The sequence below is a fragment of the Grammomys surdaster genome, unplaced genomic scaffold (assembly GCF_004785775.1).
Source record: "Grammomys surdaster isolate TR1022 unplaced genomic scaffold, NIH_TR_1.0 231, whole genome shotgun sequence".
Lineage (NCBI taxonomy): Eukaryota > Metazoa > Chordata > Mammalia > Rodentia > Muridae > Grammomys > Grammomys surdaster.
Genome location: NW_021604676.1, coordinates 2,208,023 through 2,271,109, shown reverse-complemented (window position 1 = coordinate 2,271,109; position 63,087 = coordinate 2,208,023). Strand labels below are relative to the sequence as shown.

At 44.5% G+C, this 63,087-nt stretch overlaps 1 protein-coding gene across 3 annotated transcripts; it reads left to right on the top strand.

The window, feature by feature from the left end:
• Positions 1–13,918: 13,918 nt before the first annotated feature.
• On the top strand, positions 13,919–38,221 carry Mapk6 (mitogen-activated protein kinase 6). Of its 3 annotated transcripts, none has more exons than XM_028773607.1 (6): positions 13,919–14,072; positions 25,696–26,869; positions 29,143–29,287; positions 31,288–31,452; positions 33,942–34,143; positions 35,970–38,221. In XM_028773607.1, the coding sequence occupies exons 2-6, from the start codon at positions 26,315–26,317 to the stop codon at positions 37,063–37,065; spliced, it is 2,163 nt and encodes a 720-aa protein (XP_028629440.1). In that variant the 5' UTR covers positions 13,919–14,072; positions 25,696–26,314; the 3' UTR covers positions 37,066–38,221. The 3 variants fall into 3 exon arrangements, with proteins under 3 accessions (XP_028629440.1, XP_028629441.1, XP_028629442.1); XM_028773608.1 differs by lacking the exon at positions 13,919–14,072 and adding an exon at positions 14,517–14,739; XM_028773609.1 differs by lacking the exon at positions 13,919–14,072 and adding an exon at positions 19,832–19,846.
• Positions 38,222–63,087: the final 24,866 nt, after the last annotated feature.

Below are 63,087 nucleotides of genomic sequence, written 5' to 3'. Positions count from 1 at the left end.
GAGGAGCTCAAGATTATCCTTGGCTACATAGGAAGCTTGAAGCTAGCCTGACTTTGTCTTAAAAAAAAAAAAATGATGAGGAGGCTGAAGAGATGGCTTAGGGATAAAGAGTGATTGCTCCTCTTGAAAAGGACCCAAGTTTGATTTCTAGCACCCATGTCAGTTGGAGGACCTGACAGCTGACCTCTATGGGTACCACCATTCACATGTACATACACAGACAGCTAAAAATAGATCTTTTTTAAAGTGAATGAAGAGTATCATTTTAATTGCTTGTCTTGTATTAAAGGCCATCTGTGCTTCCTCTAACACTCATGGTATCTGTGGTCTCGCCAGTGAATGGGCCAGCTCCAAACTCTATCTGGTCTCTGGCTTGTCAGACCTCCCCTGGCTCCAACTGCATGGGTTTGGATTTTTCAGGAAGCAGACTGAGACAGATTTTAGTGCTCAGGATATTTTATTAGAGTGATCGTTGGAATCAACATCTGTGGATGGGAGGGAGGGGAAGGAAACAGGAATGAGCAGGAGGGGCTGAAATGAGGGCCGACTGATGGCCTGAGCTAACCCTACCAGAGAGTCCTTAAACAGTGAGGCCCCACATCACCACCCTGTGCAAGATGGAAGTCCCTGGCTCTATTTTTGCTGTGACTTATCAATGGATTTGGGCCACTGAGGAATAGTGTATCTGTCTGTAGAGGCAAGGTTTCTTTCTGCAGATAAGACAAACTGTAAAGGAAGTGATCGTGACAGCCATGTACAACTGCGGCTCGCAGCCTCACCAGTAAGGAGAACGCCACACTCAGGATTCTTCTGACAGCGGTTTATTGTTACAGCTCTTTTAGATGGCAGTGAGGCGAGGGACCCCAAGCCCCAAAATCCTGTGGCTTATATAGAGCCTTAGGAGACGTGCCACACACTCATTGGCTCTTATGATATCACCAAATTAGCATACTGGTTTTCGCGCCTTGCGCAGGTGCACAATCAAGCAAAGCTCCCAAGAAGAACCAGGAAACAGGAAACCGGGGCCATCTTGCAATGGCGAACGTGGCTCCTGACATACAACCACAGTCCTGACAGCTCAAAGGAAGAGTTAGCCAGTGGTCTGCGGACCCACCACAGGGTCAGCACTTTATTCTCTAATTGTTCAGGCGAAAACTCATGTTTGACTGGTAGCAAAACAGTGGAGTACTTAAGTGAAATCCATAGGGGGACAATTACTATGCTATGTGTGATTAGTTTTTCCTTGTTTCTTTTTATACTTAAGTACACAAGTGTTTTTATGCATATGTAAGTGTACTCTGTGTATGTCTGGTACAGGCAATGTCAGATTCCCTGGAACTGTTGTGGATTGCTATGATCTACCGTGTGGGTGAGCCAAACCCTGGTCCTCTGTGGAAGCAGCGAGTGCTCTTACTGACAGCCATCTCTCCAGGCTCCTTGCCCCTTTTACAGTAACAATCATTTGAACCCAGAGGTTCTTGCATACAAGACAGATACTCTACCAGTGAGCCACATCCCCAGCCTAAGTATACAACTTCCTGTAAGTCCAAACTATGAAAAAACAAAGCGTTTCCTAAAAGAATACGAATGATTGAAGAAGCACAGGAAAGAGCCACCCACTGCTAATGCTGAGATGGTGAAAATCCATTTGGGTTTGCAATCCTGGCTCTCTAGGAGACCCAGTGGGAGACAAGCCTGAAAACAGCAAGTGGAGCTTCATCTTTCCTACGGCAATAAAATGTGTGAGTCTTAAGAATGGGGTGGGAGGGATGGCTGGGTGGTTAAGAGCACTGGCTGTTTATCCAGAGGACTTGGGTTCAATTCTTAGTTAGGGTTTCTATTGCTGTGATGAAACACTGTGCCCCAAAGCAAATTGAGGAAGAAGGGTCTATTCGGCTTATGCTTCCACGTAATGCTCACCATCAAAGGAACTCAGGACAGGAACTCAAGCATGGCCAGAACTAGGCAGGAGCTGAAGCAGAGGCCATAGAGGGGCACTGCTTACTGGCTTACTCCCCATGACTGGCTCAGTCTGCTTTCTTATAGAACCTAGGACCACCACCCACAATGGGCCCAGCATCAATCACTAAGAAAATGTTCTCCAGGTCTGCCTACAGCAACTCTTATTGATGCATTTTCTCAAACGAGGCTCCTCCTCTCCAGTGACCTGCCCTGTTGATATAAAACTAGCCAGCAGAGCTTCCCCACACCATGTGGTAGCTCACAAACATCTATAACCTCACTTCCAAGGGATTCAACACCCTCTTCTAGGCACTGCATCCACATGGTGCACAGCTATACAGGCAAGACACTCATATATGTATTTAAGAAGAAGGAATGGTGGGGCAAGAGTGGGGAACTGATGTCACTACAGCTAGATGGGCCTTCAGGTGGGCCTCACCTCTTAGGCATATCAGTCTTTCAAATTTCCACAGTGTTACTGTTCTTGGGTGGAAGCAGAGCCCAGTGGAAAAAAAGTACTTGACAACCATGAGTGAGGTCTAGGTTTGTCCCCAGCACCACAAACACTGTTTCCACTGGGTCTAGAGATGTAGGCCTGTAATCTCAGTTACTGAAGAAGGGGTAATCACAAGTTCAAGGCCTGACCAGGCTATAGAGGGAGTTCAAGGGCAGCCTGGGAAACTTATTAGAGAACTTGTTTCAAAAGGAAAAGAGGGGTTAATTTACTTGTGTCATCCTAGCACTGGGGAGGTGAGGCAGGAGGATCTGAAGTTTTGGATTTATCAAGACCACATAGTGAGATCCTGTCTTAAAAATAAAAAAACAATGGAAAACCTACCACCATCCTCTCTGCCGGCAAAAATATAAAATTAGTTTCTACCTTCTTCCCTTTCCCTTCCTTCCCATCATGGAACTTGAAGATGAGTCTTCCTCAGTGTCCCTGTACTGGGCCTGGGACTGAGTCACAGAGGGAGGCAGGAAGGAGCTATTTTCTTCCTTGTCATTCTTTCCTGCCTTTTTGTCCAGCTAAGTCATTTTGCAAATGTTTCTCTTTTCCCTAAAGAATACTTAGCCTTCTGTTTTTGCTCCTGAAGTGGTATCTGTAACCCCTCAACAAAGGCTTCTAAACATAGAAAAGATTTTTCTTTGCTCAAATGGACCTCAGGCTAAACTATAGAGCGTGAAAAACTGCCTTTGTATAAATGAACACGTGATGGTGGTGCTGGATGCTGGGAACGGAGAGTGCAGTCACCCTGGTCACCCCAGTACTCTTCTTCCCGTCTTCTTGGCCCCATCCATCATGACCCTCCTTCTACCTCTCCTGGCTGAGAGCAAAAGGCACAGGTGCTTCCCAGGGAGCAGAAACACATCTTCCTTCCAGGGAGAGGTGCAGGTAGATTGCTTGGCCCTTTGTCCCTGAGCAACAAGCTTGGGCATGTGTGTGTCAGGCTGTGCTATTTCATCACGTCTTTGAGAAATAATTAAGTGCAAAACAATACACACACCACTTTAAAAATCAACTGATGCATTAAACAGTGAAAACAACCACTTCCCAACTCAGTTTCTCAGAAAGTTTGGAGAAAGTTGTTTAATTACCTGCCCTCTTCCATGGCTGAGCATCAAACTCAGGCTGCATGTATGTTATAGATGCTGGATCTCAGCTCTGAGAAAATGTTCTACCTTAGATAAAGTAGGCACTCAAAGAGTAACTGTTGAATGCCTACAGGGAGTGGAGGAAGACCTGGCCAACTTCAGGAAGCCATGGTGGAAAGAATAGACTTCTGACTGGAGACTCGAACACTCCAGATGTTTCCAGGTGCTTTCCACAGAGTAGCTCATGAATACCTCAGAATGGCTCTGCAGGAGGAAAGAGCTGTCCTAAAATGGGGTGAGGCCACTTGCCTGAAGGCCATCAGTGAGGCCACTCCACAGGTTTGGTGAATGATGCTAGTGGTGTCAGGACACCAGACGGACACCAGCAGCTCCTGGGGCTTTCAGAGTACAGCTCTCCTGAATCAAGCTATGAGAGGGCATGAGACTGAGATAGCAGATGAGCTCATGTAGCAAGTGTCTGGGCTGAAAATGTCCTGAAGCTCTCTAGCAAGGTGATAAACTCCAACCCATGTATCTAAGCTGAAGAAAAGGGAAACTGCACAGAGCTGTGCGAGTGGATGGAGGGCAGCAGATGTACGGAGTCATTCCGGCAGTTAGTGTGGAGTGTGCTCAAGACGAGCTGGAAGCATGCTTTGAGAAAAGAGAGCCTGAGTTAATTCTGTTTGCTGAATACAATAGCCTCCATACTAAGAAGGCAGAGTAAACATCTGTAGTGGCTATTCCTGGTGGTCAACTTGACAATATCTGGAATGAACTACAATCCAGAATTGGAAGGCTCACCTGTGATCCAGATCTTGAAGCTGGGAGATATAAAGTTTCTGATCTGGATCTTGGCATGGAGATCTTGGGACATAGTGGCTATGAGTCCCAGGAGACTAAGGCAAGGAGATCTCTGAGTTCAAGGTCATCTGGGACAAAGCAAGTCCCAGATCCAGGCATGGTGGTACACACCTTTAATCTGGACCACACCTTCTGCTGGAGACCTACGTAAGGACATTGGAAGAAGGAAGATTGTCTCTCTTTGCCTGCTTGCCTTGTGGGACTGAGCAACTGCTAGATCCTTGGACTTCCATTCATGGCTGCTGCTGACCATTGCTGGGTAGTTGGACTACAGACTGTAAGTCATAATAAATTCCCTTACTTTATAGAGACTACCCATAAGTTCTGGGAGAACCCTGACTAATACAACAGCTGAAAACATTATTTTGTTTAAGAGTGAAGAACTAATATTGAGACTCATACATCAAATTCTTCTTCTTCTTCTTCTTCTTCTTCTTCTTCATTTTTTTTTTTTTTTTTTGGTTTTTCGAGACAGGGTTTCTCTGTGTAGCCTTGGATGTCCTGGAACTCACTCTGTAGACCAGGCTGGCCTCGAACTCAGAAATCCACCTGCCTCTGCCTCCCAAGTGCTGGGATTAAAGGCGTGCGCCACCACCGCCCGGCGCATCAAATTCTTCTTAAAGGAACCTTAAAAGAGGGTCTAATAGGCTCACCAGGGCTTTAAATAGTTAGGCAGATCCCCATCACAGTTCAGATGGTGTCTTAGTAAGGATTTTACTGCTGTGAACAAACATCATGATCAAGGCAAGTCTTATAAAGGACAACATTGGAGCTGGCTTACAAATTCAGAGGTTCAGTCAATTATCAAGGTGGGAGCATGGCAGCATTTGGGCAGGCATGGTGCAGGCAGAGCTGAGAGTTCTACGTCTTCATTTAAAGGCTGCTAGTGGAAGATTGATTTCCAGGCAGCTAAGGCAAGGCTCTCAAGCCCTGATACACAGTGATACACCTACTCCAACAAGACCACACCTTCTATTTGTGCCACTCCCTGGGTCAAGCATATGTAAACCATCAGAGATTGAGAATGGTCCCGAGGCTCATGTGCTGTGGGCTTTTGGAAGGTGCCTAGACTATGAGGGTTCTAATGTCAACACAAGGCTACCCACAGAGGGAGCAAAATTAGATGGTGCTATCGTGTGTGGTGTACTAGAAACTTCTCAAATGAAGCCTAATTAGGATGAGTAGGCCACTGTGACAGAAGTGTCACTACAAGATCCGTCTTATTTCTTGCTTCTTCATTCTGTCTCTCAAAGCCCCATGGCAACAGTCAGATGACCATGGAACCTTAGAAACCATGAGCCAAAATAACTCACCATGATTTATGTCAGGCACTATGTTACAACCATGAAAAACTGACAAAGGGCTGGCAAATGGCTCTGTGGTAAAACCATGGCTGCCAAGTCCCTAAGTTTGGATCATAGCTGACAACTGTAATATTCATAAACAATTTTCAACACTTACTGAAAGCCTACACCAGAGTCACAACGAGTCAAACCCAGAAGTTTTATTCACACAGCCAAAGAATACCAGATGGGCTGAATCTTGGGTCCAGCTGAGCAAAGTCATCTTTAAGGGTCCTCCCCACCCCCTACTCCCAGACAGGGTTTCTCTGTGTAGCCCTGGCAGTCCTGGAACTCACTCTGTAGACCAGGCTGGCCTTGAACTCAGAGATGCACCTGCCTCTGATGAGATGTGTGTGTACCAGCACTTGGCTATCTCTGAGCTGTTAATTACCATCTGTTTATTCAACCGTAGTATGGCCAGCACTAGTCACCAGAGATCATCCACTTAGGTGGAATCAAATTCTTTAAGCTGTAACTCTAGAGGGCTGAACTCTTCCCAGGGGGCAGAATAAAGTTATCACTGTTAGTAACTTTGAGTTCAGTGTGTTTGCCCCAATCTTAACACCCATCTAGATGGTGCTGGCTTTCCTGAGCTTGGAAGACACAGTCTTTACCCGAGACTGAGATGAGTTCCTAGGAGGTTTCTAATTTGTGTCTCCCACTGCCACCATGTTATAAATACCAGCTGGGTTCCTCCTCCCCACCTAACCCTCAGAATGATGAAGCCTAACGTGTTTATTACAGGAAGTGTGGTTCAGGCGGAACAGCTGGCTCAGGCAGCCGTGCGTCCAGAGCTAGTCTTTTGGCTTGCTCAGGAAGTGAGGGACTGCCAGTCGGGTGGGGCATCTTTCTTTGACTCACCTTCTTCAGGGGCTGAGGAGATGCCAGGCTGGGGGGTAAAGAATGGTTTCCTAGCAATGCTGGTGAATTTCTGAAGCCCTTTGTTCAAATAGCATAAAGAAGAAAGCTAAGCTTGGTCAGTGTTTACAATTTAAAAAAAGCTGCTAAGGCACTAAAACATAAGGCTCTTTTCTTCTCAATTTGTTAACGTGAGTCTAGACAAAGAAGCTTTAATTATTTTTAAAGAATTATTTATTTATGTATATGAGTATACTGTTGCTGTCTTCAGACACACCAGAAGAGGGTACCAGATCCCATTACAGACGGTTGTGAGCCATTATGTGGTTGCTGGGAATTGAACTCAGATCCTCTGGAAAAGCAGTCAGTACTCTTAACCCCTGAGCCATCTCTCCAGCCCCCACTTTATTTGTATGCTGTAGGAAATGAACTCCACATGCAAACCTAAGCACTTATCCTTCCCATGTACTTATCAATATGACAGCTTCTGTCTCATAGTTCAAACTTTTACATTGTTTTGATCAGGGTAGTGGAAAAGCTGCATAAAACTTACTCACCCCTTATTGTCTTGCCTCTTGATACACACACTCTACCAAGAGTCTCCGGAGCTAAAGGGGGAGTGGGGATGGGGGACTGGTTAAAGGTATAATCCTGACAGCTACTTGGCTAACACTGGAAACAAGAGCCACCATGACAGTGCACTTCAGCCTCGTGAGTCTCAGAGCATGTTGGTTGCTTATTTGTGTTTCAAGTTCTGGTTCTACTGGAAAACGTGGCCTCTGGGACTCTCAAGCTCCCTCCTCACTCAGCAGCAGATAGCACACTTCCCTTGGACTTAACAGCCATGAGGGCCTCTGTCTTCTCTGCTCACCCTCTGCTCCTTTATCTCACCTGACTTCAAAAGAGGAATGACTAGGAAAGTCACAAGGCAGAGCATTGTGACTCAGGTGTGTGGCTTTTCTGAGCATCTGTCCTTCGCAGAATAAGGAAAGTTGGGCAGAAACAATAGATTCTCCTGCCCTTTCAGGGTCTTCTGTCTTCTCCTTATCAATCGGCCTTGCCATTGATGTCATTAACATCAGCCCTTTCAGTGTGTGCCCAGGCAGTAGGGAGCCCAGCAGCAGAAAGACTGCCAAGCATTCAGAAGCTTTGGGTTCTATGGTCTTCATCACACTGTTATCATCACCATCATCATCCATAATTAGCTGTATCACCTAATTCCTTGCCTGATGTCATTAGCATGACTAATGTCTAAAACTGTTGGCAGGGCAACCGAAGCCATCTGCCACCAACTCTCAGGCCTCTTGTCCTTGAGCCTTCCAGTGTGGTCTGCAGGCTCAGGCCTTCTTACATCTGTTCTTTCATTTGGGAATGTCTTTTGTCCTGGCACTACTTGACCAGGTTGAGCCAGGCAAAGCCCTCTCTTTCAGTTGAGCTTTCCCTGAGGTCCCGAGCTCTTAGTTAAGTGGTCCATCACAGCTCGACTTGTGCACGCAGTTCATCACATCTCAGAAAATGCTCGGATTCTGCCACCTTCAGCCATCTTCAGCTTCTCCTGCATACTTCCACAACCTTCAAACTCTCCTAGCAATAATGAGCAAAAACCAAATTCATTTCACACCTTGATCCAATGCCTTATATTTCTGAAGAAGCTGAGCGGCTACTGCCGGCCTCAGCACTTCCCCCTCGCCCCCACGCACACAGAAGCCCCCCACCCCACCCTGCGCAAAGAGCCCACAAATCCTCATTCCAATAGCAACTCCCTAAGTGTGAACCCCCTCTACCTGGAACGACAGTATCAGCCTGAGAACAGATAAACAAATGCAGCTTTCAGCCTCCATAAGCTGGCACCCTATCTGTTGGATGGCCAGGCATTCCCCAATACAAGTGGCTTATGGCCTTGGGAAAAGCAAAAACCACATATCCTTGGACAGAAATCAAGCCAATTAAGCATTCACAGGCAGCTGAGACTGGTTTGTAAAAAAAAAAACAAAACAAAACAAAAAAAAAAACTGGGTCTCGAGACCCTGCTGGCTTACCCTGTCCACTGCCCAAACAGGTGAAATTATAGCTTTCCGTATCCACCGGGTAACCCTGAAGCCCCTATGTAATCTGCTTGTATATATTCCCTAAACCCTTAGATGCAGGGCCACAACTTTGCTCCATGCAATTTGTGGTCCAAACCTGGGTTTGAATTGAAGGCTCTTATGTTTCTCTACAGCAGATATGTCAATTCTTTGAGATCTCTTAGAGACCCCAAGAACTGGGCATAACATTTCAGTGCTGTGTTATTCTTCATTTTAACAGCTCTGAAATGAAAACATAAAATAAATAAATCTTTTTAAAGAAAAGAAAATGCCCTACAGACTTGCCTACAAGCCAATCTGAGGGAGGCATTTCTCAGCTGAGGTCCCTCTTCCCAGATGACTAGTTTATGTCAAGTTGACAACAAAACAAAAAGATAAATCATTTACTGTATCAACATTCAATATTTCTAAAGGGCTGACTTGTTTAAAAGATAAACCTTTTATAAATCACCATTACTTCTAAGGCAGCAGAAGAATCACTGAGCCAAGGACTTTAGAAATGAAAACATAGCAATGAGACGTTTTTTATAAGATTTTATTTATTGCTTTTTTGAGGCAGGGTCTTACCCTATAGCACTGTCTAAAACTTAATCTGTAGACCAGACTGGTCTTAAACTCAGAGATCTTGCCTCCCACCTGGGAGTGCTGGGAATAAAGGACTGTGCCACTACCACCTGGTGAAATTTTTAAAAAATTATGTATTTTGTCTGCATGTATGTCTGTACAGTACCATGTGCCTGAGAAGGGTGCTGGATCCCTTGGAAGTAGAGCTATAGATGGCTGTGAATGTCATTTGAGTGCTAGGAATTGAATCTGCTTTTACCACTGAACCCTCTCTAGTCCCCAAGCCCTGGTTTTATCATTCTTAGTACTACATAAAATAATGGCATGGCTTGTATCTGTTGTAGATAATTATTTTTAAAAAATGGCCTCTGGCCAGGCAGTGTTGGCACATACCTTTAATCCCAGCACTTGGGAGGCAGAGGCAGGTGGATTTCTGAGTTCGAGGCCAGCCTGGTCTACAGAATGAGTTCCAGGACAGCCAGAGCTACACAGAGAAACCCTGTCTCGAAAAACCAACTAACCAAACAAACAAAAAAACAGCCTCTGGTCAAACTGACTATCTAAGCTGGGGTGGCTCTGCCTAGCCCAGCCACCATGTTTCTCAGCTGGAGGCCATGTGCCTGCCTCAGCTAGAAATGGCCAGCCAGAAACACCAGCCCTGCCACCCATGAGATGCCAGCGTGGGAGATGGCTCTGCCAATCTTCCATGCTGTCTCCGCAAGGCTGGGCATTGCCCAGACCATCCCACCATCCACGCAGGCCCAGTAGGAAAATGAAATTCTAATGCTTAAATTATCCAACGGCTTATATATTTGGTAATGATCAGTAACAAGATGCCCATACAATCAGAAGTGTAACTCAGTACCCAACCTAGATATACCAACTACCTTTGACTGCTACAGACATTTGAACATCCACTTCCATGGTGTCCTCTCTCTCTCTCTCTCTCTCTCTCTCTCTCTCTCTCTCTCTCTCCCTCTCCCTCTATCTCTCTCTCTTGTTCCTCTCCCTAGCTTCTCCTCTCCTTACTCCTCCTCTTCCTCTCCTTACTCCTCCCACCTTAGCTCCTCCTACATATCACCCTTCCTGTTAAAATAAAAAAAAACCTTTCTCTCAAAATATAGAGCATAACTATACCAATTTGTATCAGTAAGGTACAAGATAGACCTGATACCCAGTCCATCATTTTGTTGACTAAACAGAACCTCTGTCATGTCTCCTAACTAAAAGACTTAGTTCTTTTTGTTTGTTTGTTTGTTTGTTTGTTTGTTTGTTTTTCGAGACAGGGTTTCTCTGTGTAGTCCTGGCTGTTCTGGAACTCACTCTGTAGACCAGGCTGGCCTCGTACTCAGAAATCCGCCTGCCTCTGCCTCCCAAGTGCTGGGATTAAAGGCGAAGACTTAGTTCTAAACCTGGCTTATGTCCTGGCTTTAGAATGAATGTCAGCTGAAAACCATCCTCTCAAATCTGTTCTCTCAAAGTAAATAGCCTGGGATGGCTATGAGACTGTAAGTCTTCAACCCCATCAGAAATCCAGAATGACTGAATTAACTGAAATTATGGGAAGCACAAATCATAGCTTCTAAAACTTAGCTAATTTACAGAGACCGCTGAACACCTGGACAGTCCCTAAACCTCAAAAAGTTGAAGCATCCGATCTTCAGCCTTCTGGCCCAGGATCATCTGACAGACCTAGTAATGCAGAATTATTAAGGGCTGATTACTCTGTCTTGGCAGACTTAATCAGTCGGCTATTCCACAAGTGTGTCCTTTTCAGGACAGTAATTTGTCTGTAGATGAAAAGAGGCCATTCTTGCCTAGTGGCTGTCTCACCACAACTGGAGTAACTCTAAAAATGCTCAATTTATTTTTAGAATCCAAGACAGGGAAGCTGTCAGGAGCAGACAGGTCTCTAATCAAAATGAACATTAATATAGAAATGTTAGTGACATCACTTCTGTGGACTTCTGACGTTTTTGAAAATCAACTATCTATGTAAAGCAATCTGGACTGTTGTCCATTAAGTCCTCTCCGATATTTCTAATTAAAATATAGAAAACACTCTAACAATAAACTCAGAGCCATGCAATTGCTATAGGCCCTGAACTCACAGGCTAACCATCTCAAACCAGTTAAAAAAAAGTTGAAGAGGGACTGGGTCTAAGCCTTGCATTCCTAAATGTGTTACCTCTCCCTAGCTCCTCTTCTCCTTCTTACTCCTCCCACCTTAGCTCCTCCTACATGTATCTGGTGGCATTTTGATTTGCTAAAATGTAGCACAAAGCTGCAAGCTTCCCCGTTACCCTTCTTGTTTATAGGGGATGGTCTCTTATTCAGGTTCTTGTTCTTCTGGTAATGAAACTTGTTGGTCACAATCCACAAAAATGATTTGCCTATTCATTACATGATTGTCAGATGTAGTTTCAAAAACTACTTAGAGAAACTGGGTGTGGAGCACTGGGGAGACTGAAGGAGGATGGTCGCGAATTTGAGGCCAGTTGTGGGTGGCTGCAGATGCGTGTCTCAAAACAACTCCCTTCAAAATAAACCAAACCTTAGGGGAACTGGACTCCACTCATGTTTACACTCATCCAACACGATTAAAAACAGCCTAGCTGTATTGCCATGAACACAATTCAGCAGTGCATACAAACATGACCTTTTTTCTAAGAATTCCTTGACAATTTCACACATATATATAATAAAATGTGGTCATTTTCACTCCCCACTACTGTCTCTCATTCTTTTCTTGATTGCCTGCCTACTTTGGAACCTCAAGGGTCAACCTCACCTCAAGATTCTCCTGTCTCAGCCTGCAGAATGCCGTGATGACAAGCATTTACCACCACACCTGGTTTGTACACATGACTAACTTCAAGAAATTCTCATCCAGGAAGATGAATTTGCAAATACCTTATCATACTTTCAGGCAGGGACTTCCTCTAAGCCTATTTTTGCAAAGAATACATAAGTGACCAAACTCAAAAGGGTAAACAGCCACCACCTCAGCAAGATTCCTGGGTTCATCCAACATTTAACTCTCCTAGGGTTCTTTCAAAACTCTCCCCTTTCCCATCCTAAACTGTTGCACCACTCAGTCCCAGTCAAGTTTCCTCGATGAAAGACCTTCCATAAACCAGATCCCCAAAATCTTGTAACTAGCTCACCCCCGACCAATCATTTTAAGATACCACAAAGACTTAACATCATGGACTCCCTTGACTGCTATAAAACAATATGGCCGGCTTTGGAAGTCAGGAGAGATACATTATAAACTTTCTGAGGGAAAGCATACTGCTTGCTATTCATTTGTGTCCCCCCCCCCCCCCCAGGTGTCCAGACATTAGAGGAAGAGGAGGTCTGAGAGTCCATCCAGAGGAACAGGAGGGAGGACAGAGCAGGCCGGTGGAGCTGAACATCACAGTGCTGGCTGCGCTCTCTGCTGTAAATCTTGCTTTCTATTGGCATTACTGGACTTCTCCTGGTATTCAGATGGTATTGCTTTAAACATAATAGAGCTGGGCTCAGCAGCCTAAGCCTATAATCCAAGCTCTGGGGAAGCTAAGGCAGGGAGATTAGGTGTGCTAGGGCAGGCTGGGTTATATAGAGATGCTGTCTCACAAAGCATATATTTTAATGTATCTCTGTATTAGAAATCATCGAAGCTCGTCTCAAGTTCTTAACTTCAAGTGTCATCTCTGAAGGGGGTTGCTGCATACAGTGGATAATGGACTGCTGTGGTCCTATTTTCTATAGGATGGTCAATTATCACTGATAAAAAGGGCTAACCAAATTTGTTGTTTTTGTGTTGTGTTTTGTTTTGTTGGTTTTTCGAGACAGTTTCTCTGTGTAGCTTTTCTTTTTGTGAGACAGAGTATCAGTAGTCTGGGCTGGCTTTGAACTCATGCTGCAGCCAAGGATTAACTGTATCTTCTGACCTTTCTGGTCTCCAAGACCGGGATCACAAGGGGTACACCAACAACCGTGGCCGCGCGCGCACCGCCCCCCACCCCCCATTTTATTGACAGGGTCTATTATATAGCCTAGCCTATCCTGGAACTATGTAGACTAAGCTGGTCTCGAACTCTAAAGAAACTCCTTCATATGCCACTACTCCCAGGCAAACCCTGTGTTTTTTATATTTAATTTCCTAAATAAGTTTCACCTAAGCCTTGGAAGGGCAGCTATTCACCTTTCTTGCCTGGTGCCAGCGATCTCAACAAGCCAGCCACTCTGCTGCCTGAGCCTTTGCTCAGTTTTCTCAGGACTCATTCACCTCTTGGGTTACAGCGGATGCTTCTGGAAGCACCCGACCGGCCCCGGAGACCAATCCCAGGAGCCTCCCCAACGCCGCCCTGAGCTTATCCGCTCAGCAATCTGGCCTAGCATATTCGCCTTCGGCCTCTTTCTCCCGACAGCCTGGGCTCGCCCTGCCAGGTCACTTGGTACGACACCCTGGGCGGTGGTTCAGCTGAGGCCGGGGTGTACCCGCCAGCAGGCCGCGTGCAGTTCAGACAGCCCCCGCGGCGCGCGCAGTCACGGGCGTTGGAAATTCCGGCGCGTGCAGCTCCCGGCTGGCGGGGGCGGGGCCGCCGTGGAGTGAGCCTGTGACGTGAGGGGGCGTGCCTCCGCGAGGCCCCGCCTCCTCTCCGCGCCCTCTCTGGCGGGTCGGGGTTACATGGCGGCGACTGCGGCAAAGCGAGAGCCTCGGAAACGCCGCTGCCGCCAGCACAGCCGGAGACCTGAGCCGACCTTGGGGGCTGTCCGCGGGCCCTGCACTCTCTCGATGAGTCGGAGAAGTCCCGTGAGTGTGTATGTGTGTGTGGCCGTGTGCGGGCCGGAGCTGGAGGGAGCGGCGGAGGGCCCGGCGGCGGCGCCGGCTCCCGCGTCCATTGTGTGTGACCCTCCGGGCGGCCGCCGCTCAACAAAGGCGCTTTTGTTCCGTGTGCCCGCTCGGCCCGGGCGACGCGGCCGGCTGCGAGGGCCGAGTCCCTGCGTGGGGCTGGCGGCGCGACTAGCGCGCCCCTCCCACCCGGCACGCCCCTCGCCCGGCAGCCGGCAGCCGGCCGCCGGTATAGCTGGCCGGCCCCGCCGCCTGCACCGGGGTGTGTTGCGCGGGTTCGAGTCCCCGCCGTCCGCTCCCGGCTCCGCGGGTTCGAGTCCCCGCCAACGCGCAGGCGAGGGCGGTGGTCCAGGAGCGCTTGAGGCGGTGGAGGCTTGCCTTTCTGGCTCTCTGCCTCTCTCAAGCTCTCCAGTCTCCTCCCCCCCCAGCCCGCCCGGGTGACTCGGCCTCAGCTGACTCTGTGCTGGGCAAAGTCTCCTGCGCGTTGCGTAGCACTCTGCTCCTGCCCCTAAGTCCGCCCAAGTTTGTGCCTGGCGGTCCACGAGGTGCCGGGGACCGGCCTGAGACAGGGCTCCTGACACCTTTCCGGACGTTAAGGTGTGATCCGGAAAAACACCCTGATGAAAACGTACGTTACCGGTTACAGGCCTCCTCACTTGGAGCTTGTTTTAATCGGACTTGGGAGTTGTGAAGAGTGGAGAGCTTTCGGCCGCCTTTTGTTCTTGCCTGGCGTGGGCTCTCCGGCTCAGGTGCCTTGGGGGAGCTGCGTGCAGCAGACTCCTTTAGATCGCTTTCGTGTTTTACCTTTAATTTGAAAGTAGGAAAGCTCGAGCGAAGGAACCTGGTAAAAGGGGAGTTAGGGCTCCTTACTGTATTTGAACAGTTCGTGTTCGTTGCTAGGAATCTGGAGACAGAATTAACTTTTTATGGATACTGATGATTGTCAGGGGGAAAATAAAAACATTCTCAGGCCATCAAACGAAGAGTAACTATCTTCAGAATAATTTTCTAATTGTTGATTATTCTAGCGTGTCTATTTTGGTAAAATTCTGGGTTTTGACGTTCTGTCTCTTTAACGTTGGAGAACTGAGTTGGAAGGAATGATTTGAGTAGAGAAGAATGTAGGGTCTAACCAGGATCCGGTCCTCAAAAGGTTTTTGATCGTTAGTGAGACGGTCGCCGCCACGTAGTCCCAGTTGGGCTTTGAGAAACGATTCTCCTGCCTCGGCTTCCTGCTGGGTTTAACACGTGTGCACCATTACCCCAGCTTTAGCGTTTCTTAGAAATGACAGATTTTATTGTCTGGAAATAATTTTGAATTGGGTGGAAGAAACATATCTTTAGCTTCTGGTTGTTAAAACCCTGTTTGTAAGGTGCTTTAACATATATGTTGTATTAGTTAGTTTACATCATAAATGTTGCTTTACTGATGCCCCAATTAATAATTGTCATCTTGGAAGCTTGCCAGATTTGTCTTACCGCTTCCGTATTACTGTTTGGGGGGGGGGGGGAAGACCCTGGGAAAATGAAACATTGTTTAAAATCAGCTTTCTATATGAGGATATTTTGGAATTTTAGTCATTTGCAGAAGAGGATTAAAAGTAGCCTGCCCACTTTTTGCGATTAAAAAAGACTCTCGAGAGGATTGGCTTGAAGAACATCTAGTTTTGCAGTAGAAAAGGCAATGGCTTTAAAGAGAAGTGTATGCGCCGAGAGCGTGGCAGCATTTTACATAAGTTCCCGGAGGATGTGAGAACTCATAACTGACGAACTAGTAGGCTTGCTGACTCAGGGGACCCTGTGAAAGGCCTGGGGTCCGGGGGTGGGGGGGTGGGGAGGAGGCACAGAAGTATGGCTGCAACTTTGGAGCTGGGCTATGATGACTCACCCTGCCTGCCCACTGCCGCTGCTACTACGTGGCTTTTTTTTTTTTTTTTTTTTAATGATAGGCTGAAGTGTTTCTGCCCATATCAAAAATCTCTTTTCTCTGATGGATAGTTTCAAAGAAAAAAAAAAAAGTAATGGCTTCTTAAATTGCCTTTTAAAAGGATTTCCAGTACCCTGCAGGTACAATTGTGTAACACTTGTTGAGAGAAAAGATAAAGTCAGTTGCTGTTTAGTTGCTGAAGTTAAATGTTTGATACTTATAGGTCTTTGCTAGTAAGAGAGATTTGTTAGGAAGTTATATATGAAGGACAGACAGTACATTATAGTCTTGGTGGAAATAGACTAGTTTTCATCTAGAAGGTATTGGTTTAAGTGCTGTACAAATACCACCAGAGTTTATTTAGAAGGAGTTGTTAAACATACTTTGTGTTTTCTGTATTTTAAAATTATTCTTATCATTGTATCATTATGGGTTTTGCCTGCATGCATATCTACACTATTTGGTACCCCAGAAAGGCCTGAAGAAGACATTGGATCTCGTGGCACTGGGGTTTCAGAGGGTTGTAAGCTGCCATGTGGGTGCTAGGAATCAAACCTGGGTCCTCTGAAAGTGCAGCCAGTGCTTTTAACTACTGAGCCATCCCTCCAGTCCTGTAATTTTTCTATTTTAATAAAGACAAATTGAAGCAGGCATTGTTACAAGCATTGTTTTTAATCAGTTTTTAGAGAGAGAAACTGAATAGTTCCAAGTTTAGGACTTAAGCTGAAGCTTGGTGATAAAATAGATAGTGGACACATTTCATGGCCTGCACTTAACAAATTGGCTTAAACTAAGATTGAAGGAGGGCCGAGTTGGGATTGTGCTCATTTTTAAAGCCTCTGCTTAGGCAGAGCCCACCTGAGCTGTGAGTGAGGTGGTCTGATAAGGAGAGGGCCAGACCAGACCATATAGTGAGTGAGTGAGACCTGCCCAAAAGATTTCCAGGGGAAACAGGAGATTGAAGATGACTGTTTCCTAAGTGAGGAAATAAATAAACATCTCCCTACTCATTAGTTATTTTCTCTATACTGTACATTTCCTGGACAGTAAATATATTGTGGGTTTGAATTAAGTCTTTGGAGACATTTTGAAATGGTATTACATGCTTTGTACAGGTAATTTTAACAAAAATTAATTCAGACTTACATCTCTTACTAAAGAAAACACAAAGATTCACATGTAAAAGGACTGAGACTTTCAAAGCATCACATGACTTAGAAGTTGAGCTTGTGGGCTTTTTAAATGCAGGTAATCAATGGTTGTACATATTCAGAAGTTAAAAGCAGGCTTTCTCTGAGGTATGGATTCGTGAGGTGAGGTGAGGTGAGGTGGGGGGGGAGCCTTCTCCCCACTGCTCTGTTCCTTATTTGCATTGCTCCTTTGAACCTTGTGTTACTTCAGGGCTCCTGTTAGACCAGGAAGAAGATCCCTGAGAGTCACCACTCTGGCACTGCTGGCACTCCTCTGCCAGCCCTGGCAGGCTGTTTTGTGGACTCTACACTGTAAACTGCTTCCAGTACCAGGGTCTTCATCAGTTTTATTGCTCAGTACTTAAGACTTTACAAATATAAAAACGAATAAAAACGACATGACTGTACTTCATGGCTTCTTGCCAGGGAGCTGCTCATGTGCCTTGATGCTATTAAGGTGGCAGTGGCTCCGGGGAATCCAGTTGGCTCTCTTCTCTCTGTGAATTGTGTGTCTGGAAAATGTACTGTGTCCTGATGAGGCACCCCTCCCACTTTTGTTTTGTTGAAACAGCTCCCTGCATAGCCCAGCCTTGCCACAAATGGATTATCCTCTGCGGTAGCCTCTCGAAATCACAACCATGTGATTCCAAGCTTGGCTGCTAGAGTTTGATGTTGGCTCTGCTGTTTTGTATATTTAAAGATTTATTGCTGGGTATGGGGGCTTTGCACACCTTTCCTCCTAGCATTTGGATGCCAGAGGTAGGGGGATCTCTTGAGTTTAAGGCCAGCCTGATCTTGAAAACAACAACAACAAAATTCTTTTTTAAAATTTGCCTGTGCATGCTCATGCCTGCACAGAGTCCCAGAGGAGGTCGGAAGAGGGTGTCAGATCCTCTGGGCCTGAAGTTAGGTGCAGTTGTGAGCCTCTCAAGTTGGGTGCTGAGACTCAAACTCTGGTCCCATACAGTAGCAGCAAACACCCTTAATCACTGAGCCATCTCTCCAGCCTCTTCTTTCTTTACTGTTTAAAAAGAATGTGCTTGGTCTATGGCCATATCACCCTGACCACACCTGATCTCGTCTGATCTTGGAAGCTAAGCAGGGTTCACCATGGTTAGTACTTGGATGGGAGACCACTGGGTGCTGTAGGCTTTTTTTAAAAAAGTATGTCTCGGGGCAGTGGTGGCGTATGCCTTTAATCCCAGCACTTGGGAGGCAGAGGCAGGTGGATTTCTGAGTCTACAGAGTTCCAGGACAGCCAGAGATACACAGAGAAACCCTGTCTCAAAAACAAACAAACAAAAAAACAAACAAACAGTATGTCTGGAGAAGTATCTCTGGAGGGAGAGATGGAAGGATGGAGGGAAGTATCTCTGGAGGGAGGGAGAAGGAGGGAGAGAGAGGGGAGGAGAGAGAGAGAGAGAGAGAGAGAGAGAGAGAGAGAGAGAGAGAGAGAGAGAATGAGAATGAGAATATAAATGACAGGTTCTGAACGTTTACTGGGCTGGCTCTAAAGTCCTTGGCTCAGTGATTCTTCTGCTGCCTTAGAAGTAATGGTGATTTATAAAAGGTTTATCTTTTAAACAAGTCAGCCCTTTAGAAATATTGAATGTTGATACAGTAAATGATCTGTCTTTTTGTTTTGTTGTCAACTTGACATAAACTAGTCATCTGGGAAGAGAGACCTCAGCTGAGAAATGCCTCCCTCAGATTGGCTTGTAGGCAAGTCTGTAGGGCATTTTCTTTTCTTTTCTTTAAAAAGATTTATTTATTTTATGTATGTGAGTACACTGTAGCTGTCTTCAGACACACTAGAAGAGGGCATTGGATCCCATTACAGATGGTTGTGAGCCACCACATGGTTGCTGGGAATTGAACTCAGGAACTCTGGAAGAGCAGATGGTACTCTTAACCACTGAGCCGTCTCTCCAGCTCTGTAGGGCATTTTCTTGATTAGTGTGGGAGGTCCCAGGCAGATATGTGAGTTCCAAGCCAGCCTGGGCTATACAGTGAGAGCCTGTCTTCAAACAAACAAAAACACCCCTGAACAAACAAGAAAGAAAGCAGCCTCAGCAAGCCAATAAACAAGGTTTCTGTTTGAGTTCCTGCCTCTAGGATCCTGCTTTGAGTTTATGCCCTAACTTCCCTTTACGATAGATAGACTGTGAGCAGTAGGTGAAGTAAACTCCTCGGTCACTTGGTCGTTTTTTTAGACCACAGTGTTTATCACAGCAGTGGAGAGCAGTTTAGTACGTCCAGTTTTTCCTTTGATTTTTATTTCAATTCGGTGGCTTAAAAGTTGTTAGAATGCTGGTCTGGTGAGATGGCTCCTCAGCAGGTTGAGGTGCTTGCCCTGCAAGCCTGGTGACCTGAGCTGGAGCTCAGCAAGTCATGTGAAGGTGAAAGGGGAGAATTGATTCTCGAGTTGTCTCTGACCTCTGCACACATGCTGTGACAAGCATGGATCATAGACACAAAAGTAATACACTGAATTTAAAAGGCTTTGGTAAGAACCTTAACATTTACTTCAAGGAGGTATGCCTCTGCAGCCATAAAACTACACATGCGTGTTTGAAAGGGTGCCATGGATGTTTGGCTCCAGCTACATCATTTGACAGGTAAGTAAGGCCCAGTTTGATCTAAGGCCATATCACTTGGAAGCTCCTTAAAGGTTCAGATGCTTGGCTCATCTAGATCCAGGGAATTAGAAGCTACATCATTCTCAGTGATTTGAATGCATATCCAGTTAAAGGCTGTGCTCAGACTCATGAGTGGCCTTTAGCTGGTTAGCGACTGGATTGAAAAACCCAGGTCTTGTGAGGAGTTCTTTCTCCTAGCCCTCCTGAAAAAAGTGAGTGTAAAGTCGAGACTCCCAATATCCTTGCTTCCTTCAGAGGTTACAGGCGCATACTTCTCTACACTTGGTTTTGTGTGGTGCTGGAGATTGAGTCTGGGGCTTCCTGTGTATTAGGCAAACATGTATTCCTAGTCTAATTTAGATTTTTTTTTTTTTTACTAAATTTGAAGTTACCTACATCTCAATTTAGTAGTTTTTCCCTGTTTTATGTACAGATTGAAGTGATGGTAGATTTTTTTTTCGTAACTTACTTTATGCCCAGGTATTCTTTTAATTGCTGTTAGAAAGCAGTGCCAATTTCCTGATACCCTTGTTCAACAAAGCTAGTCTAAGTTGTACACACATTTCACAAATGGGTGTGTACACACATTTTCTTCTGTTTCTCTTACTTGGATCAATCCCTAGTACTATAAAATCCAGTGAATGAATGAATGAGGGAATGAATGGGTCCTTCAGTGGAGTCGGTCGTACTTCAGTTACTTAGTCTCACCTGTGGCTTATGGCTACCCTGTGGAACAGTATAATTCAGACCAACATTATAATGTCATTCACATTTTTCTCTGGTGACAGCCTTGTTTCTCTGGCTTCTTGCAGGCTTCTGTTCATTCCTAGTGATGACCAGTCCTCAGTTCTTCCTGATACACACTGTTTCTTCCTCCTGATTGGCTTTAAGAGCTGTTCTCTCCTACCTTGATGATAAGGGAATGAACCTCTGAACCTGTAAGCCAGCCCCAATTAAATGTTGTCCTTATAACAACAAAACAAAAAAGAGCTGTTCTCTATTTTTTGGTGTGTCACTGGTTTGGTGTGAATTCTTCTGGGAGTTGGTGGGTTTTTAAAGATCTATTTTGGAAGTGTTCTGAGATGTCTCTGAAGTCCCATTAGTTTCCTGAAGCTTGGGGTCTCTGCTTCCAGCCCAGCTCCTGGCTCTGCTGACTGCAGGAGCTGGGCTCTTTCCAGTGCAGCTCTGTGTTTCCTGGCTCAGCTGTAGGAGACTCTGAACTTGTTCTTCTGAAGATGTGAAATCCTGGAGAGGTGGTTATCTCAGCTTCATGTCTTAGCCCCATTCTCAGAGGGCAGCTGCTTTGGAAATGGTGGGTTTAAAGTCCCCTTTTATTTTGGCGATGCTCTCCGTATATGGGCCTGACTGGCCTCAGACTTGCAGCAACTGTCCTTTCTGTGTCTCACTAAGTGCTGAGGTTAGAGGTGAGTGGGCACTACCCCTGACTTCCCCAGTCTGTTGTACTCACTAAGGACCAATAGAAAGAAAGGGGCTAGAGAGAGGGGTGTGCTCTTTGGCCTCTGTGTTCACATGCAGCCATGAAACTGTTCCTTAGAAGTTTGATTTCTCCTTAATCCTGATGGTGGAAAATTATATTACTAGGCACAAGAGCAGCATGGTGTCCTTTCTTATGAAGGGCTTGACATTTTAATGAAAAAAAATTTAAGATTTTTTTTTTTTTTTCGGGAAGGTGGGGCTGGAGAGATGGTGCAGAGGTTAAGAGCACTGACTGCTTTTCCAGAGGTCCTGAATTCAATTCCCAGCAACCACATGGTGGCTCACAACCATCTGTAATAAGATCTGATACCTTCTTCTGGTGTGTCTGAAGACAGCTACAGTGTATTCGTATACAATAAACAAATCGTTTTAAAAAAAGATTTTTTTTTTAATGAATATGGGTGTTTTTCCTGAATGAGTGTATGTGCCCCACATTTGTGGTGTTGACTGGAGGTCAGGGGAGCATGTTGGATCCCCCTGGAACTGTCAAGGATGGGAATCAATTTTCGGGCCTGAGTGCTGGGCTCTACTGCAGAACTTCAGTCCCTTTAAAAATCTTGAGACAGGTTTTGTGGCGGACACGGGCCTTGAACTATTGATCCTCCTGCCACAGCCTCCTGAGTAGCTGGGAGCACTAGCTGGTTGAGTCAGCCCACTGATTCTGGACAGTTTTGTAAGGTCCTGTACCAGGAGCAGGCTTAGCTCCAGGACAGTGGTGGTCAGTTTCACCTGTGGTTTGGGAAGGGCCTAGGTACCCTGCTAGAATCACAGTGCCTGGAGGTCTGACAGACAATGTGCTCTTGTGCTGCCTGGGCTTGGCTTTCACAGAGGCTGTGCCTGTGGTTACCTAGAGCACAGTTCCCTGACACTGTCTGTCCCTCCACCTCCACACAGGAACGGGGTGGGGGGTATCAAAGCTCAAGTGCTTTTGCTTCTGCACTCCCAGGGTTGAAACCAGTTGCATTTTCCTGTTGTCAGGCTTTCATGTTCACAGTGGGGTGAGGCTCCTGAGGGAGTGCCTGGAAAGTGTGTCTTCACAGATAGTCTCCAGTGGCCAGCCTAGTCCTCCAATTCTAGAAAACTTGAGAATAGGGCTTATCTCCCCCAGATGGCTTATCACCTCATTGGATACGCTGTTTGTATTCATTCAGCACAGTTTATAGGGCACCTAGTAACTGCCAGATGGATGGTCAGAAAATGCTAGTAAAACTGCTTAGTCTCAAATCCTTTAATTCAACACAGACAGCCACCATAGCAGAAGAGGGATGGTGTCTTGGGAGAGAGGAAGAGTAAAGGATCTGAAGAATAACCTTGGAGAAAAGGAGAATGCTGTAAGAGAGGAGAAAGGAAGTTGGGAAGAGGGCAATGCTCAGACTCGGGTTCTCTAAGTCAGGACTGACTGAACACAGGCTGTCTGTCCCTGGTACCGTAATGCCTGAAGACAGTGCTGGCACATGGTGAGCCTTCAGGATTCTGTGTCTGACAGAATGAGATGGATGGCTAGAAGAACTGACTCTTAGACTCTTAGAACTGTTAATATCTTGACTCTCTGTGCTCTGGGTCCTGGTTGGGATAACACTTCTTCAACTCCTTTGGGTATGTCTGTGAGATAGATGTGTGACCTGCTTAGGTCTGTCATAGGTCAATATGGGGATGACAGGTGTAGATGCTTGTGTGAGACCTTTGATGCACTGAGTGTCAGAGTGGTAAAGGTGATGTCCTCACTAGCTCAGAAAACAACTCTGTTGGGCTTGTGGCATAGTGACATAGAGTAAGTTGCCAAGTTTTGGGGGTTATCTGGCCTATCCTGACTGTCACACAAATCTGATGGTAATCTGTAGACATCCAAAGGTATCTGAAGAGTTGCTCAAATGTTCATGGTCCTGTGTTTGTTCCTATATTTCTTTAATCTTAGGTCAATATGGCATTTTAGAAGCAAAGTCTCATGGTGGTGCAGAGCTTTAATCCCAGCACTCAGTGAGTTCAAAGCCAGCCTGGTCCTTGTAGTGAGTTCCAGACCAGCTGAGCTACATAATGAAGCTTTGTATTCCCTTGGTCCCCAGTGAAGTCTTGGACGGGAAGATGATACATGGTGGCTAGAAGGTAGTTGAGTGGTTACTGATACTCCATGGAACCAACCTGTGAAGGCCTTGCTGTTTAAGTGTTCAGTCTCTCTCTAGCTTCCTGAGATGATTCACCAGTACTGGTTTATACCACTGGCCTCCTTAAGGTCCAGATTCCGAACGTGCTTCAGCCACTCAACCTGGAATGCCTGTGAGCAGGCAGCTAAGCTGTGGCCTTCTATGCCCTGGGAACTCAGTAACTGGAGAGTGTAAGGCATGATCGCAGACGAGGGTGAATTTGATAATGGTACCATTGTGCCAGGCTTAGGGGACAAAGTAGATTGCAACCTGTCCCTTCCCAAGGCAGCTGGCTGAGTTGCAGTTAACCCAGGCTGCTCACCTGGCTCCGGAGAACAGCAGGGAGAGCAAGTGCCTTTTGGAGGTGGTCACTGTGTGTGTGTGTGTGTGTGTGTGTGTGTGTGTGTGTGTGTATGTACACATGTGTACCTTTAAGACTGTTGTTATAGCCTTCCTGGTACATGCCCAGGCCAGAGTTAAAACAGAAAATTCAGTTTCTATAGAGTAAGGGGTATTACCCTCATCCTCACCCCCACTCCCAAAAAAAAAAAAAAAAAAGAAAGAAATCCAAATGAACAAAAGGCCAACAACATAAAAAGAAAGCATTTCTCTAGATGCTTACCTGAAGGAGAAATAGTTGGGTCTGAGGATGGTCCTTGCTCGTTCTGTCCTTTGTTTACACCATGTTGCTTTAATGTTCTTTTACGTGTTTTTTGTTTGTTTGTTTTGTTTTCATTTTCTGGAACAGTCTCACTTTGTACCCCTGGCTGAACTTGAACTTGCTATTTAAAGGAGAGTGGTTTTGAACTTAGAGATCCACCTGCCTGTCTCTTAAGTGTTAGGATTACAAGTGCAAGCCCTCCTGTCCCGCGGCTGTGTCCTGCTTTCTTATATACCATTTTAAACTTCTACCAATACTGTATCAATATTCTGGGTTTTTTTTTTCCTGTTTTTCATTCCTTCTCAAACTTGATGCTAATGAAATATTAAAATAGATGTTTTAGGGTCTGGGGAGATGGCTGTGAGTAAAGTATTTGCTATACGTAAGCATGAACTGAGTCCAGTCCTCAGCACCTATGTGAGAGCCAGGCATGGTGCCACAGATGTTTGTGCAGCCCAGCCTCCCCAGCCCCGCAGCTCCAGTTTCTGTAGTTGGATTTCCCTGAGAGTCAGTGGTGTCCCCTGAATGAGCTGCCCATTCTTGACCAGCTTTGAAGTGTGTTCTGCAAGTCCATCCTGTGCTGCTAGATGGTGGCTACTGGATGATGATGGTGGTGGTGGTGATGATGGTGGTGATGATGATGATGATAATGATGATACAGTGTTCCGGAGAAAAGCACTATTGACATTTAACCTTTCAAATGAATTTTATTTCTAAAAAGTTCTATAAAAATGTTAAGTTGCCCTGAGTGGTGGCACACTCCTTTAATCCCAGCGTTTGGGAGGCAGAGGCATGCAGATCTCTCTGAGTTCAAGTCTAGCCTAAGTCCAGTCTCAAAAAACAAAACTACAAAATAAAAGACTATGGTTTCCCATACTGGTTGGCATTTTGTGGTGGGGGCGGGGGTAGGTGGTGACAGTGGAGGGGTGGGTTGTGTGCATACCTGTTTGTGCAGATGGATGCCTGTGTTCATGCAGAGGCCAGGAGATGCTGCTGTATGGGCAGGGTCTGTATTGGGCCTGCTGCTGTGTCAGTCAGTCTTTGACTTACATCCCTGAAGCAGGCTCCAGTGGTCCTCCTGATGTACTGCCCACAACTCTGGGTTACACGCTCGTTTTACATGAGGACTAGGATTTGTTGAGCTCAGGTCCTGATGTTTGCACAGCCAGCCCTGTTAGCCACTGAGGCTGCTTCTCAGGTTCCCTGGTTGCGGTTTCTGAAATGCCAACTTGGTAATCCTGTTCCAGAGAATTGAGTGCTGTAAGATCTGGGGAACTAACCACTTGACTAAATGCAGTGCACCAGAGTGAGTGGATGGAGGGACAGACAGAGTCTGAGAGACTTTTATCCTGTAGCCCAGGCTGGCCTGGAACTCTGTGCAATCACTTTACATAGCCTCTCTAGATTATAGGTGTATGTCCCCATGCCTGCTGCAGTTGCTGTGGAATGCCTCACTGCTCTGTCTGTCATTGTCCCGATGTGAAGTGTTTCCTCTGGTGGTGATTTCTCCTTCTTTGTTTCTACCTCAGGTTGTATCAGAGTAAGATGGACGGTAGCTTTGACTGTGATTGTGGTGAGCTGGAGCCACCTGATCACTAAGAAGAGACGCCTGTCAGCCAACGTCACCAGGGCTTCCTGTTGAAACACAGCGACAAGGAAGTGAGGAAGCGGAGGGAACTAGTGCTTCCCAGCGCCTTAGAATGCTGCTCAGGACCAGTCCAACACTGAATGTACCTGCACTGTGAGAGGATGTCCACGGAGGCCTGCCGGGCGCATATTTATTCACAGTTTTGTCCCATGTTAAGTCGGTTAGCATAGTAAATCTGAGTGCATAGTATGTCATTTCATTCCGTTTGAGTTTCTTGAGTGTTTTCTTTAAATGTCTGCAGAGTTGCTGCCCTTCCTTGAACTATGAGCACTGCAATCTTCTTAATTCTCAGTATGAATAGAGATTTTTGAGCTTTAAGTCTGAGGGGAACTCAGCGGGCCTGGTTGGCATCTGCAATGAACATCAAGAAACCATCGTGCTGTGGGAACATGATTGTTTTTCTCCCTTTTTGAGAGATCTTTCCTTTTGATGCCAGTTTTCTTCCTTGTTTACACAAGTTCAACAATTTGAAAGGAAAAGGTAATTGTAAGGGTTTCAAAATGGCAGAGAAATTTGAAAGTCTCATGAACATTCATGGCTTTGATCTGGGCTCTAGGTACATGGACTTAAAACCATTGGGCTGTGGAGGCAATGGCTTGGTTTTTTCTGCTGTAGACAATGACTGTGACAAAAGAGTAGCCATCAAGAAAATTGTCCTCACTGATCCCCAGAGTGTCAAACATGCTCTCCGTGAAATCAAAATTATTAGAAGACTTGACCACGATAACATTGTGAAAGTGTTTGAAATTCTTGGTCCCAGTGGAAGCCAGTTAACAGACGATGTGGGCTCTCTCACAGAGCTGAACAGCGTCTACATTGTTCAGGAGTATATGGAGACAGACTTGGCGAATGTACTGGAACAGGGCCCTTTACTGGAAGAGCATGCCAGGCTTTTCATGTATCAGCTGCTACGTGGGCTCAAATATATCCATTCTGCAAACGTACTGCACAGAGATCTCAAGCCAGCTAATCTTTTCATTAACACTGAAGACTTGGTGCTGAAGATCGGTGACTTTGGCCTGGCGCGGATCATGGATCCTCATTACTCCCATAAGGTGCGTAGAGAGCTCTCTCACCCGGCCTCCAGACTGATGCTGGCTCTTTTCCTGATGCAGGCCTGCTTTCATTCACAAGCTCCAGGATTTGAATTGAAGGTTAAGTAGAATCCTAGTTAAATACAACTTCCCAAAGTGGATGGCCATGTGTTCGTAGTGAAGTTCTGAAATATACAACTTTTTTGGTTTGTGTTTTGAGGCTGGGTCTTGCCTTGTAATCAAGGCATCTTGGATTCTCGTGCATAGTCTAACATAACCTCAAGCTCACTTGTCTTCCAGCTCCTAAATAGTGACATGTCAAGCATGTGCTGTCGTATAGTTTATTGTAATTGAGATTCTCTTTTTTTTTTTAGAGATTTATTTATTTACTTATTTTATGTATACAAGTATACTGTCAGTCTTCAGACACATAGGATCACATTACAGATGGCTGTGAGCCACCATGTGGTTGCTGGGAATCAAACTCAGAACCTCTTAATGACTCTCCAGCCTGTAATTGAAATAATTAATTAATTTGAAATAATTATTAGTTATTTCAAAGTAGAATATATTTGTATGTTTGGGTCTGGTTTCCTATTTGAAGCTTTCCCAAGTTTCAAGTTATCTTTTGTCCTTTTGATGATGCTGAACTATTCTACACTGCACTATAGTTATACATTATTTAAATGGAATCTAGTTTGAAATTTAAATTTGCATGAACAACTGGCAATTAAACATAGCCAAAAAAGTCATTTCATAGCAACTTCTTTTTTTTATTATTTATTTTTATTAATATGAGTACACTGTAGCTGTCTTCAGATACATCAGAAGAGGGCATCAGATCCCATTGCAGATGGTTGTGAGTCACCATGTGGTTGCTGGGAATTGAACTCGGGACCTCTGGAAGAGCAGTCAGTGCTCTTAACCACTGAGCCATCTCTCTAGCCTGCAACTTCTCTTTATAAGCAACTTTTTTTTGGTTTTTCAAGACAGGGTTTCTCTGTGTAGCCCTGGCTGTCCTGGAACTTACTCTGTAGACCAAGCTGGCCTCGAACTCAGAAATCCGCCTGCCTCTGCCTCCCAAGTGCTGGGATTAAAGGTGTGCGCCACCACTGCCTGGCTATAAGCAACTTTTTTTTTTCATGTAAGAACTTAATAGTGTCTTCCAAGCAGAACTCTAGCCTTTTGATTTTAAATTAGAGTCTTAGAATCTTGATGAAAAATATAAAGGTAGGCTGGACAAGGTTGTGCACACCTTTTATTCCAGTGCTCAGGAGGCAGAGGCAGGTGGATCAATTTAAGTCAAGGCCAGTCTGGTCTACACAGTGAGTTCCAGGCCAACTAGGATTGAGACTGTCTCAATAAAATAAGTAAAATATAAAAGTAGAACTGATTTGGTAACAAAGAACCCCTGAAAGATTATGTGGCATTCTAAAGCCATGTCTGAAACAAACAAGTCTTCATTCATGCACGTTGTCTTACTGGATATCTTCTGCCTATTCAAAAAAGGAGGGGTGGTGGAGTGGTGAGATAGCTTAGCAGAAAGACCCTTGCAGCTAGCCTGATAATCCAGTTCCCTGGAACCCACACTGTAGAGGAGAATGGATTCTTCCAAGCTGCTCTCTGACCTTGACACTTGCTCTGTGGTGTGTGGCTGCTGGCTCTCTTCCCTCCTCCCTCAGCCATACAGATGAATAAACAACCTTTACCATAGAGGTTGAGTCCCTGCAGAGCACAGTGAGCTGTGGACAGAGCACTAGAAGGAGCCACACCCAGATCTTTACTCCAGCCTGTGGATCACCGGGGCTGTGTCCTTAAGCAGACCATCTATCCAGTTGTCTGACCTACAAAGCAGTGTCTGCCAGTACAGTGTCTGTGCTGTTCTGAGGCTGGAACAAAGTTGTTTGGATCAAGCCGTGCTGGTGAGAGAATCATATCTCCTTGTGATAACTAGAACTGCTGTGTTCTCTCTCCCACCTTTCCCTCTGATCCAAAGCAAGCGTGCACCTTAAAACTTGCAGTGAGATCTTGTTTCTCTTCTGAAACAAGTTGAACTTGGCCTAGCCTTGCCATTAAGGCCTCATGATATATTTTGTTCTGCACTTTTTGTGACAGTCACCGTAGAGAATCCCACCTCTCAGGGAATATTGTGGCTTCTAGTAAGAGCCTTGAGAATGGGCTTAGAAATCAATAGTAGTAATTGAGAATTTTTTGGCTTTTTTGGAGGATGATTTTTTTTCCCCCTTTCTCTAAAGTAAAGGTTATTGAAATCTTTTTGGTGTTTTCTTTTCCAGGGTCATCTTTCTGAAGGATTGGTTACCAAATGGTACAGATCTCCACGGCTTTTACTTTCTCCTAATAACTATACTAAAGCCATTGACATGTGGGCTGCAGGCTGTATCTTTGCTGAAATGCTGACTGGTAAAACCCTCTTTGCAGGTCAGTATTATGGAAAAAGTGTATCAGAAGTCATGTTGTCTCTAAGGCGAGAGTATATAAGATTTCAAAGAACTTATTACAGTCTGGAATATTCAAATGCAAAGATAAAATGGTGTTTATTACTAAGAAATGAGAACATTTACTCACATACTCATTAAACTGTTGTAGCGTTTAGTTAGCACCCTGGTATTTATTCTATTACTTGCCAGCTTAGTTCTAAACTTTAGTGTTTTGTGGATTTACACTTTTTGTTGGCGACCTGTATTAGGTCATATCTGGTTCTCATTAGTCTTTTCTTGGTAAACTTACTGTTGAATGGACAACAGGGGTGTCCTCACAGTGAGGAAGCTGTTAGCTCTTAAATGAGCAAGGAAAAAGCCAAAGGTTTTTAAGGAAATATACCTAATATACACAGGTTACTCATTTAAAGTGAGTTTCAGCTGGAAGTGTGGTTCCAGGTTCCAGTATTGATGGAGCCTCTGGTTCAAACCCCAGCACTGCATAAAATTAAGTGTGTAGTTCAGTGTGTTTGTGGTATATTTATGGGGTTATATCTGATTTTAGGACGTCTCCGTCCTTCTGAAGATAGCTGCTTCCATTTCCCCAGCTCCTGCAGCCACTCATCTGCTTCTCTCTGTGGATTGCCTGGTCTGGACATTGCATGAGGATGAAGCCGTGTACTGGGCTTCTGTGACAGGCTGCTTTCTCGTGGCAGTGTTTGGGTTTTCACTCTTTGGCTTTTGTGAACAGCGCTGCTGTGAACATTTGTGTACCAATTTCTCTGTTAGCATATTTTCAGTTCTCGAGGGTACACACCCCAGGCATAGGTGACACATGGTAACTTCAGTTGAAGTTTTGAAGCCTAGACAGTTTTTGAAAGCAGCTGTATGCTATGTGTTCCTCAGTCTGCTGAGAAGTATGCTGGTTCTACTTTCTCCACATCCTCACCGTCTACTTTAAATTTAAAGAATTGTGTGTCTTTGTTTCATGTGATCTCCCGGTATCTCAGTGTACCTCCTTACCTGACCTCTTGTTTGTTGGTGTAGGATCCTACACCTGAGCTCAGGTTAGTCTTTGAACTCATGGAGTGTGAACTCATAAGTTCTCCTGCTTAGCAGCCTCCTGGCTGCTAGAATTACAAGTGTGAGCTACCATGCCCAGTCTCTCCTTAGTGGCCTGTTAATATCTTCGTAGATATCCAGATCCTTTGTTTACCTTTTAATTGGGTTGTTCTTTGTACTTAGGAGAATTCTTTATATACATGGACATGGAGTCTCTTATCAGACGTCATTTCTGTTTTCTCCCATGCCGTGTGCAGTGCAGTGTCTTCCTTTTAAGACAGTGTCTTTTGAGGCATAGAACATCTAGTTCTGATGAAGGCCGTTTTCTACATCTTTTGTGTTATCGTATCAGAGAAACTGCTCTCTAAGGTCACAGTTATTTACTTCGGTGTTTTCTTTAAAGAATTTTATAGTTTTAGCTTGTTTTGTTTTTGTTTTTTGTGACAGGGTTTCTATGTGTAGTTTTGACTGTCTTAGAACTAACTCTGTAGACTAGGCTGGCCTTGAACTTACAGAGGTCCACCTACCTCTGCCTCCTCCCCAGTACTGGGATTGATGGTGTGCACCCTCTGCATTATTTAGATCAGAATTTGTTTGGGGTTGAATTGTGTGTGTGAAGTAAGGGCAGGGGTCTGATTTCCTATTTTGCTTGTGGATGTCTAGTTGTCTCTGAGTCTTCTGGTGAAAAGGTTTTTATTTACAAATTGAATACTAAGATACCTTTATACAAGGAGAAAAAAAGATGTGATCATAAACATGAACCACCTTGTGATCTTTTCTCAGGCTTATCTTATGCTTTAAAGCAGGTCACCAAGGACACCCCAGACTCAGTGCAGAGAGGAAAGAGTAGGAAAGAATTTGAGGATGTATTTACTGCAAGAAAAGAGGCGACTGCAGATGGTTTGTTTACACTGTGGATGGTGGTGTGCTTTCACTCAGGTGCACATGAACTTGAACAGATGCAGCTGATTTTGGAATCTATCCCTGTTGTGCATGAGGAAGATCGGCAGGAGCTTCTCAGTGTGATTCCAGTTTACATTAGAAACGACATGACTGAGCCACACAAACCGCTAACTCAGCTGCTTCCGGGGATTAGTCGAGAAGGTATTGTGACTTTAGAGTAACTGTAATATCTCTGTGAAGGCTGTAGCTTGCTTTCATCCTGAGGTGTGTTCTTCTCCCAGAGTCTGTAGGACTTCGGGTACACCAAGGCCTTTGACTTCAGCACTGCCCTTTTGACCTGGCCCTTAGGCTATTGTCCATTTCTTTGCTCTCATGGAGTCTAGAAAACATACCCCATCCCCTGATTCTAAGCCCATTTCCATTTATCTTCCCACCTATTGTGGGTGAGCATATCAAATGACTAGCTCTGGATTAGCTGCAGTGGAGTTCTGTCAGTGTTAAGACACCAATCAGGTATGCCTATGAATATGGCTTTATTATTTTTCTTTATTAAAATAATTTTATGAGGCTGTATAGGTGGCTTTTTTTTTTTTTCTTTTTGAGACAGGGTTTCTCTGTGTAGCCCTGGCTGTCCTGGAACTCACTCTGTAGACCAGGCTAGCCTCGAACTCTCGAACTCAGAAATCTGCCTGCCTCTGCCTCCCAATTGCTGGGATTAAAGGCATGCGCCACCACCGCCAAGCCCATAGATGGCTTAGTGACCAATAACAGCATGAGCCCAGAGGACCCAGGTTCAGTTCCAGTACCCACATGGTGGCTTACAGCTGAGGCCTGATGCCTTTTCTTCTAACTGCCCTGGGGATCAGGCATGTATGTCATATACACAAATATTCAGGCAGAACACCAGTACTTAAAAAGGGGGAAGAAAAAAGTTAAGCCATATTCTAAAATAAAAGGAAACAACCACTTGTATCTTTAAAAATTGTCAGCTTTCATAATGTGAGTCCAGTGGATCAAACTCAGGCTGTCTGGCTTGGCAGTAAGCACCTTTACTCCTGAGCCACCTCACTGGCCTGAATTTAGATATGAGAAGAATTGAGTCAGGGGAGGGCAGATATCTTCATGGCAAGGACAAAAGAGCAAAATGCAAGCAAAAGTGTTTGACCATGTGTTTATTAATCCAGTGAGCAAACGTGAGGGTTTGTGCAGTAGTACTGGAGTTCACAGTGCTAGATGGGAGAGTTCGTGCAGTAGTACTGGAGTGCACAGTGCTAGACGGGAGAGTCCGTGCAGTCGTGGGTATGGTGGAAACTTGGTAAGAACCGAAACTAACATCCGCTATAGAGAGAGTTCAGTTTTCAGCACCACGGAATGATATGTTTGTTCAGAAGTCCAACTTCTGTAGGTTTCTGTAATAAGGCTACCTTTTTTTTTTTTTTTTCTAGAAAAGGAAAAAAAAATCTCAGATCTGAGTTTAGCTCAGTGATAGACCTCTTGCCTAGCATGCTCTGGCCTTCTGCTTAACCCCTAGCATCAGACTGAGACTGAGTGTGTGCACTTTTGTAAATGTACACATGATAGACACATCAAGGTGTCAGGATTATGTAATCAAAGACGTTAGTGCTTGGGGCTAGGGTGGAGCTCTGTGGTATGCACCAGGCTCTGGGCCCAGTCCTCAGCACCTCAGACAGCCACGTCTGAGCTTCGTCTCTCATGCAGCCACTTTCTTTATCATCCGCTCCTGCTGCTGAGTGTAGTTGAAGGTTGTGTGTATCAAAGAGTGTGAAGTGGCAAGTATTAGGAAAATGAGCACCGTCTTCTCAGACGTGCTCAGAAGGAGTAAATGCACCACTAAGAGGGGACATGTGTGTTTAATGTCAGCAAGCTTCCCCTTCAGTGGTTACCACAGATTTCTAGCCAGGCTTGGACTGTTTTCCCAGCTTGAGTTCCGTGTGAGGTCTCATGTTCTCAGCCTTGTCGCAGCATGTCTGTCTGCTAGAATATGCACACTTAGCCAGGCCCTCAGGAGCCCCTCTGAAACACACGGTTAAATGAGAAACCGGAAGGTGCATGTTTAAAACTATCCAGGTTCAGCCCTATGAAATTGCTGCTGCTTGACCATTTTTTTACTGATAAAAAGAGCAATTTCATACGGCTCAACATAATAATACTGTGGCCAGTTATAAAGACAGGGATAATATGAGATTACTTTCTTTTAAATCTTAACTTTATTTCTGTAGCAAAAAATAGCATACCTTTTAATAGTAGAGTCTACTTTTTCTTATGAATTGTTTGCTGTGGTGCTCTGTGTTCTGTGATAAGAAGTGGGAGATACTTAGCTTGAGAGAAGGTCTCACTTTGTGACCCTCCTGATCTCAAACACACTGTCTAGACTTGGCTGGTGGTGATGGCCTTGTACTCGGAGATCTGACTTCCTGTCTCCTGAGTGCTAAGATTAAAGATGTGTCACCAGCCTGGGCAGTTGGATCTCTGAGATTGAGGTCTGCCTGGTCTACAAAGTGAGTTCTAGGACAGCCAGGGCTACATACCACACAGAGAAACACCGTGTGGAAAAGGCAAAAAAAATAAAAATAAAAAAATGCACACCCTCCCCAATGCCCAGCTAGACACATGGTGTGAGATGAGCCTGGAGTGTTCAGTGTTGAGATGAACCTCTCTCCTTCCCTTAGCACTGGATTTCCTGGAACAGATTCTGACCTTCAGCCCGATGGACCGGCTGACAGCCGAGGAAGCACTTTCCCATCCTTACATGAGCATCTACTCTTTCCCAACGGATGAGCCGATTTCAAGCCATCCTTTCCACATAGAAGATGAGGTGGACGACATTTTGCTTATGGATGAAACACACAGTCACATTTATAACTGGGAAAGGTAAGTAAATTCATCCTAAGTCAGAAAAACATCATTTATTGAATTTTGTGAATTTTATTTGAATTTAATGAATGTTGTGTGCTTTATAGATGTCTTAACATTTTGCCTTTGGGGTTTATGTTAAGTCACCTTATTTATTTATTTATTTATTTATTTATTTTGGTTTTTCGAGACAGGGTTTCTCTGTGTGATCTTGGCTGTCCTGGAACTCACTCTGTAGACCAGGCTGGCCTCGAACTCAGAAATCCGCCTGCCTCTGCCTCCCAAGTGCTGGGATTAAAGGTGTGCGCCACCACTGCCCGGCTTTTTATTTATTCTTAAAGATTTGTTTTATGTATGTGAGTACACTGTAGTTGTCTTCAGACACACCAGAAGAGGGCATCGGATCACATTGAAGATGGTTGTGAGTCACCATGTGGTTGCTGGGAATTGAACTCAGGACATCTGGAAGATCAGTCAGTGCTCTTAACCACTGAGCCATCTCTCCAGCCTGTCGCCATCTTTATTAACTAGCTTTTATGGGATTCAGCATTTGGGACTATTGAGGAAAGGGTGAGAACAGTGCTGTTTTAAGCTGTCATCTTGAAATCTGATTTTAAACTACTGATTTTATAAAGACATTCAAAGTTTTAAAAATTGTTTTAATTATAGACCTAATCTTTTTCATCATGAGGCTAAAACCCAGGGCTTTGTGATAAACAAGCACTTTGTCCCCTGGATCTAGGTATCTCAGTGAGTAGACATTTTGATTCCTTGTACATGTGATTATTCGTTTTCCAAAAGACATAAAACTATGTACAAGCTTAAGATAGGTTCAGTGACAGGGCTTGTGTGCTGTGCGTGCTGTGAATTGATTGATTAGGTGACATCCACTAAAGGGATGCCCTCCGAAGCCTCCTCCTGGTGTTTCTGAATTTCAGGGGATTCTGAGCTCTACAGTGCTGCTTGCAGTGGGAGCTGTCTATAACAGTCTGCCAGGGTCAAAGTCTTCCGGGGACGTGATTGTAGGTGGGATTGAGGGTCACACATGAGATTTCAGTTCTCACGTTTCTGTCTTGAAAGAAGGGGGATGAAACATGACACCCGCCTGTGATCCAGCTCTTAGGAAAGGTCTGCCACCTTGGCTGCAGGGCAGTACCCCATCTTGTCAAGTTGCTTGTTTGCTCACCCCATTTTCTGTCCCCTAGATACAGTTCTGACTATACCCTTCTTGACCTGTATACTCTGGTATGCTTCATTCATAACCTCTCCTCTGGCTCATTCCTGTCCTCCATCCTCAGTTAGGGTCTGCTTCCTTTGGGTGTGGTCCACAGCCTTGCTGTGGTGTGTCAGTATGTAGAAACAGCACACACATATGATGGACTTCAGTCAACATTCCCGGGCTCAGCTACCTTATCCAAGAATAGACTAGAGAGCGAAGGGTGTTGAGTGCGAGGTGTCACCCCCCCTTGCTTAAGAATGGAGGACATGGGTTCCATTTGGAACTGTTGCTTTGTTGGCCATCATCAGGTGGTAGCACAGCTTCTAGATGGAGATGTTAAGTTCTGGTGGGAGGGACTGCTCCTGACTTTCTCCTTTACCCTTACAGTACTGCATAGTACTTCTACTTAAAAGCACTCACTCAGAGTAGAGCGTGGCAGTGTCCACCTAACCCAGTACTGGGAAGGCTGAGGCAGGACAAACACAAGTGTGACCTCAGCCTGGCTATACAGAGTGAGACCCTCTTAACAACTTAGCCAGATGAAAAGTACTCTGTATTTCCACAGAGAGCACACTGCATTTGAAAGTGAAGTCATCACATGGAGTAATGCCTGTGTTTGCTTCAGGTACCACGATTGTCAGTTCTCAGAGCATGATTGGCCTATCCATAACAACTTTGATATCGATGAGGTTCAGCTTGACCCGAGAGCTCTGTCTGATGTTACCGATGAAGAAGAAGTTCAAGTTGATCCTCGAAAGTACTTGGATGGAGACCGAGAGAAGTATCTGGAGGACCCTGCCTTCGACACCAGCTACTCTGCCGAGCCTTGCTGGCAGTACCCAGATCACCACGAGAACAAGTACTGTGATCTGGAGTGTAGCCACACCTGTAACTACAAAACAAGGTCATCATCATATTTAGATAACCTGGTGTGGAGGGAGAGCGAGGTCAACCATTACTATGAGCCCAAGCTTATTATAGATCTTTCCAACTGGAAAGAGCAGAGTAAGGAAAAAGCCGATAAGAGAGGCAAGTCCAAGTGTGAGAGGAATGGCCTGGTCAAGGCGCAGATCGCGCTAGAGGAAGCATCCCAGCAGCTGGCTGACAGGGAGAGGGGCCAAGGCTTCGACTTTGACTCCTTCATCGCAGGGACCATTCAGCTCAGTGCCCAGCATGAGTCTGCTGATGTAGTTGACAAGTTAAATGACTTGAATAGTTCAGTGTCCCAGCTAGAATTGAAAAGCCTGCTATCCAAGTCAGTCAGCCGAGAGAAGCAAGAAAAGGGAAGGGCTAACCTGGCCCAGCTGGAAGCCTTGTACCAGTCGTCCTGGGACAGCCAGTTTGTGAATGGCGGGGAGGAGTGTTTCCTCATCGGTCAGTTTTGTTGTGAGGTCAGGAAGGACGAGCACGTGGAGAAGGAGAGCACTTACACCAGCTATCTGGACAAGTTTTTTAGCAGGAAGGAGGATTCCGAAATGCTAGAAACTGAACCAGTCGAGGAAGGGAAGCGTGGGGAGAGAGGCCGTGAGGCAGGGCTTCTGAATAGTGGTGGGGAGCTCCTCTTGAACAAGCAGCTAGAGTCCATAGGCAGCCCACAGTTCCACAGTCCAGTGGGATCCCCACTCAAGTCCATCCAGGCCACGTTAACACCTTCCGCTATGAAATCTTCCCCTCAAATCCCTCACAAGACATACAGCAGCATTCTGAAACATCTGAACTAAACACTCAGCAGACATTTCTCCTTGTTCTTCATGAAATGTGTTGTGTCTTTTTTATCACTAATGTTTTAAGTCTTTTTTTTTTTACTTGAATCAGAAGGTGTCATTAATTTGCAAGGATTTTTCTTGGTTCTCAGTTTGTAAAACACAAAAGATTTTTTTTTTTCTACATGTGAGTTAATTTTCATTTGAACTGGCATGTCGTTTGCGCGCGCGCACACATGCACACACACACACACACACACACAAAGAATAGAGCAAAACAATGCAGTGCAGGAGGAGACAAGATGTGCTAGGATGAATAGACATTCTCATAGACCAGTGACCTGCTTTACGGGAAACAAAACCTTGCCTTGAAACTTACACAGTGAGACTGTACATAATTGCATGAAAAGATCTATTTTTTCCTGAAACATTTTTCATTCATTAGTATTTTCAAGTTTTTCATACTGTACACATTTCTTAAGACACATGATACCAGCAGCAACTGAAAACGAATGCCGAATTTGGTACACATGTGTTATCTACCTCAAGGTAACAAAAGTATGTGGCGAAACATAACCCACCCATAGTGCTCCACGGCATATGCACCTCTATCTAGCCAGCGTTTACTGTAGTAAACTATTGAGACTCACTCACCATTTATAAATGTCCTGGTGTTCATTCTTTATAGTGAAGTGTTAAATACATCACATCTTATTTATTTTTAGCAAATCAGTATATTTTCTGTATTTAATTATAAAAGTTAACTTAGTTTTAAGTTTATTTGCAACTGCCCTGCTTTCCATTTGGCACTATGGTTTGTTGCCTGCCGAGCTGATCTGAGATGTCAGCTTGTCCTGAGGCTGTCCATGTACGTTAAGTAAAGTACTCACTGTGTATAGGAATCTGTATTTTGGAGGTGCTTGATCTATCTACAGAGAAAAAATTAGAAATTTATTATAAAATGCTCCTAGAAGTCTTAATGGTGTTTATTTTTTAAAAACTTGTAATGTTAGACTTGTGTGCATGGAAATAATTAAGGTACATCATTATTGTAGTTTAAACATTGTACATGATAAACCTTCCTTCCCCACTCCCGTTTTTACTGTATGTTTTTATTGAATGATCTATTCCCCATCCCTAGGCAAGCATGAATAAAATTAGGTTAAATGTAGCATGTCACTGTTCAGTCTTTTAGAGTTTGTTTCGTCTGTTTTATTTTGCTGAATCCTGTCTGTATCTTTGGTTATCCAGTTTGAAGGAAAAAGAAAAATAAAGATGGCCAGCAGGCGTGGCTCCTGTTTGACTCTTTAGAAGGAAAGTTACCACTGGGTGTATCCAGTGATGGTGTGCTCTGTCTTGAGCACGCACATGCCCCAGCATGTACAGAAGACAGGCTGAGTCAAAAGCTTACTCATTCATCCCAAGATACTGGCATAAAAGGGTGGTCTGTCTGTTCAAAACCTTCATACGTTCAAATGGGATAAACCTTTATGCACCTCAAAGCTGATAGAACCTGGGGAAGCTTTGACCCTTGCAAAGAAAGCTGTATCCGCTCCTCAATAGATCACCTCTTGAAGCTGGGCCTGGTGACATGTGCCTGGCCCAGCATTCAGATGGTGGCGGGGGATCAGGAGTGGAAGGCCACCCTGGCCTCCATGAGCATGGTTGGAAATAATGTGCTCTCATCTGAGGGAAGCCAAGGGAAATTTGTTCCTGGACTTATTTTATTAATGTCAACTTAGTATCAGGAGTGGTTGGCCTTTCATTAAAGATTAGACATTTTAAAGCCATCAAAGGAGACAGATAACTACTTTGAAACTGTATAAACCATGCTTTGTGGGGTTTAGGCTGGGTGTTTCTTGTTCATTTTGTTTATCAGACAGGGTCTCAAGTAGGCGTGGCTGGCCTGGCCTTGACCGTCTGTCTGCCCCACAAGTGTCGAGGTTACAGCCGTGAGCTGTGCCTATTTTAGGTGGTACTGAGGATGTAACCCAGGGTCTGAGCATATGAGGCAACTGCCATCTGAAGGACATAAATTCAAAATGAGTTTTGTGATGCAAGGCGTGGTGGGCTTCCGCTACTCCTATTAGAGCCAGCTGGCTCTACACAGTGAGTTACAAGCTAGTGAGGTTACATGGGAAGATGGATCTTGAAAGTCATACATGAGTCTGGTATATAACATATAATTGGATTTTAAAAACCCATTTAGCCCTTTAGTCAGGAATCTGAATTTATTGTTTTGTATCTTGTATTTGCCTCACTTTTCCTATTTTGTTGCCTGCTTGTGTTCGTGCGTGCATGTGTTTGTGTGTGTGTGTGCGCGCGCGAGTGCGCGCACGTCTTATATCTGTAGGCATTTTCTTTGCAGTTACCATAGGAATTAGATAAACATTCTTTTAAGCTTAAAGCAGCTTTGGCCATATGTAGAAACTACTTCACATCCATCCTTGTGGTAGCAAGAGTCAAAACTTTGACCTTTGAATTTTTTGATTGTATGTATGTGGCTAGTTTTGCTTAATGCGTATGTACCACATATGTGCCTGGTGCTTGAAGAAGGCAGGAAGTACCAGACCCCCGAAATGAGCTACAGACGATGATGAGCCACTGTCCGAGCTGGAAATCAAACCTGCATCTTCTGGAAGAGCACCCAGGGCTCTTAATTACTGAGCCTTCTCTCTAGCCCCTACCTTTTAATTCATCGAGTGAGGTATGTTACTAAACAGCTCCGCTGGCTTCAATGTGTGGTCCTCCTGTGTCAGCCATCTAAGTGCACGGGCTGCAGGCGGGTACCACCATAGCAGCCTTCATACTGGTAACTATAGGAAATATAAAAAAGATACAAACTTAGCTAGAGAGAGAGAGCTCAGGATTTAGGAGTACTATCTGCTGTTGCAGAGGATCCAGGTTCATCTCCTGCCTCCCATGGGGCAGCTCACAACAATCTGTAACTACAGTTCCAGGGCATCTGATGCCCAGTTCGGGCCTTCAGAGGAACCTGCACTTTGTAGCATACATATACTCAGGCATGCACAAAGCTCACACACACAGGTTTGGGGTTTTTGTTTGTTTTATATAAGTACATTGTAGCTGTCTTCAGACACACACCAGAAGAGAGCATCGGATCCCATTACAGCCACCATGCGGTTCCTGGGAATTGAACTCGGGACCTCTGGAAGAGCAGTCAGTGCTCTTAACTGCTGAGCCATCTCTCTCCAGCCCCCACAGTTTGTTTTAAATTGAAGTTTTGGGGGCTGGAAAGATGGCTGAGCAGTTAGGAGCACTGGCTTCTGTTCTTTTGGGGGAGTGGGTTTGTTTCCCAGCACCCACTTTTCATGAGTCACAACAATCTTAACTCCAGTTTCAAGGGTCTAATGGCCTCTTCAGGCATCAGGCATGCAAGAATTACACAGAAATACATGAAGGCAAAGGCAAAGCACTCATATGAAGAAGTAGAGCACAGCTTGAAATGGTTAGTGGTTTCCTATCCTGTGCTTCTTTTAGAACTGACTGTAACAGCTCTGCTGGCAGGGCCTCATACAGCTTATTTCCCTATTTCTTGGCTGCACCAAGAGGTGACAGTGATTGGCCTGTCCCATCTAGTTCTGTAAGTCCATGATGATGAAATCATCCAGAGACGTGGATTCTCAGAACACTTGCTGTCATTAGGCAACGCATGACATGTAATTTGTACTGTGGCTCATTGTCTAAGGAATCAAAGAGGATCATGAGTCAAATGGTGTTTTAAAAGCAAAAATTAAAACTGTAGCAACTTAACTGTTGTTTCTGAGTTAAAAGCTTGAGCAGTACTGCCCTTTAGTTGTTACTCTATTCAAATGAACTTTTAACACAGATGCTATGGAGTAATCTGGAACAGAGTGGATTCCGGTCATTGGGCAGACTGAACTGTTCATGAATTCATTTCACCCCTTCAGTTCCCGTTCACTATTAAAGCCAAAACCAACCTAGGCTCTCGCCCTACACAGACGTGTCAAGAGCAGAAATTCATCAGTCACCTCACCTCATGTCTGGTGGTGGTCCATGTGTTCGTCATCCAGGTCCAAGTAGAGACCGCCAAACTTGGGATAAGGGGAGGTCTGAGTTCTGGATGACCTCATCGCTACTGACTCTCCCGGGCACTTGCTTACCAATCTTGTTGGACCCACAGTCTTGGTTTGAGACAGGATCTATATAACCTGTAAGAGCTTCCTGCTTGCTTGCTTTTCTTTCTTTCTTTTTCTTTCTTTCTTTCTTTCTTTCTTTCTTTCTTTCTTTCTTTCTTTCTTTCTTTCTTTCTTTCTCTCTCTCTCTCTCTTTCTCTCTCTCTCTCTTTCTCTCTCTTTCTCTCTCTTTCTTTCCTTCCTTCCTTTCTTTCTTTCCTTCCTTCCTTCTCCCCTCTCTTTCTTCCTTCCTTCCTTCCTTCCTTCCTTCCTTCCTTCCTTCCTTCCTTCCTTCCTTTCAAGATTTATTTATATGAGTTCACTGTAGCTATCTTCACACATACTAGAAGAGGGCATCAAATCCCATTACAGATGGTTGTGAGCCACCATGTGGTTGCTGGGAATTGAACTCGGGACCTCTGAAGAACAGTCAGTCCTCTTAACTGCTGAGCCATCTCTCCAGCCCCAACCTCCTGCTTTCTAAGTGCCAAGATTAGATGTGCAGCACCACACCTAGCTCAAAGTTCTTTTTGAACGTGGAGATGCAAAGGCCCTGTGCCTGCCAATCCAGTGAACCCTGGGTGAGCTGACCAGAGCAGTGTGTTCAGTTGTGATAGCACAGTGCACTGTAAGAGCACAAGCATCAGTCTCCAGACACAGCTTTCCGGTAACTCCCCTTTAAAGACACTGGACCTCACAGTCAAGTAACCATATGCCTTGAGATCATCTAAAGCTATGTACTCTGTGTGCTGTCCTACTGTGTGCTCAGCCTGTTTCAGTCTAACCTGCCCTACAGGAAAACAATATAACCAACCTTATACCTTGCATTTCTCATGCAGTCAGCTTTTAAACCTAAGCTAAGTGCATAGCTTCAACCTTAAATCTTTTACTCAGGATTTAAGGACTCAGGACCCTGACCCTGACCCAGAATGGGGTGTGTATATATGAATTATTTGCTGAAAACAGCCAGTAGGTTGAAAACTATTTTTGTTCTGTTTTGAGGCAGGATCTTTCTACATATTCCTGGATGTCCTGGAACTCACTATGTAGACTAGGCTGGTCTCAAACTCAAGAGATCCACCCATCTCTGCCTTTCAAGTGCTGTGTTTAAAGATGTGTGCCACCACACTAGCAAGAGTAATTTTGGGGCTGGAGATATGGCTCAGCAGCTAAAAGCACTTGCTGCACTTCAGGAGACCCTGCTTCTAGCACCCATGTCGGGCAGCTCGGAGTCACCTGTAACATCAGTTTCAGGAATCCAACACCCTCCTCTGGTTTTCGTGAGCATTGCACACATGTGGCCTACACACAAACATAAATACATATTTCTAAGTTTTAAAAATTCTTATATGTATGGGTCTTTGGGCTACATGTATGTGCCTACCGAGGCCACAAATGGACATTGGTCCCTGAAACTGAAGTCTCAGGTGGTTGTGCTTGCAAGTGAATGCCTGGAATTGAACCTTGGCCCCAGCCAGCGTTCTTAACCTACAATCTCTACAGCCCCAGAAAGCAAATTTAAAATGGACATCTACTATAAATACTGGATTTAGATAACATGAATATAGGTTGATAATGTCTCTGTGGTTTTGAGTGTTATTTTGGGTTTAAGTAACTTCTTATAAAACTGTTAAAGATTTGTTTTATTAAAATAATTTTACTGTGAGTTTGTTTGCCAGCATGTGTTGTGTATATGTGCACCACATGTACTCGATGCCTTAGAGGCCAGAAGGGTAATCAGATCCATTATACTGGAGTTAGGGGTCATTGAGAGCCAACATGTTAGTCCTGGGAAATGAACTCAGCTTCTTTGGAAGAACTTTGAGTACTCTTAACCCCTGAGCCATCTCTCCAGCCTCTCATTTCCCATATAAAAGGTATTTTGTTGTTATTTTCCCATACCCTGCTTTCTGTGCTGTTCAATAAATATAGAGCAAAGCCATTTGTTAGGGACAGACAGACTTCAGACAGGCTACAAACTACACAGATGAGAGATAGAGGGAGAGAGAAGTGGAGAATCTACATTTGGGTTCACTCTTGCTCTGTACTACTCCAAGAGGAAGACTTCATTGCTCAATGTGATATCACGGAAGCCCTCAACAGAGGTGTGCTCACAAGTTCTAAGGTGTCTGGGTCAGGCTAGACTCAAACCTTTTAAACACACTGGGAAGTTTTCTGTTTGTTCTGTGCACCAGCACTTGCTGATTGATAAAAAGAAACAAAAGTAATGGAATCCAGAGGTTCGATTGCTTTAGCCTTTAAAGCTTTAAGCCTTTAAGCTCACCAAGCGGACGTGCCCATGTGCTAGTAGCTGTGAGCACGTGGAGGGCCACATCTCTAGCATGCTGCTGCAGGCCAGGTGATAGCATGCTGCTCATGCCTCCATCTTTAAGCTCAATCCCAAGTTTCTTTTTCATGTCTAACTTAAGCCACAGACTGATGTCTGTATATTTAGACTCCCCGCTGTGTTCACTGTTCCCATACCTGCCTGCCTTGAACCTTTGCACTAGCTCCAGCTGCAGCTGAGATGGCGCACTGGGCAGTGTTGACTGGTGCCTAAGCATGCATGCTTCAGAGCAGAGTCCAGGCCAAGCCTCAAGCTTCATCCTGTGGCTTATCAGCTTTGTCCTTGCATAGGCTGCTTGTCCATACACGGGGCCGTTAACACACAGTTCATAGGTTACTGTCAGACTTAAATAAGAATACTGAATACAGGCATTTAGTATGATGCTTGGTATGTAGTATATGTTTAATTTTCACCTATATGAGTTTTGCATTCATGTTTGTCCATCGAATGTGTGCCTAGTGTCCAGAGGTCAGGAGAGGGTGTCAGATGCCCTGGAACTAGCATTAACGACCATTGCTAGCCACCATTGGATGCTGGGATTCAAACCTAGGTCCTCTGCAAGATCTGTCAGGGCTTTTAACCTCTGAGCCACTATCCTAGAGCCAGATTTATCTTTTATTATATGTGAGTGTGGGTGTGTGTATGTTTCTGCAGTGCCCATGGAAGCCAGGAATATTGCATCCCCCTGGAGCTGGAGTTACTGACAGCGATTAGCTTACACGCGCGTCACACTCAGTGTGGGTGGCTACTGGAAACTGAATTCAGGTTTTCTGCAAGACCAGTACATGCTCTTTAGACCCCTGAATCCTCTCTCCAGTTCCCCTTAGTAAGTCTTTATAGTACTTGTCCTATTTGAACTATTGTCCATTAACAAGTTAGTGGACATAATGGAGTTAGGGTCGGCTTAGGACCTGAGAATCTTCTAATAGGGCAGGCTCAGCCATCTGCCTTCTAAGGGCCCACTGAAGGACAAATTAATACTAAGAAACCAGAAAGGGACAGATTTTGGAGAAGAAAAAATTGAAGGTCCAGTGACCACCCAGCCTCCCTCCCATATCTATTTTCTAGGTGCTAACATGAGATTCTGGCTTAAGTAAGGGACCAGGGATATAAACATAGATAATAAACAGTCTCAGTAAGGTGTTGTGATGGTTTGTGTATGGTCAGGGTGTGGCACTATTAGAAGGTGTGGCCCTGTTGGAACAGGTGTGTCACTGTGGGTGTGGGCTATAAGACCCTCATCCTAGCTGCCTGGAAGCCTGTATTCTGTTACCAGCCTTCAGATGAAGATGTAGAACTCTCAGCTCTCCCAGCACCATGTGTGCCTAGATGCTGCCATGCTCCTGCCTTGATGATAATGGACCGAACCTCTGAACCTGTAAGCCAGCCCCAAATTAAGTGTTGCCCTTTACAAGACTTGCCTTGGTCATGATGTCTGCTCACAGCAGTAAAACCCTAACTAAGACAGAAGTGGTCCTATCCATTATCATTTCTTAGGCTCCAGTCTCTCTTTTAAGATAGTGGACAAGCTACAACTCTGTTTTTAGGAGACAAACTATGCCCCCCACCCTACCCCTCAGGCCAGTATTAGCCTTCAGCTTTTCCTTCTAGCATGAGACAGCTATTAAATATTCCAGTTTTTGAGAATTTACTGTGTGTGTGTGTGTGTGTGTGTGTGCAAATATATCTTTAGAAGTCTGTCCTGCCAGGACTGTTCATTCTTCCCAGAGCAGATAGAAACACTTTGACTATCTTTAGTAAGCAATCTTTTCACATTAGAACATCTTATCTTGATTGTCAGGGCCTTCTGCTGTAGCTCTGGGCTCATTTTCCATCCTTTCTCAATGACCCAGACTCTTGCTTGAAACAGTTCTGTGTGGGCAGCCTTCTATCCCTAAAGGCCAGCCTGATTCACGTCCACTTTCCAGGTTTGCCAAGAGCAGTCTGCTTTATCCCTAAATCCCGAACACACATATTCACCACGAAGCCAAAAGCCCTAGGGTCTGGAACCAAAACCTCTATTCTCTAGCTTTGGGTAAATATTATATTCCTTTTCTAGAAATCCATGCCTTATCCATCTGTAGGTCCTATGGCAATAGCAAGAATCATCTCTTACCCCCTCCCTAGCTTTGGCCAAGATAAGATGCAGCCTGCCTTTAGGGATTTGAACAACATCCTGACAGAGTCCCTGCTGCTGCCTTGATCTCTGACAGCTTATTCTCAATTCACAACTAGAATACGCCATTATGTTTTAAACACTTACTTATTCGCTTTGTTTGTTTTTGAGATGTGATCTTATTCTGTTGCCCAGGCTGGGCTAGTGCTCAGCAATTCTCCTACTTCGGCCTCCCAAGTGAACTAGCATGTCTAGGCAGATTGAGCCCTTTTTAATTTTTAAAGATTATTAATAAATAAAATAATATTTATAAATTAGACAGAGAGAGAGAGAGAGAGAGAGAGAGAGAGAGAGAGAGAGAGAGAGAGAGAGAGACAGACTTATTCCTGAGGAAGCTGAGCCCCCCTGGAGCTACTGGCGTGCTGGGCAGTTGTAAACTACACTGAGCTAAATCTCCAACCTCGCCACAAGCACCCTTAACTGCAGGTTAATGCTCTAAAACTGTTAGACTGTATCACCCCTTGACACAGCATCTAACAGGCTCTCAGTGTGTGGAAACCTGTGAGGCATGCATCCTTCTCCCCAACTCCTCAGTCTCCATCACATGGCTCGTACACTCTGGCCCAGACTTATTTCCTAGCTTTACCCACCACCTGGGAAGTTCTGGGGACAGAAGTTGTGTCACTGTCCCTGTCTTTATTAATCTTGCACCAGGGCCCAACCTAGTCTCCCCTCCACACCCCATCCCCAAACCCCAGATCTAATCTGGGGCCCATATCTAGTGCTCTGGCCTAGTCTGGTCAGTCCTGAACACTCAGATTTTGACCCGGAGGCACATGTACCTCAGCACAGGCTCCCCTCCTACTACTTGACTTCAAACATCCCTGGCATATCCCACCTTCAGACCCAATCCAACCTGCACATCTTGAACTACAATGCTGGTGGATCTGATTCTAGCCTATGCATATGCTCTTCAATCCCCAGATCTAGCCTGGGTCCCACATCTAGGGCCCTGGCCTACTCTGGTCAGCTCCACCCAAGCCACACCCAACTACCAGGATTTGGTCATGACACACATCCTGCCTGTCTGCTCAGCTCAGCTCCACCTCCTACTACCTGACTTTGGCCTGTGTCACAACCAACCTCCAGGACCAACATGAACCAACACATCTTACACTGCAGCCCAGCCTGGTGACTCCATATCTGACACAGAACAAACAAAAGATGTCTTCATGCCCAGGCTTCATTGAAAAAACAAACAATATAAAAGATCAAGACAGTATGTGCCCCTCCCCCAGTCCACCAGTCCTATAGATGAACTCAAGAGCATAGAACTTAAAAGAATACTCATAAGCTTCTAAGAATTCAAGGAGGGCAAAGATAACACAAACAGCTCAATGAACTGTAAGGAAATGTAATAAAAGAATAAACATTGGAATGATGCCCAAGAACACACAAACATAATTCTGAATGAAATGACAATCTAGAATTTGAAAACAATCCAATGAAGAGAGATCTTGATGAGCACACAGGCTGGGTAAAGAGGGAATTAAAATAACCCAGCTAGAGCAGTCAGGGAAGCCCTTACAAGTAGAATGGAGCAAATAGAAGACAGAATATTAGGACTTGAAGATCAAGTAGAAGAACCAGACCACACAAGCAAAGGATATGAAACACCCATGGCGGAGTGGGATATGCAGGAAATATGGAATGCCATACAAAAACTAAGTCTTCAGATATAGGCATGAAGTAGAGGAGTCCTAGGTCAATGGCATAAGCCAGATTTCAGCAGGATCATAAAAGACTTCCTCAAACTAAGGGAAGACATACCCATACAGATGCAAGGAGTGCATTAGAACATCAACTACTCAAGACCAGAAAAAGTCCCAGGGCATATCATTGTTAAAACACTGTGTAGACAGCAGAGTATTGGAAATGGTTCGAGAAGAAAATGTAAGTTACATTTAAAAGAATAGCATCTCTTTGTTTGGTTGGTTTTTGAGAGAGTTTCTCAGTGTAGAGATGGCTGTCCTGGGACTCGCTCTCTAGACCAGGCTGTCCTTAAACTTACAGAGGTCCGCCTCTGCCTCCTGAGTGCTGGGATTAAAGTTGTGTACCACCACTGCCCAGCAACACTTTCTTTTACAGATTTATTTATTATGTATACAGTATTCTGTCTGCATGTATGCCTGCAGGCCAGGAGAGGGCACAGGATCTCATTATAGATGGTTGTGACCTGCCATGTGGTTGCTGGGAATTGAACTCAGGGCCTCTGGAAGAGCACCCTCAACCTCTGAGCCATCCCTAGCCAAACATTTGATTTCTTTTTTTTTTTTTAAAGATTTATTTATTTATTTATGAATATACTGTCACTGTCTTCAGACACACCAGAAGAGGGCATCCAATCTCATTACGGATGGTTGTGAGCCACCATGTGGTTGCTGGGATTTGAACTCAGGACCTCTGGAAGAGCAGTCAGTGCTCTTAACCACTGAGCCATCTCTCCAGCCCCAACATTTGATTTCTTAATGGAAATGTTGAAAGCTAGAAGATCTTGGAGCAATGCATTCCACGCTATAAGAGACTATAGCAGCTAGCCTGGACTTCTGTACCTAGCAAAACTATCTGCCATAGTTGAAGGAGAAAGCAAGAAAAATTGATACAAACAAGCTTAAAAGAATTCATATACAGCATACCAATTCTAATAGAATATTAGAAGCAATTTTCCACTGAAGAGAGGAATAAGTATAGCCAGGGCGCTGTAGAAAGAAAACAAACAAAGCTGTAACCACCGAAACAAAGTATGACTAAGAACACAAGCAGCAAAAAGGCAATAAAATTCATTCAATGCACAACCTTCAAAAGTAAATTTAAATATTAATGGCCTTAACACTCTAATCAAAAGGCACAGGCTGGCTGAATAGATCAAGAAACAAAATCTGGGTCTGGAAAGATAGTCAAGTGGTTAAGGGCACTGACTGTTCTTCCAGAGAAATCACATGATGGCTAATAAGTGTAACTCCAGTTACAGGGAATCTGACAGCCTTTTCTGACATCCATGGGCACTGCACACACGTGAGCTACAGACATACATGCAAGCAAAACACTCATACACATAAAAGAAAGATAAACTGGGCATGATGGCATGTGCCTTTAGAGCCATGGGTACTTGGGAAGCAGAGGCAGGTGGATCTCTGTGAGTTAGAAGCCAGCCTGGTCTAGCGTCTAGCCAGAATGAGTTCTAGGAGAGTCGGGGCTACATAGAGAGACCTTGTCCCACAAATAAGTAAATTAATTAATAAATACCAAACTTAAAAAAAGAATTTCCTCTTTCTGCTGTCTACAATAAACTCATATTAGGATGCTTTAAAAATCAGGGTGTGGGGTGTGATGCTATTCACCTCTGATCTCAGCATCCAGGAGGCAGTGACGGAATAAACTTAATCTCCCAGTGTCTGGGATTCACTTATGGTCTTCTGATCTCTTCCAAAGGGTCTGGGTCACTTCTCCAGTTCCACCTTCTCTCCACAGCACGCCTTGTCTCCTAGGCTCAGGCTGGCTCTGTGACAAGATGTTGCTGTTTGTGGTGGTCATCCCATGCTACTGCATCTCCAAAATTGGAGGGGTCTTCTGTTGCAGTGGGCTGCACTTGCATCAATAGCCTCCCCTGGGCTCTCTTTGGGGACTTCAGCTGCTCTCCATGACCCCTTTATGTCATCAAAACCTGTACCACCTGGGAGACTTACACTACCAGGTTTGGCTGCCAGCACTTGGCTGCCTCTGGAGCACAGCTTTCTGTGTGTGCTGACCTGAGAAAATCGTCCCTGGTTTCACATCATTTGATGCTGGTCTCTGCATGTGTGTGGTATGGTGTGGTGTGTGGTATGTGGTGTATGGTATGTGGTGTGTGGTATGTGGTGTGTGCACCTGTGTGGGTTTATGTGCACCACTTGTGTGGAGGTGCTGGGGAAAGTCAGAGGGAATCAGATCCCCTGAAACGAGTTCCAGAAGGTTTTGAGTCACCTGATGTGGGGGTTGGGAAATGAAGCCAGACCCCCTGGAAGAACAGTAAGTACTCTTAACCATTGAGATGTCTTTCCAGCCCCAATGCTGGTTTCTTCATAGGCACCAGTAATGCCTCAGCTCCAGCTGATCAGCCTCAATTTTCCCAGTAAAGCAAAGGTTGTTTAGTGATCCTGCTTTCTTGTTAACCACAGTTGTCAGGCCCAGTTGGCTAACACCATAGATTCTTAATTAAAAATATACAGTAGCCCTTATAAGAGTCTTTGTTTCCCTTGGAGATTTCACAATCCAGGCCTCCATCTATCCTGCTCTCAGCTCTAACCTTTTATATTCCAAGTTCTCACAACAGCTCACCAAACTGAGCACTAAAAGTCTTTTGCAGCCTGAAGTTCCAAAGTCCTTCCACATCCTCCCTGAAACACTCAGGTCTGTCACAGCAATAGCCCGTGAACCTTGTACCAGTTTCTGTCTTTGTTAAGGTCACACTGCTGTGATGAGACACTATAACCCAGAGCAAGGTGGGGAGGAAAAGGTTTATTTAGCTTACCTCTCCTGAATCAAGATCCACTGAAGGAAGCTAAAGCTGGAACTCAAACCTGGCATGAACCTGATGCAGAGGCCGTGGAGGAGTGTTGCTTACTGGTCTGCTCCTTATGGACTACTGTGCCTGTGTTCTAATAGAACCCAGGACCACTTGCCCAGGGTGCTACCACCACAGTGGGCTGGGCCCCCTCCCATCAATCATGAAATAAAATGCTCTACCAGCCTGCCTACAGCCCGATCACCTGGAGGTATTTTCTCAGCTGAGGTTCCCTTTTCTCACATGACTTCTTAGTCAAGTAGACATAAAAACCAGCCTGCACACAGATGATATGATAATATAGATAAGAGATCGAAAAAAGTCTACCAGGAGACTTCTAGAAACAATTTGAGCAAAGTGTCAGGATACGGAACCAACCCGGAAACATCAGTTGCTTTTCTATATGCCAGCAAACATGCTGAGAAAAAGATTGTGGACACACTCTCTCTCATTCATGATAGTCTCAAAGAAACTAAAACAACTAGAAAAAAAACTGAACCAAGGAGCGGGGAAGAGCTCCACTATGAAAACTTTAAAGCTCTGAAGAAAGAGATTGACAAAGACACCATAAAATGGAGATGAAAAGACATCCCATGCTTATGGATTGGAAGAATTTTTTTTTTTTTTTTTTTTGGTTTTTCGAGACAGGGTTTCTCTGTGTAGCCCTGGCTGTCCTGGAACTCACTCTGTAGACCAGGCTAGCCTCAAACTCTCGAACTCAGAAATCCACCTGCCTCTGCCTCCCAAGTGCTGGGATTAAAGGCGTGGGCCATAACAGCCCAGTGGATTGGAAGAATTAATATTCCAAAATGACCATACAACCAAAAGCTATTTACAGATTCAATGCAAACCCAATAAAAAAAATTCCCCATATCATCCCTCATAGAAATAAGGAAAAAAAACTATCCTGAAATTCATTTGGAACCATAAAAGTCTCTGGATAAGTCAAAGCAGTCAAGAGGAAAAAGAATGATGTTGGAGGGATCATGTTACCGATTTCAAGATATATTATAGAGCCATAGTAATACAAACGGTATGGCGCTGGCACAAAAATGGACATTCAGACCAATGGAACAAAGTAGAAGACTCCAATGTGAGTACACATATAAATATAGCCATCCAATATCTCACAAAGATACAAAAAAATCACACCCTTCAGAAAAGACAGAATCTCAACAAATGCTGCTGGGAAAACTGGAAGTCCACATGTAGTAGAATAAAATTAGACCTGTATCTGTATGAATAAAAGATCTCAATGTAAAACCTAAAACAGAGACTGTTAGAAGAAAACACAGCCAATAACCTACAAGATACTGATGTGGGAAAGGGCTTTCTGAATTTTTTTCTCCATTTTCCCAGGAAATAAGTCCAACAGTTGGCAAATGGGACCTCATAGAACTTAGAAGTTTCTGCATACCGAAGGAAACAATGGATTGAAGTGAAAGCCCAAAGCAAGAGAGAATCCATGCCAGCTATAGATCTGACAGAGGATTGATATCCAGAATATTTAAAGAACTCAAGGGTTGGAAAGATGGCTAAGTGGTTAAGAGCACTGCTCTTCTAGAGGTCCTGAGTTCAATTTCCAGCAACCACATGGTGGATCACAACCGTCTGTAATGATATCTGATCCCCTCTTCTGGTGTGTCTGAAGATAGTGTACTTGTATACATACATACATAAATAAATCTTAACAAAACAAACAAATAAATAAAAACCTCAAAACACAGAGTCAAGAAAACAAGCTGCCCGAGCTGGGCGGTGGTGGCGCACGCCTTTAATCCCAGCACTTGGGAGGCAGAGGCAGGCGGATTTCTGAGTTCGAGAGTTCGAGGCTAGCCTGGTCTACAGAGTGAGTTCCAGGACAGCCAGGGCTATAAAGAGAAACCCTGTCTCGAAAAACCAAACCAAAAGAAAAAAAAGAAAAGAAAAGAAAAGAAAAGAAAAGAAAAGAAAAGAAAAGAAAAGAAGCTGCCTATTCCAAAAGATGGAGACTTCCCAAAAGAAGAAATAAAAATAACTACAAAATATCTCAAAAAAGTGTTCACTATTCTTTGCATTTAGAACAATACATGTTAAAGCAGCTTTGAAGTTTACAACTGCCAACAAATAAATGCTGGGGAGGATGTGGAGGATGGGGAGGATGGGGAGGATGGGGAGGATGTAGAAGGTGAGGAGGATGTGGAGGATGTGGAGGATGTGAAGGATGGGAGGATATGGAGAATGGGGAGGATGGGGAGGATGGGGAGGATGTAGAAGATGAGGAGGATAGGGAAGATGGGGAGGATGTGAAGGATGTGGAGGATGTGGAGGATGTGGAGGATGAGGAGGATGAGGAGGATGTAGAAGATGAGGAGGATGTGGAGCACGTGGAGGATGGGGAGGATGTGGAGGATGGGGAGGATGTAGAAAATGAGGAGGATAGAGAAGATGGGGAGGATGTGGAGGATGGGAGGATGTGGAGGATGTGGAGGTTGGGGAGGATGAGGAGGATGGGGAGGATGAGGAAGAAAGGTGACCCCCCTCCACTGTTGGTGACTTGGAAACTGGTCCAGCTACTCTGGAAGTCACTGTGGTGAGTGCTCCCAAAGCTAAAAATAAGTCTACCATATGATCCAGCTGTCACTCATTATCATATGACCAAAGGACCCGACGTCCTACTCCACAGATCCTTGCTCAGCCGTGTTCAGAGCCACCCTACTCACCATTGTTAGAATGTGGAAACAATCTAAATGTCCTTCAACTGAAGAATAATGCAAACGGGATACATATACACACTGTATGCTATTCGACTGTAAAGAGAAACAAACTTTGTAGGTACATGAATGGAACTAGAAAGATTTTCTCCAGTGAGGAAACCCAGATCCAGAAAGACAAATGCTGTATGTTCTCTCTCATCTGTGACCCCTGCCTCTAAATTCTTGGCTGTGAGTACAGCTGGAGTAACTGCAGAAGCCAGAGAAGTAAAGGGGGGACAGTGGGGGCTGGGGAAGGGATACCAGAGAGGGGATAGCAGGACACACATGATAAGAGGGGAAATGGGTGATACGGTGGGGGAGGGGAGGCCAACACAGAGGTGGGAGGGAGAGGGAAAGAATAACACTAGGGATGTTTCAAAAACCATAAAGAATCATACTAATTATATCCCTAAAATTTTATATGTAATACAAACATGCACACACACACACAAATATATATGTATTTAAATGAAGTTAAGCCTCTTGGGCTGACAATGCTCCCACAAGAGCCATAAACTAATAAAAACCTCAGTACCAGACATGAGAAACCCCCTTCAGGTTGTTGGTTAGATATGTCCAAGAGACTCCCAAAAAAATATTGGTTTGCTCTTGCCTTTGGTTGCCTCCCAGAGGTCAAAGGTGAGTCCCTATGATTGAAGACATCATGCACTTTGGACACAGGACTTGGAGGATTCAAGCTGGATCTGACTTGAAAGTGTCCTCACTGGGGATTAGCTTTCAACAGTACCGCAAGACATTATGTAACCTGCCAAGGGAGGGGAGCAACCAATAATCTACCCACTTTGTGACATCTATGAATCTCATCAATGACCAGGCTGTTAAGATATCTCTAAAGGTACAACGTGGCACTCATATCTTGGTGATAACCAATAGCCATGTATTTGGGCTTACAGCCCATTTAGCAGGGAATGGTACCTGGTACTAAAAGACTAGCCATCTGGGGCTAGTGAGGTCATGGATCTTGGAGGGGAACCTTCAATCCCCACCTTTTGTGACCAGCATTCTTCCTAACTGCATTCTAACTAGTTATTCTTATACCAACAGGCAGAGGTAGCTCTCATCACATCAAAGAAGCTTCTCTCTGCAGAAGACAGAGACCATTACAGAAGAACACAACTGGTTAACATGCAGGGAATGAGTAACTGGTTGTGGGCTGCCCAGCCACAATGGCTGTAGATGCAAATCAACTCCTGCATCTAAGACTCAAGAAACGCTATGAAAGAGAGAGTGGAAAGATCCTAAGAGCCAAAGAAATAAAAAGTCTGTTGTAAGATTGTATCTCCTAAAATGACAAAGAAGCCACACCATGGTCTAACACCAATATAGCTGCCTAAACAAGACCCCATCAAGGACAATGTCAAAATGTATACTAACTTGGAAATCCCATGGGGCCCCATCCCTAGACAACTACAGGCATCTAAAGACTACTGAGAGAGGAGGAATTTAGTCCTTCAGCCCTGTAATCATATATATAGAAACAACACTAAACAATCTCTGCAGGATGACATGTATATATATGTTTTATTATATAGTGTATATAATATACAATGTATTGTAAAGATATAACATGACATTAATATATATAATTATATGTTGATATATGGTATATATATATTCTTTACATATATATATATATATGTAAAGAAAAAAGAAGAGGCCATAAATTTGAAAGGGGTGCATGAGAGGGTGGGAGGGAAGAAAGGGAGAGGAGGGGAATGATGTAACTATATTTTAATTAAAAAAAGAAGAAGTCTGCTCTTACTGCAGCTGTGCCTGCCAGTGTGTGTACAACAGTGCACCTCATGTCCTTCCTGTGCCCTGTCCTGCTTGAGTTTCCTTCCTAGCCCACAACCACTGATATCTCACACTTACAGACCATTTACCCTTCTAATTAGAGAATAAGCTTCTTGATGCAGGGCTTTGTTTAGACAGTCCCTCCACTGCCCAGGAGTGCCACATAAGCCCTTGTATTTACTAGCTGGATGAAGGAAGGCATGGAGGAGACTTGCTACATTCCTTCCCGGTCAGTGATGCTTTATTGGCATCACTGGGGTTTGCTTCTTGGAGGGACATCTTATAGGATCCATGGTTCTCCATTTCCTATAATTCGTAGGTGTCCCAGAGGTCTTGGGGGTATTTAGATGTGACTCAGCAGAAAAGCAAGCTCTGAGTTGCAGTCCCAGAACAGTTATGAATTCTGGGAAAACATAAGCCTGCTCTGGCTGGTTTATTATCCTTAATTGCATTTTCAATGTGGGTGCAGCTCAGGTTAGCATTTTCGTTGCTTTTGAGTCAGCTGCTCCAAGGTTTTCCCAGCTCTTAGAGGATGAGTGTACCTGTTAGGGTTGCACAATATGTCCGTGACCTAGTTAAGACAATGCATTACAGTTTATTTTCAAGAGTCTTGTGCTATCCCTGTGCACCATCTCCCTGTTACATGAACCAAGCCCAGACTAAGTGGTTAGCCAAGGACCCTTGGCAGCAGACCACCTAGGCTAGCCTTTCTGAAAGAGGACATTTCTCATGATTCAAGGATAGCTCTTTTAGGAGCCCTTCAACCTGGTCTCAGGCAGAATCAGAACTCGGCTGGGGGAGGGGCACCAACTGCCCCTTTTCAGCCAAAGACTTCCTGATGGAGACAACTGGCAGCACTGGCTGCCCATAGCTCCATTAGAATCCCGCTGTCTGTCCATCCCTCTGTCTGTTTCTTGGGAAGGGGAGAAGGAGGGTAGGACAGAAGGAAAGGTCCATTTTGCCATGGTCAGGAGGCAGTTAATGTTTTCAAAAAATCCTGCCCTTGGGAGTTAGCTTTTGATGGGGAGAGCTAGGTAGGCAGGAGGGTTGTTTCTGTCTGACTGTCATCAAATGTGCCTATAATGTACAATAATGTGCTATGTAGATTTGCTTTCTCTGTCTCATATGTACCCAGAATGGCCTTGAACTAGTGGGTCTCCCTGAGTCTCTGGCTCCCAAATGCTTTCTTCTATTGCATGTTCTATTGTTCTGCAGGGTAGTGCTTCTCCAGCTAGGCATACTGGGGCCTCCAGGCATGGATGCCATTAAGTAATGTTTGTTAGGTTCATCAGGAAAATCCATAGCTGTTTCAGTCACAGTCCCTTGACTTTAGGGCGCCTTTGATATTAGAAACTTGATGAGTTTCACTTTTACCTAAGAGGTCAAGTGCATCAGGAAGTATTTCCATCTGTGATGCAAAAACAGAGAAAGTCAGTAATTAAGTAACCTGCCCAAGTTCTGGTAATGATGAAATTAAGAATCCAGGGTACCGGGACTGGAGAGGTGGCTCAGTGGTTAAGAGCACTGACTGCTCTTCCAGAGGTCCTGACTTCAATTCCCACCAACCACATGGTGGCTTACAACCATCTGCAATGGGATCTGATGCCCTCTTCTGCTGTGTCTGAAGAAAGCAATGGTGTACTCATATACATAAAATAAATAAATCATAAAAAAGAGAAGTGGTCCAACAGTTTCCCATGTTCAAAAATATATTAAAAAAAAAAAGAATCCAGGCTACCTACTTCTGTGGTATTTTTATTACTTTTCTGTGGTTTTTGTTTTTGACAGGATTTTATGTATTCCAGGCTTGTTCTGTACATAGGAGAATGACTTTGAACTCAACTTACGGCTTCTACCTCCCAAGTGCTGGATTACAGGTGTGCACCACCAAATCCAGCGTCAACACAGCCTTCTGAAAGTGAACTGCTTCGGAACTGTATCAGCAGGGTTTGCAGCTATCACTGTATTCTAAGTCTAGGTCACGTAGGTATCCCTGCAACCGAGGGTCTGCTCCTTCTCTTTGTAGATGGGCTCGATATGTATCTCATAATGGATTCATAGCACATATGATCATTGGGACTGACTTCCAGTTACGGTAATGTTTTCAAGGTTCGTTGAGGTTATCCTCTCTTTAAAAATATATCATATATATTATAATTATATAATACTATTATATACATATATTATATATGTATATTATATAAAATCTATACATATTATATAATAAAATAATAATTATATAATAAATATATTATATGTGTGTATTTATTTTGGTTTGGGGTAGCAAGAGTACAGACACTTACTGCCAAGCCTGATGATTTGAATTCAATACCCAATACCCAAAGATGGTGGGAGAAGAGAACTGACTCCAGTAAGTAAAGTTGTCCTCTGACTTCCACACAGAGTCACCCCAGCATGTGTGCCTGCATGTGTTTATTCTCTCTCTCTCTCTCTCTCTCTCTCTCTCTCTCTCTTATATACACACACAAAAATATACACACACACATGTAAGATGTGATAAAATAAATACATTTGATTAAACTTTCTGGCTAAAATATAAAGTAATATGTTTCCTGGTATTTTTATACTTGTAAATTATATTCCTGTAATTGATGTCTTTCCCCCTGTTCCCTGCTGTCTTAGTTATGAGTTTCATTGCTGTGAAGAGACACCATGACCATGGCAACTCTTATAAAGGACACCATTTAAATGGGAGGGAGGCAGCTGAGCTGGAGAGATGGCTCAATGATTAAGAGCACTGTCTGCTCTTTTGAGGTCCTGAGTTCAATTCCCAGCAACCACATGGTGGCTCACACCACTCTGTAATGGGATCCGATGCCCTCTTCTGGTGTGTCTGAAGACAGCTGCAGTGTACTCACATACATAAATAAATAAATGCATCTTAAAATAAGTAAATGGAGGCAAGCTTGCAGGTTTCAGAGGTTCCGTCCATTATCAGAACGGAAGGAAGCTTGGGAGCATGCAGGCAGACATGCTGCTGGAGGAGCTGAGAGTTCTGCATCACCATCAACAGGCAGCAGGAAGAGAGAGAGATCCTCTGGGTCTGACTTGGGTTCTTGAAACCTCAAAGCCCACCCCTCAGTGACACAGCTCCTCCAGCAAGGCCACACCTCCTGATCCTTTCAAACAGTCCTGGGGACTCATGAGCATGAGAACATCCACACGTGAGCATGAGAACATCCACACGTGAGCATGGGAACATCCACACGTGAGCATGAGGACATCCACACGTGAGCATGGGAACATCCACACGTGAGCATGAGGACATCCACACGAACTAGCTGTTTGTATCTAATCTTTGGAGAATGACCATCCCAGCCCCTTTACTTTCCAATTAGATTGCTTTTTAAAAATTATGTCTGAGGATTTGTGCTTTAGAAACAAATCTCTCATTAGACAAATGATCTGTAAATATCCTATCTTGGTAGAGTATCTTTCTGTAGAATGAATTGGGGAATATCCCTTATGCTTTTGGAAGTTTGTGAAGGACTGCTATTAGTTCATTAGAACAATTCACTAGTAAAGCCGTCTAGGCATGGCTGTTAAAAATTTATACTAAATTTATTAATTTATTTGTTTTTGTGCAGTGGAGGGCTGTGTGTGTGCTCTAGCATGTGTGCGGGAATCAGAGGACAACTTTTGAGAGTTGGTTTTCTCCTTCTGCTAGGTGGTTCCTGAATATTGACCTTCAGGCTTGGCAGCAGGAGCACTTAATCTCTGAGCAATCTCAGTGGCCTGGACCTGATATTTTGTGGGAAGTTTTGAAACCCATTATTAGCAGGTTAATTTTTTGTGTCTGAAGCTAAGACAGACTCCTGACTTGGTTTGCTTGGGGGGGGAGGGTAACCAATCATTCTAACACCACTTATTAAATAATCTAGCTGTTCCTCCCCATTGTAAATGAGTGCACACAATGTTTTGGTGGTTTTGTTCTTTACTCCTGACAAAGCATAAAGGCTATTTGCTTTATCAGAGGCCTGCATGCCATAGCCTTGAGAAATTCTTCATCCTCTTGGCATATGAAGTTTGGAAACAGGGGTCCAGGACAGGGGCTGTGACTTTCCTACCATCATTGCTCAGGCTGCATATGACCTTTGCACACCCTTGATTCTTGGCCCACAAGGCAGGGAGCACATCCTTGGACACTTGGTGCCCAACACAGCTTCGGGAACCAAGTCACACCCAGTTCTCTGGTCCGGAGTCTTACTCTGGTGAGTCTCCAGACTTTGGAGTCTCCCTTGCCCCATTGGGCCTATCTGTGTTTCTTGCCTCTCCCTGAATTCATCATGCTCTTAGACCTTGGACTTGACCTTGTTTTAGTGTCTATCTTTCATCCCTTGAGAACAGTGAGTTCTGAACCTCACTGGGATCCGGGACATTATCCTGTCAACAGCTCTTAGCCCTTCAGTTCATGCCTCTGCTTATCCCTGAACAATATGTTCTCCCCCTCCCACAGTTGCTCACGATATGGTCTGAACACGTCTCCCCTGGCCTCAACACCCAGGAGATGTGATCCTATACTCACCCCTGAAGCACCCTTTCTCTTGTGACTAGGAGGCAGGACAAAAGCTTCCAAAGCCATGGGAATCCATGAAAGCAAGAGGGAGGGGTGTTGAACAGGGTCAGGGTAGCCACACAGGGCAGCTACATGCAGAGACCAGAGGAGGCACAGGCTTGCTGTATGACTTCAGGTCAGGTTAATCAAGGAAATGCCACCAGGAAGTGGTGGCGACACATGCCTTTAATCCCAGTGCTTGAGAGGCAGAGGCAGGCAGATTTCTGAGTTTGAGGCCAGCCTGGTCTACAGAGTGAGTTCCAGAACAGCCAGAGATACACAGAGAAACCCTGTCTCGAAAACCCAGAGAAAAAAATGCCCCACAGCCTTGCCCACAGGCCAATCTGATGGAAGCATTTTCTCAACTGTTCTCAGCTGGCCTTAGCTTGTATCAAGTTCACAAAAGAACTAACCAGAACAACTGGACCACATAAAAGACAACTGGTGGCTTCATTGAATGTCTATGATTGGCAGGTATTTCACCATAGAAATCCTTCAGGGGCTTCATAATACCCTTCAGATAAAATATCTTTGCCCCAGTATTATCTGCATGCCCATACACTTAGCCCTGCCCCCCTTTTCCCCCCACATAGGGATTTCATAGGCGATGTCATGCTTTCTCTTGTACCGTGTATATGTGTTTCCTCTGCCTGGGCTTCTCTCCTTTCAGGCTCCCCTCTGCCCTTCTTACAAGATTGCTACCTCCCACAGGAAGTCCTCTCTGACATGCTGGACTTGGTGGCCCTCCTATCTTCCCATGGCATCTATGTGTTGTACAAATTTGGATATCTCCCAGTCCTCTGGTCACGCCTTACTCCATTTTTCTTGCACAACTGCAAAGAAGCTAGCTGTTGCTACACCGGTGTTTACCCAGTTTCCCTCTGCCCACATACATAGATACTAGCAAGCCAAGTGTTGAGCCATGAGCCCCAGGCATCTCTTTGGACCTTCCGTAGGCCAAGTCTGACAGTAGTGTAATTCCCTGGCTTCTGCATCTCTCCTGAGGTAATCCTGTATCAGATGTCTCCTCTGTCTCCTCATCTCTCAGGTGTTCACACGGGGAAGGGTAACTGTGAGACTGGCTTTTCTAGCTATATTGTTAACCTTCCAAGGGTAGGCATGTGCTTTCTCCCTGGCTAGCTGAGCCCCAGTAAGTCTTGCTGTATTTTTACTGATTTTAGGGGAAAGGGGATTTTATAGTTTTAGTAACCAGCGAGTCAGGCATTGAATATCAAACAGCTTTCAAACCACTCTTAGTAAAAGTTAGGCCTGTCTGGCAATTATGCAAGATCTACCTCATTCTGTACAGCTCCCTCTAGCCACAGGCTTCAGTCTCTTCATTTGAAGGCCAGGCGCCCCCTGGTGGAAGAACACAGTACTTTCTGAAAAGCCAAACAGCAGGCAAACTACACCCAGCAGCAAGGTTCTCCTGGGACCACAAGGCTGATTACTGTTTAATATGTGTAATAATATATATCATCTTATTCTTGACAGTAAAACTGTGATTTCTCATGTCATAGAATTTAGCAGTTGTAGGGAGTTATGATAAGGGTCAATAAAGGAGTCACAATTCCCACCCTGCACAGAGCCAAGCATGGGAGTTTTGGTGTATTTTTTCCCAGTTCTTTCTTCCTCATGTGTGTGTCTGTCTCTGTGAGTATGTATGTGTTTGTCTTGGTGTGTGTATATGTATGTATGTGTCTCTGTATGTGCATATATGTGTTTCTCTCTTGTGTATATGTATGTATGTGTCCGTGTATATCTCTGTATATGTTTATGTATGTATCTGTGTTTCTCTGTACATATGTATATGCATGTATGTGTCTGTGCCTCTGTGTGTATATGTATTTGTATATGTATATATATGAATGGATGTGCATGTATGTGTACATGGATATGTACAGATGCATGTGTGTACCTGTGTATGTACACACACACATATATGAACGTATGTATATGTGTGTATATGAATGTGTATGCATATGCATGTGTGTATATATATACACATATGTATGTATGTATGTATGTATATATAGGTGTGTGTATGTGTGTATGCGTTTGTGTGTGTGTAGGCCAAAGATGGAGATCATGTGTCTCCCCCTTGTTTTTTTAAGGCAGGCTCTCACTGCACCTGGACCTTGCTGATTTGGCTAGGGACTGACTGGCTGCAAACCTCAAGGATCCTCTGTCTCCATCTCTGAGGAGACAACATACAAACTGAGATGACAAGCATAAAAACTCGGGTTCTCCTGCTTGCAAGACCAGCCCTTTACTAAGTTATCACTTCAACCCCTTAGTTCTTTTTCTATGAAAATACAGGAAGTTGGCTGTACACTATTCTATTGCAAGGTGTACACTACCCTCTTACAATGTACACAATAGTCTCAAAGGAAAAACAGGAACTATACAAGCAATTTACATAGGTGTCTGTATGCAGTAGCTACACTAACCTACAAGTTTAATGTTGAGGTGACTCCCCCATAGATGACTAAGCTGATGGCCTGGAAGCCTGCTGTCCCAGTTGGTCTGAAACCTGCCCTCACCCGCCTTAGAGCTTCTATTGCTGTGATAAAACAGCATGACCATAAACAAATCAAGGAAAGGGGTTTATTTCATTTTACAACACTCTTATTCTATCACTGAGAGAAGTCAGGGCAGGACCCTGGAGGCAGGAGCTGGAGCAGAGGCCATGGAGGGTGCTGTTTACTGACTTGTTCCTCCTAGGTTGCTCAGCCGGCTTTCTCATAGAACCCAGGACCACCTTGGTAGGGTTGGTTGGTTCCACTCATAGTGAACTGGACACATCAGTCATCCATCAAGAAAACTGACTTGCCCACAGGTCAGTCTAGTGGGAGCATCTTCTCAGTTGAGACACCCTCTTCCTAAATGACTCTAGAATGTGTCAAGTGGAAACAGAAACCTTCAACATGTCTGCATCCCCACGCTGTGGCTTTTTGTTTTTACAGCACTAATTGACTTCTGCCTACCATCCACCTCCTTATTCCCCGAGCTCATTGTGTCTTGAGGGCAGTGGGCTAAAGGGCTAAGTAAATACTGACTGCTCTGGCATACTGTATATCCTGCGTAGACTCTTTATTCTAAATGAAGACAACACCAAATGAAGCTTACTGTATTTAAGAACCTTCAGAGGTCTAGGAGAGCCTGGGAACTCTAAAGTGGGCTTGTTACCTCAAAAACCAGTTAGTTGCCAGCATTCTACAGCCCAGGTCTCTTTCCCGTTTAAGGACAGTGGCTGGTTCTAGTCTGGGTCATAGATTTACAGTGTGAACCTGGCATGCTGGGCCACACCAGCAATAAGGAAGCTGTAGAAAGCTATATGGTTATATCTACCGAGGAGCTTGCAGGAGAGGCTGGGCGGCTTGTGTAGAAATGAGAAGTGAAGGTACAGTCAATATGAGATTGGCTATAAGTTTACAGTGATCGAAGCATGGTGAAAGGTATGTGAAGAGCCACCTCTATTTTTCATAAGTTTGTATTTTGTCTGTGATAAAGTCCTAAATATAAAACACAGCTATATCATTCTCATTCTGTGCAGGGGATGGAGGCTAATAATATTTTAAAATGGCAACATGGGATTGAAGTATCCCAAGGATCTACTTCACACTGTGTTAAATATATTTAAAAAAAATTGTTATGTAGCCTGGGAGTATAAAAGTTTGAGCATAAAGAG

Coding starts and splice junctions, on each gene's coding strand:
- Mapk6 (XM_028773607.1), top strand. CDS start 26,315: ATGGCAGAGAAATTTGAAAGTCTCATGAACATTCATGGCTTTGATCTG. Junction 29,288..31,287: donor TGGTAAAACCCTCTTTGCAG/GTCAGTATTATG, acceptor GCTTTCACTCAG/GTGCACATGAACTTGAACAG. Junction 34,144..35,969: donor CACATTTATAACTGGGAAAG/GTAAGTAAATTC, acceptor TGTTTGCTTCAG/GTACCACGATTGTCAGTTCT.